The sequence below is a fragment of the Panulirus ornatus genome, chromosome 1 (assembly GCF_036320965.1).
Source record: "Panulirus ornatus isolate Po-2019 chromosome 1, ASM3632096v1, whole genome shotgun sequence".
Classification (NCBI taxonomy): domain Eukaryota; kingdom Metazoa; phylum Arthropoda; class Malacostraca; order Decapoda; family Palinuridae; genus Panulirus; species Panulirus ornatus.
In genome coordinates this window covers 35,819,349-35,884,348 of record NC_092224.1, presented here as the reverse complement: position 1 = coordinate 35,884,348, position 65,000 = coordinate 35,819,349, and the positions used below count along the sequence as shown (strand labels likewise).

At 47.2% G+C, this 65,000-nt stretch overlaps 15 non-coding genes across 15 annotated transcripts; 5 read left to right on the top strand and 10 right to left on the bottom strand.

The window, feature by feature from the left end:
- Window positions 1–38,964: 38,964 nt before the first annotated feature.
- Window positions 38,965–39,080, bottom strand: TRNAL-CAA (transfer RNA leucine (anticodon CAA)). The gene is made up of 2 exons: window positions 39,043–39,080; window positions 38,965–39,009 (listed from the first exon to the last, which is right to left on the bottom strand). It is a non-coding gene; the product is annotated as a tRNA-Leu (tRNA).
- Window positions 39,081–39,931: 851 nt separating this feature from the next.
- Window positions 39,932–40,047, top strand: TRNAL-CAA (transfer RNA leucine (anticodon CAA)). Its single transcript has 2 exons — window positions 39,932–39,969; window positions 40,003–40,047. It is a non-coding gene; the product is annotated as a tRNA-Leu (tRNA).
- A 1,103-nt stretch (window positions 40,048–41,150) lies between these two features.
- TRNAL-CAA (transfer RNA leucine (anticodon CAA)) lies at window positions 41,151–41,266 on the top strand. The gene is made up of 2 exons: window positions 41,151–41,188; window positions 41,222–41,266. It is a non-coding gene; the product is annotated as a tRNA-Leu (tRNA).
- An 801-nt stretch (window positions 41,267–42,067) lies between these two features.
- On the top strand, window positions 42,068–42,183 carry TRNAL-CAA (transfer RNA leucine (anticodon CAA)). Its single transcript has 2 exons — window positions 42,068–42,105; window positions 42,139–42,183. It is a non-coding gene; the product is annotated as a tRNA-Leu (tRNA).
- Window positions 42,184–43,419: 1,236 nt separating this feature from the next.
- On the top strand, window positions 43,420–43,535 carry TRNAL-CAA (transfer RNA leucine (anticodon CAA)). The gene is made up of 2 exons: window positions 43,420–43,457; window positions 43,491–43,535. It is a non-coding gene; the product is annotated as a tRNA-Leu (tRNA).
- Window positions 43,536–44,337: 802 nt separating this feature from the next.
- Window positions 44,338–44,453, top strand: TRNAL-CAA (transfer RNA leucine (anticodon CAA)). The gene is made up of 2 exons: window positions 44,338–44,375; window positions 44,409–44,453. It is a non-coding gene; the product is annotated as a tRNA-Leu (tRNA).
- Window positions 44,454–45,143: 690 nt separating this feature from the next.
- TRNAL-CAA (transfer RNA leucine (anticodon CAA)) lies at window positions 45,144–45,259 on the bottom strand. The gene is made up of 2 exons: window positions 45,222–45,259; window positions 45,144–45,188 (listed from the first exon to the last, which is right to left on the bottom strand). It is a non-coding gene; the product is annotated as a tRNA-Leu (tRNA).
- Window positions 45,260–46,099: 840 nt separating this feature from the next.
- On the bottom strand, window positions 46,100–46,215 carry TRNAL-UAA (transfer RNA leucine (anticodon UAA)). Its single transcript has 2 exons — window positions 46,178–46,215; window positions 46,100–46,144 (listed from the first exon to the last, which is right to left on the bottom strand). It is a non-coding gene; the product is annotated as a tRNA-Leu (tRNA).
- A 1,217-nt stretch (window positions 46,216–47,432) lies between these two features.
- Window positions 47,433–47,548, bottom strand: TRNAL-CAA (transfer RNA leucine (anticodon CAA)). Its single transcript has 2 exons — window positions 47,511–47,548; window positions 47,433–47,477 (listed from the first exon to the last, which is right to left on the bottom strand). It is a non-coding gene; the product is annotated as a tRNA-Leu (tRNA).
- A 693-nt stretch (window positions 47,549–48,241) lies between these two features.
- Window positions 48,242–48,357, bottom strand: TRNAL-UAA (transfer RNA leucine (anticodon UAA)). Its single transcript has 2 exons — window positions 48,320–48,357; window positions 48,242–48,286 (listed from the first exon to the last, which is right to left on the bottom strand). It is a non-coding gene; the product is annotated as a tRNA-Leu (tRNA).
- A 1,218-nt stretch (window positions 48,358–49,575) lies between these two features.
- Window positions 49,576–49,691, bottom strand: TRNAL-CAA (transfer RNA leucine (anticodon CAA)). Its single transcript has 2 exons — window positions 49,654–49,691; window positions 49,576–49,620 (listed from the first exon to the last, which is right to left on the bottom strand). It is a non-coding gene; the product is annotated as a tRNA-Leu (tRNA).
- A 703-nt stretch (window positions 49,692–50,394) lies between these two features.
- Window positions 50,395–50,510, bottom strand: TRNAL-UAA (transfer RNA leucine (anticodon UAA)). The gene is made up of 2 exons: window positions 50,473–50,510; window positions 50,395–50,439 (listed from the first exon to the last, which is right to left on the bottom strand). It is a non-coding gene; the product is annotated as a tRNA-Leu (tRNA).
- Window positions 50,511–51,736: 1,226 nt separating this feature from the next.
- On the bottom strand, window positions 51,737–51,852 carry TRNAL-CAA (transfer RNA leucine (anticodon CAA)). Its single transcript has 2 exons — window positions 51,815–51,852; window positions 51,737–51,781 (listed from the first exon to the last, which is right to left on the bottom strand). It is a non-coding gene; the product is annotated as a tRNA-Leu (tRNA).
- A 1,136-nt stretch (window positions 51,853–52,988) lies between these two features.
- TRNAL-CAA (transfer RNA leucine (anticodon CAA)) lies at window positions 52,989–53,104 on the bottom strand. Its single transcript has 2 exons — window positions 53,067–53,104; window positions 52,989–53,033 (listed from the first exon to the last, which is right to left on the bottom strand). It is a non-coding gene; the product is annotated as a tRNA-Leu (tRNA).
- A 1,272-nt stretch (window positions 53,105–54,376) lies between these two features.
- On the bottom strand, window positions 54,377–54,492 carry TRNAL-CAA (transfer RNA leucine (anticodon CAA)). Its single transcript has 2 exons — window positions 54,455–54,492; window positions 54,377–54,421 (listed from the first exon to the last, which is right to left on the bottom strand). It is a non-coding gene; the product is annotated as a tRNA-Leu (tRNA).
- Window positions 54,493–65,000: the final 10,508 nt, after the last annotated feature.

The following is a 65,000-nucleotide window of genomic DNA, read 5'->3' as shown; positions in this document are numbered from 1 at the left end:
GGAGGAACTGGAGAGTGGATGTGTTGGTTCTGTAGGCTCGGGCAAGGTGAACAGCAGCAGCTGTAGCAGCAGAAGTGGTAGCAGCAGCAGCAGTAGAAGTAGCAGTAGCAGCAGCTGGGAGCATGAAGGGAAGATGAGGAAAACCCACAGCAGACGAATGGTCACGGGGAACAGAGAAACAGAAACGAGCAAGGGCTGGGTGAGAGGACGAAGGAGGATCAGAATGCTTCCTAGAACGAAAACATAAGTCGTAGCGGCAACAAGAAAGGGAGAAAGAGGGAGTATGTTTGTATATATGAATGACATACAAACCCGCTATCCAGGGGAACTTTTGGGCTGCAAATGACTAAACTGTCGAGGAGGGAGGAGTCCTTCACAGCAAAAAAAAAAGAATGACACGAAATTGTTTTTTTGAGAAGCTGTTAAGTTTTGAACGTACTGGATGGAAGGGAGACTTGGTTTAAGGAATCATGGAGGAACTTCAAAGAATTGATGCAAGAGAAGTGAACATGACATTAAAATCAGGAAAGATAAGCGGGATAACATCTAGAATGATGAGAAGTGCAAGGTGTCACGATAAATGAAATAGAATAAGCGGTACTTGATAAAATATGGGAGGGGGCAGCAGAACCAACCACAGGACTAGAAAAGAGAGAGAGAAAAATAAAGCTGTTATTATCCCCATCTATAGATAACTCAAGGTAAGAGATACTGTGGGGAATTATGGAGGTCCCAACGTACTTTCAGCGCCAGGTAAGGCGGCCATAAGGATTATACCGAAGAAGGCCTGTGGGAGGAGCAAGCGGGTGGAGCGTACAACAGAACGGGAAGGTCACCTGCAGTAGAACAGATATTTACGATGATGAGTGTTGCAACGAAGAAGGGCGAGAATGCGAGGCTTGTATTTTTACTGATATAGGGGAGAAATAGTTTTCGTTGTGGAGAGAAAGAATGTAGAGAATGGCAGAGTTAAGTAAGGCATGTCTCTGAATATGGGGCAGCTGCTGGGGAGCGAACTATGGTGTATGCGACGGTATGTGCAAGCTACTTTAGGGTAGATGGAGGTTGCAGCGATCTGGTTCAGAGCACAAGGTGGGGTGAGACATAGGGGGTAGAGTGTACCCTCGCCAAATAGTCTCCAGTATTCACATCGACCATAATGATGAAAAGTTTTGGAGAACAAGGGAAAAATATATCAATCTTAGGGATAGGGGACATAGAATACTTCCCACGGTTTCCCCTGCTTGTCGTAGAAGGCGACTACGAAGTGCGGGGGCGGGTGGCTGGAAATCCTCCCTTTCTGTATTACATTCCAAAAGAAAGAACAGAACAAGGAGCCAAGTGAGGACTCTCCCCCTGTAAGGCTCCGTCATCTGTTCTTGACGCTACCTCTCACGCGGGAAATGTACGCAGAAGTCACTTCACTATAGCGTGGGTGTCACAGTACAGGGAAGAGCCTGGGTAACCCAGCAGGAGGTTGTCGGGGATCCTGACGCGGCCGAAGTGTCTCTGAGACTCACGAAGTGTGAGCTGGAAGACGATTGACGTCGCTGGAGTGCAAGGGAGTCACATTCAGACACTAAGAGTGTAGAGGACGTCGCATTCGCACCCTGAGAGTGTAGGGGGCGTCACATCCACACTGAGAGTGCAAGGGGTCGCTACACTCGCACACTAAGAGTGATTTGTAAACTGATGGGGCACCAAGCAAGAGGCCTTGGGTACGCCTCTTCTAAACACGTCAGTGGGTGCGACATATAAGGTTATATCTAAGCGCAGGAGACCAGTGGGTTAGTCCTTCAGGAACTCTCTGGCTATATAGCAAGGTCGTCCCTTGTAGCCATTCAGGAGAGAGAGAAAGAGAGAGAGAGAGAGAGAGAGAATGTGGACCAGCCGCTACGCGCTGCCCCGGCGTATGCTGCAGGAGACGAGGGTGGGCCAGACCTGAGTGAACACGTCGCTGCCACACGTCACCGGGGCTAATGATTAGTCACTGCCCACCACAGCGGTAGACCCCGGGAGACGATCACTGTCATCCACCGGTGAAATGATGAAACTTCACTTCTGTCGGCAGTGAGTTACGAGACTGCTTATTATGTGTTAACTCGATAATTGATGTTTGATTATAAGAGATTTGTACAACTACATCCACAACAACTAACATCAGACACTGAATGACTTCGTCTGAAGTGTGGTTATGAACAAGGATCCTTCATGAACCGCACTTCAGTGGCTATCTAATATTACCCGACCTCCATCAACCAGTGTCAAAGATCTTTATCTCTCTTCTTATCGAACTCAGTCCTTACAGCCAAGGTCCAGAGGAGGACAACAAAGATAATACCAGACTCGAGAGAACTATGTCACTCTAAGAGAGGACATAGTCCATAAATTTTGTCCACCGTGGAAGAGAGGCGAGTCGTGGGTGACTTGATAACAATCTTTATATAAGTTTTCCAATCAGCTTGAAGATACACACACACACACACACACACACACACACATACACACACACACACACACACACACACACACACATATATATATATATATATATATATATATATATATATATATATATATATATATATATATATATATATATATTTTTTTTTTTTTTTCTTTTCTTTTAAACTATTTGCCATTTCCCGCGTTAGCAAGGTAGCGTTAAGAACAGAGGACTGGGCCTCTGAGGGAATATCCTCACCTGGCCCCCTTCTCTGTTCCTTCTTTTGGAAAATTAAAAAGAAAGAAGAAAAAAAAAATTGCTGCACCACCTGTTTGCCAAGTCCAGTTTGCAACTTGGTACCTGCAACACTCTCTCTGCTAAAACATACTACTGGTTTGTTGCAACACAACCACATGAATACTGCAACACACTGCCATCTGAAACACACTGACACAGCGCCATCGGGTATATAAGAATACAAACATATTTCCTTCACAACACTTGAGTCTCGATAATGGCCCACTTTGCCACCTGCAACACAATACAAACCTTCTACAAAACTCTCTGATATTCACAACACAAGAACACTTCAACGCCGCACTAGAATACCCCGTGACTGTATGTCACCTTACGTATATTGCAATGTTTTCCTGATGCAGTATATAGCAAAAATGAAACCATCTTTCAGCTTTGACGTGATGGCTCTCGTGTTACAGGACGGTCAGTATCTACAACAGAAAAATACTAGGCTGCCACTATACAGTATCACAGGGTTGCCACAACACACAATGATCACGACAACACACTGCCATAACGTCGCAACACAAAACCAAAGAGACGCCACAGTGAAAATCCACAGCGCTGTCACCATATCAAACCACAGTGTTGGCACAACACAAAAGCACATGGTTGCCACCCCACAGAACCATAAGACTGCCACCACACAAAACCACAAGACTGCCACCAGACAGAACCATAAGACTGCCACCACACAAAACTACAAGACTGCCACTACACAAAACCACAAGACTGCCATCACACAAAACCACAAGACTGCCACCACACAAAAGCACAAGGATGGGACAGCACAGGGCCCACAATGAATACCACACCACACTGCCACAAGCATCTCACATGTAAAGGTTCACACCACCACTGACCCATCGTCTTGGACACCCATCATGTACATAACTCAAGGATGTTCTTTCCCGCTTTCATCTGACATCCACAGTTCCTTAAGGTAATGATTTCTCTGTTGTTACCTCTCTCTCTCTCTCTCTCTCTCTCTCTCTCTCTCTCTCTCTCTCTCTCAGTATGTGAGTCAGTGACTCATGAGGTAGGCGGTACAGACTATACGCCTCACCAATCATGACTCACCGAGGTGTTCCACCTGTGTCTCCCAAGTGTTTCACCAAATCTGCTTTGGCGAGCAAGGTTGCATTACCACCTTCCCGTCGGGACACCATCCGATCCCGCTCCAACATCGTCCCACTGGATCACCACTTCACCTCTGCTCTACGAGGTCCCTCCATACCCCAGAAACATCCCACCAGGTCCTCATGCCCCTAACACACGTCCCGTTAGCTAACTCCCTTAGGAGCGTCCCCAGTGAGTCCCCATCCCTACCTGATCTGCTCCCATAGTACCACCGGACGAGGTTCTCTCCCTCCCTACACCACTCACCCAGCAGGCGAGGACCGAAGGCTTCATCACATCTGGTTATAACTGAGTATCACTGAGGTGAAGTTGGTGGGTCACTATATATATATATATATATATATATATATATATATATATATATATATATATACTACTGGGAGTGTTGGGGTGTAGTCCCCCATCACGTGTGTGATACCCGGACACTGGAGGGATGAGTGATGACGCCCCCCTCACCTCACCGCTCCTACTGTAGGAGAGTGATCGTGTGTGGATGTTGTCGAGGCCGTCTCTAGCATGCTAAAACCTCGTCTTGGTTAAGCAGGACATGCAACACCCCGTGAGGCTAGAGCGTTATCTGAGCTTCATATCTGAGCGACCACTTCCCTTCGACGTGAGTTACCTTGAAGAGAGATATTCTTTGTGAGGTCTGATTTCCATACTGGCTGAATGTCCACTTCAGATGAGGTGAGCAACTTCAGCATGAGCACTGGCACTCGAAGGATTTGTTCTGAGGAGAGACTTGGTCCCTAGGGATCCATAGTTCCAGAAATTCATAACTGCAATGGCTTTGCTCCAGAGCAGAGGGATCAGCAGCATTGATTTGATATTAGATCATTATCTACTTGGTTATGAGGCAGATGGATTGATTCTCAGAGACTTTCTTGCACTTACGTAGGTACACATCTGAGAGGAGTGCGCCCTAAAGGCAGAACAGGTTTCAGATTACAAAAATTCACTGCCCTAGAGAAAACCCATGAACGTCATGAAAACAGGAGTCAGCCTGGAAAGACATCAACAGGGTCTGGAAGTAGAGCGAGTGCCGTAGCCCGCTACCTGAGCGGAGGTCCTCCTTACCTGCGCCTAACCTGCGAGTATTAAGGTGTAGCCAGACCTGTGTTTCTTGACAGGTGGGAAATGAGTCACCATCACCCAGGGAACGTCAAGCTGTGCAGGGCGGTAATTAAACGTGAGTCTCCGGGGCCAAAGGACTGGTCCTCCTCCGCCTCCGACAGGTCGGACCACCCGTCACACCGCTGTCCTTATCGCCGACCATCTCCCCTGCTAATGAGTCATGAAGCCCACAACCCGCTAGTTTGGGCCGGGACGTCGTGGTTCTGGGTAGTTGGGTCGGTGTTAATAAGGCACACCTGCCCCCGGGTGGGTCCCAGGGGGAGGGAGGGAAAAGCCCTCGACCGACACAGGCGCCGCGCCGCCCACTCCTCCTGCCCACTCAGGCCTCTCCCTCACCCACATCCCACTCGGCCCACCGCTGACAGGACTACGGGCGGCCTTCCTGAGATGCGACACCGGCTGTTCCTCAGCGGAAGGAATAAAGGCTCACAGAAGGTTCCTCGCCTTCGTCAGTAGGGAAAAAAGGAAACAATTTCAGTTTTCATGATAGGAATTATCTGTGCTCAGTCACCGACACCACTCACCTACAGACACTATTAGACTCGTCGTCGTCCCTTACATCCGGCGGTGGTAACCACGTAATCGGGAGCACAAAACGACCAACACGTAACAAGTGAAGTAACTGGTCTCCTCCTCGGATCCAGAAGACCTTTCACCACCTTAGGTACACTACAGCATGAGGAGGGATCTGGGTCTCCTCCCCAGTTCAAGAAGACCTTTCACAATGTTGGGTTCGCCACAGCATGAGGAGGGATCTGGGTCTCCTTCTCAGTTCCAGAAGACCTTTCACAACGTTGGGTTAGCCACAGTATGAGGCGGGATCTGGGTCAGTTACTTCCGCTCTTCGGTTAAGTACGTCCATCACCTGTCATGTTGACGAGGTGTTCCTCGTGTAGCCACGGACCAGTAGCGGCAGGGATGAGGACCAGCCAGCCCCCGCCTCCTGTAGATACTACCATGGATGTTCGTCATGCTGTGGCTCCGCCGTACCAGCATGTAGCCTCGAAGTGCAAGGATAAGAGACATGGACAGTACGAGTCTCCTCAGCACAGGGGAAGGCGAGATTACAGAAGACACGAACGTGTACGACGAGGTCATCTGCTGGTGGAATGTAAAAGAATCCTACATTACCAATATGCATATATGAAGGAAGTAAACTCGGTGTGCTTGAGGAACATTGAGGCTACAGATAGCAGAGGGTATGAGGGATGTGGCCAGAATACCGTATCTACCACTGTATTCCTTGTACATTTTGATATCCTCAGCTCCTCCCACACAATCGAGGTGAGGCGTCCATGGGTGTCCAGCCGGGGAGTTCGAGGTGATGATGTGGCAACAGAGAGAGACTCTTAGCACCACAGTGGCCTTCGAAACCATGGACCTGTCGCTATAGTTCTTCAGCAACGGTGTTTCTTTTTTATATGTTAGCGGAGACGGCATAGGCCACTGAGGCCCTAATCAAGGCCGTCCCGATAATGTTATGCATAGACCTCAGACTGAGCTAGGTAGCCATTCTATTCATCAACCCATAAGGGTTGGATGAACAGCCGGGTTGATTGAGGACCGACTGTCGCGCAAATAGGATTCGAACCTATACGCTCGACCCTAGGCGGCCCGTTGAATACGTCGCGGTCAGGAACGCTAATAGTCTCAGTCGAAGTTGTCTCCTGAGTTAGATGTGCCGTGCGGTGCGTGGCTTACTGACTCTGGTGCTTTGTGGAGACCAAAGGTAATTCCTTTTGTGGGCAAATCTTCATTAACCTGATGGATAAAGATAGATCTATATCCATACGGGGCGTTACCGGACTCAGCCCGCATGAGGTGACGCCCCTGGTTGAGAAGTTACCTCCCGTGAGGTTGTATCATCAACAAAGGACGACGAAGGGATGCAGTGACGTCGACGAAGTTCTCTCGCCGAAGGAGACCATCATTTCACTGCTACTGAACGCAACGCAGACTTGAAAGCTGCAGTAGTCTCGTAAAAGATGTCCTGGGCTTATATGATTAAAGAAATCATGCATATTTATATATATATATACATATATATATATATATATATATATATATATATATATATATATATATATATATATATATATATATTCAAATCAGTTCCATACTGCATTATCACAGGCGACTCCTGAGGGAACAGAGCGCCATACAACACTGGTTCAAGTTTTGCTTTACCACTCTGACGATAAGGAGGGAAGGTCAGTAGACGGGGAGCTATGCTGGTGAGGATCTCCCGCCCACCAACATCATTCATCACCACCACAACACCTCTCCCGCTCACCAACGCGCTTCATCACCATCTCCGCCACCACCGCCACCACCAGCAGCCAGAAACTCCTAGCCTTGTCACTGGCATAAGACTCACTTCGGTCCTCCTCGAAGACCTGACGAAGACGGCGTCTGCCACACCGGGCCTAACGAACCACCTACTTGCCATCAAATGCTGGTGTCCCTGCCACCTGAATGCCCTGCCGACCATCACTGGTCATCCTGCCGTCTGTGTGTAGCACCAAGCTGCTGCATCCACGACCTCCACGTCTATACCATCCACGACCCACGGCCGTACAACTCGCTCTCCATCACCCGGTACCTGATATCAACGGACCACGTCTATGACACAGATTATCAACCTCTGTTGGTGACACCCGCTACACACACACAGACACACACACACAGACACACACACAGACACACACCCTCTCTACCCTCCACTTACGCACGTGCCACCCATCATTCAGGTCCTCACCCGCCACTTTCCATGGCCCCCTTCCTCCCAGGTTGGTGGTCTTCAGGCAGCACCTTCCTCAACTCCCCTCCCCCTCAACCTGGTGGTCTTCAGCCACCACCTTCCTTACCCCCTCACCTAGTGGTCTTCAGCCAGCACCTTTCCCCCCCCCCCCCACTCCCTTCCCCACCTAGTGGTCTTCAGCCAGCACCTTCCCCCCCCCCCCCCACTCCCTTCCCCACCTAGTGGTCTTCAGCCAGCACCTTTCCTATCCTCACCCCACCTCCCCTTCCCCCTCCACCCGGCTGTGAGTGGCGCTGTACACTCAAGATTAATTGTGTGCCGAGCAAAGCAACTGCAGCTGCACCTAATTAGCATAACAAAGTACTTCACAAGTCATTATCTCTCTCACTTAATCCAATAATGATGTTGAGCACCGCTGTGTAGGCTCCCGGGCCGGTGACGACACGTTAGATACAGCTGCCTCTTGCTCCTGTAGGAGAGTGGTGGTGGTGGTGCAAGAGGGGGGGTGGTGGTGCAGGAGAGTGGTGGTGGTGCAAGAGAATGGTGATGGTGCAGGAAAGTGGTGATGGTGCAGGAGGGTGGATGGTGATGGTGTAGGAGGGGGATGGAGGTGGTGCAGGAGGGAGGTGATGGTGCAGGAGAGTGGTGATGGTGCAGGAGAGTGGTGATGGTGCAGGAGGGTGGTGGTGGTGGTGGTGCAGGAGGGAGGTGGTGATGGTGCAGGAGAATGTTGGTGGTGGTGGTGTAGGAGTCAGGTGATACAGGATTGTGGTGACAGTTAAGTAGGATCCTGTATAAAGTAATGACAGTAGCTTCACATGTTCTCCTTTGACGGTATGCATAGATGTTGAGTCAAAGGCTGACCCTACTGCCTTTTTCTTCCACATGTTTTCTTTATAATAAGTCGTACAGCAATATATGACATACGTACACTGAAAAACACTATAAGACGCACAGCATTATATACCATATGTACACCGAACCACATTATAAGTAGTACAACAATATGTGACATATTGTATACTGAACCACAAGGGTCTCTTGCCCCGTGTGGCAGTGGTGGGGAGTCACCAGAGGCCCTGTTGGTCCCATCTGCCTCCTCCCGATCTCAACGTTCCACCTCTCTCCTCCTGAACCCTTGAACACGATGGTAACGACCACCATAGGCCACGGCGGAACTACCCTTATAACCCGAAGGTGCAGGTTTTACGTTGTGGTGACCTCACCCTCGACGTGATCCTTGATGGTCGGCTTCGACACCAGGCCATTGTACCAAAGAGGTCGTAACGTCGTTCTCAAGGGTTGTACCACCGTTCTCAAGGGTTCCTACCGTCGTTCACACGAGTCGTACCGTCATTCACAAGGCTCGTACCGTCGTTCACTCGTAACATCCTGTTGTAAGTGTTTAACTTTCTTCCTATTTACGACGATAGTTAGTCACGACAAAACTCTACAACGTCGCATAACAGTGTTAAAATCCACCCGACATATGATCTGTTCATCTCCCTACATCGAAATACGTGATGACATGTTACCTACTCGTCTGATGTTCCCTTGCATACAGGCTAAGTTAAGGTAGGGTCGGATGCTCGAACACTGAGGCGTGTACCTCATGTGAATAGCCCTCATTTCATCAAAGTCTTTATCCAGTCAATTATGTCATCAATAACGTATGTCTAACAACTCCAAAATGCGCAAATTTGTTACAGATAACTTCCTTCTAACATGCTTGTCATTTAATCAGTTCTGCGCCCGTAATGTATGTGGACAACAGCTGGTTCCTTCAGGTCTTTTTCTCTAGGGCCCCAGGGACACCGGCCGCATCCATTCGCCTAGCGTGTGTTTTGTCGTCCGTGCACGACCAAAGATTTACGTCAGGCCCTCCAATATTTTTCCGCCCAGAGATAAATGAGGAGCAACGTTAGCGTTGTCTGCCTCTCCTCCCGTCACTCCTCTCCTGTACCCCTCCCTTCATGCGCTGAGAGTGCCCTGACTTCACGCCAATCCTGAGGGTGGTGTGGGAGAGGAAGGGCGTCTGGCTTGAAGAGGGTAAGGCAGTCGCTCACTCATCTCCTCCTCTGTTTGAGGAGGTGACAATGAATCTGTGAACTGGAGCAAGTAAGAGAAATTTCTTTGTGTATGTGATCTACACACTGAATACTGGGGTATGAGGGGTTTCTAAGGCGTTCGTGCAGGATGAATAGATGAATAGACAGACAGATAGATAGATAAATGGGTAGACAGATGTAAAGATTGATAGATAGACATATATCTAGATAAACAGACAGATGAACGCAGAGAGTAAGAGAGAGAGAGAGAGAGAGTGAGATAGATACAGAGACAGATACAGAAAGGGATCCCACCCTGTCTCTCAGGGTGTTCACTGAGAGGGCTTGAGGGGTAGATTTCAAGAAATCAAAAGCATCGGTGATTTTTAGATACCGATGATTCTTATACATATACGTCATTACCTGGGATGATTATAACTTTACCTACATACGTACATAATGCCTTCTTCATTGATACACTGCAGAAGACATACACGTTTCTCATAGCCCACTGAAACACTGCACAAGACAGACACACGTCCCCATGGCCCACTGAAACACTGCACAAGACAGACACACGTCCCCCATGGCCCACTGAAACACTGCATAAGACAGACACACGTCCCCATGGCCCACTGAAACACTGCACAAGACAGACACACGTCCCCATGGCCCAATGAAACACTGCGGAAAGAAACGAAGGCACCATCAGAGATAAGTCCTGTTTTCCCTCACTATTTTCCAGTGACTCACGAAGGCATATACCACTTTCTTGCACTATAAGACTTCCTTATTGTAGTGCAAAAACTGTTACTTAAACGTCTCGTTTCCCTTGTTGATCAGGCCAACGTGTGGAGATCCTCAGGAAATGTCGCGAGTGTTGGAGGGTGAACATCAATGCCAACACTCGAAGACGTGGAAGAGCGAGGCGACTAAATGACGTGCCTGGTTTGGTCGTCGATGAACCATCCTTACCGAACGAAGCGATCGGCTCCCATAAGGAGAGAGTGGAAACGTGGAGAGGGAAGACTCGAGAAAGAGAATGATTAGACGGGAAGCTAATTGAGGGTAAGGGAAGAGACGTGGAGGAATAGGGATCAATGGAAGGACTGGTGGAAGACGTAGAGTAAAATGGCGCGAAGGTGGAGGAGTAGAAGGCAAAGTATGTTTTCGAGAGAGGTGCAGGAGAGGAAGAGGAGGTGGTGGAGGTAGGTGCAGAGGAGGTCATTGGTGGAAGAGAGAGGTCAGGTTGGGTTATGGGGTCAGGGAGGGAAAAGAGGTCAGGGAAAGGGGGAGCTTGGGTCAGAGTTCAGGGCTGGGGCAAGGGCCACGACTGGGGCAAGAGTCAGGGCTGGGAGAGGACTCAGGGCTGGGTTAGGCCCCAGGGCTGAAGTAAGGGTCAGGACAGGCTGGGTCAGGGCTGGGGCACCAGTCAGAGGTCAGGTCTGGAGCAGGGGTTAGTGAGGGTCAGGTCAGGGCTTGTGCAGCAGTCAGGGGTCAGGTCTGGGATAGGGGCCATGAGGGCTGGGTCAGGGCTAGTGCACGAGTTAGGGGTCAGGGCTAGGGCAGGGGTCAGGGCAAGGGCAAGAGTCAGGTCTAGGGCAGGAGTCAGGGGTCAGGGCTAGGGCTGGGGTCAGGGCTAGGGCTGGGGTCAGGGGTCAGGGCTAGGGCAGGGGTCAGGGAGCCACATATTATGGCCGCTCACGCACCCCCAAACCCCCCACCACCCCTGGCCTGGACGGGCCGGCCAAACACGAGAGTGTGCGAACCGCCTTTGCAAACAGCGCCGACCGCTGCCCGGGCAAACACCTCATTGTGGGCCTGTTAAAAACCCCGTGTGGACACAGAGGAGGGAGTGTCAGGCTGCCTCTACCGTGCTGCCCGCTGACGGGACGATCACCGGCGGCGCCACGGGGGGGCCATCCCTGGCGGCAGCAGCAGCAGCAGCAGGAGGAGGGCACAGCTCCAGCTGGCTGAGCAGGAGCGGCAGGAGCAGGAGGAGGAGGAGGAGGAGGGCAGGGCAGAGCGGCAGCTGGCTGAGCAGGAGCGGCAGGAGCAGGAGGAAGAGGAGGCGGAGGAGGAGGAGGAGGAGGGCAGAGCTCAAGCTGGCTGAGCAGGAGCGGCAGGAGGAGGAGGAGGAGGAGGAGGAGGAGGAGGAGGAGGAGGAGGAGGAGGAGGAGGAGGAGGGCAGAGCTCAAGCTGGCTGAGCAGGAGCGGCAGCAGGAGGAGGTGGAGGAGGAGGAGCGCAGAGCTCGAGCTGGCTGAGCAGGAGCGGCAGGAGGAGGAGGAGGAGGAGGAGGGCAGGGCAGAGCGGCAGCAAGAGGAATCAGACGATAAAGCAGGAGGGCTGAGACGGTTCCCCCTCGTGGGATACTTAAGGCAGAAAATGGCCATAGGTCTAAAGTGAGGGAAAATGGGATGCTCTTAATTCCACCAGGGGAGGTAGATGCACCGGCAGAGTGAGGAATATCTGAACCGGGAGAGCCATCTTAGGGGCGGCGGAGTGTGAGGTAGAGGAATATAAGCAAGGGAGGTGAAGCACTTGTAGGGGGTGAGGTAGGAAGGAACATCAGCGGGAGATCGACTCTGACGTGAGAGCTGGGGAAGAGGAATGAAGATGGGGAGGAGAGCCACATTATGGGGCAGTAGGGTATCGAGAGTGAGGAGCTACATTATGGGGCAGTAGGGTATCGAGAGTGGGGAGCTACATTACGGGGCAGCAGAGATATGGCTGGGTAACAACAGTGGAGAGATATTCAGTGGAAGAAGGATCCTAAACCGATACAGTGAAGCAGGTCATATAAACTTCATATTGAGTGGTATAAACACACTGGTGCTGCCTGCACCTCTCTCCTTATTTTTGTATGTTATTGTACCATTATCTAATCTACGAAAAAGTGATTAAGAATCATATCGTAATTCATCTGTTTTTGATATTTTGAAGATTCGTATTAGACCTCTTTGGAGACATATCTTAGGCATTTGAGCACCTTAATTTTTATGTCTGATTGACGGACTCTCTTTTTTTTGCACTATTATACACATTTCATTTCTTTTCTTATCTATGATCTTCGAGGTCAGAGCTGAGCAGTCACACATTTCTGTACGATGTCGTTCTTGCACGGAGTTGAGAATCTATAATACTGCTTTGCGTTTTGAGGCCAATACATCAAAACAGAGAATTTGAAAATCTGGTTTGCAGCTAAGCATAGCTTGATGTATCTAATATCATTCATGATGTTCATTCTAACATCCTTTCCATTCCTGAGCTTCTAAAATTGGTTTAAGAAACACTTTGTGTTCGTGTCTGAAAATTGCATCAAGAAAATGGACCACTCTGCATGTTTCATCCAAATCCATTCGTCTTGCCTCACACCGCAGCACAAATTTGCTTTCGTCTCTCTGCCATAATAAAAGAATCCCTCTTTTGTTTGTGCTTCATTTCCCAATTTCAATGTCTTCGACAATTTTGTGAATTTTATCTTCAGTTCTGTTTTCAGATCATTCACTCAATCAAAAGAATATAAGGGTCGCGTAGGACTGAGCCTTGTGGCACCCCAGTTGTCACGGTGAACCAAGTCGCATATATTGCAATCTAATACCATTCGCTGTGTTTCCACGTAATCGATTTCCGACACCGTGCTATCTGGTATTGTTGATAGGGTTTTCTAGTGGTTCTCTATCGACGACCTCTTGCAAGATTAACGTATGATATCTGAGGGGATTTCTGAATTATTTCTACGCTGTATATGACCAAAGAAATCGACTAGATATGCTGAATATGATCTTTCAGTATGGGTTCCATGATTACAATCAAATGTCGATTTGATGTCTGGCGACTGCAAGGACTGTGGAAGAGGAAGAGCTGCTATCCTTCGTCCCCAGGATGAGGGGGACTTGTATCTTGTGTTCCCAGGGTGAGGGGGACCTGTATCTTGTGTCCCCAGGGTGAGGGGAACCTGTATCTTGCGTCCCCAGGGTGAGGGGGACTTGTATCTTGTGTCCCCAGGATGAGGGGAACCTGTATCTTGCGTCCTCAGGGTGTACAACGTCGCACAATGTCACCAAGCTTTAAGCTATACTCATAGAACTCAAGCTTTACGCTTCTACATTCCCTCGTCCAGCCCAGCCGCCCCTCCACCACAGTTTACGCCGGCGTAAATCACTGATCAGTTCCTAAACTGCGTATCGTCCCAAGCGCTTACGCCAGTTTTTTAATATCCTTTCTTTAAGTACACTTACCTGTACAGTTCATAGTTCTACAGTTCACACGGGCGAGGTGATTGTTGTACGGGTCCTGGAAAGTGTATAAACATGTTTCATTTTCTCTGTTCAGTTCCAAAACATCGCATTTCAGTTGTGTGATAACATTAACACGGTGGGCATGATCATATCCTCTATCCTGGAAATCCCAAATGAGTGATATCACAAAGTCTAATCCCTATAAGCTATGGTGCTGAAAGTTTACTTTCCAAAAGCCTGAAGTGTTGAAAGTCTGTTTTTGAAAAGCTTGGGGGTGCTCAAAAGTCTGCTTCCCAAAGGCTAGGGTGCTGAAAGTTTACTTCTCACAAGCTGAGGTGCTGATAATCTACTTCCCAAAAGCTTGAGGTGCTGAAAATCTGTTTCCCCCAAACCTTGAGGTGCTGAAAGTCTACTTTCCATAGCCTAGAATGCTTGAAAACCGCTTCGCCAAAGACAATGTGCTGAAAGTCTCTCTTCCTCTTCCAGTCACCTTTGTACTTGCGGAGAACTGGCTAATTTCCGTGTCCTTTTTTCTCCTCTTTCACCAGAGACGGCCTTTGACTGGGGCATGTAACTTACCCTGGTCATATCAGTCACTATATAAGAATCTTCTGCATTATCTTTAAGCTTAGGGTAATGTACATCATTGTACTAGATTCCTGTAGCACACTACGTGTAATGTACTCATAAGAACACCCATGGACATCCCTCTACAGTATCTATACAGTATCTAGAGTGTACAACAATGTGTATCATTTATTACACCCAGGATGTATAGTTTAGTGTACTGGTGTACAGTGGGCTTAAGGAGACTCCTATGTACTTCGCTGTGACAAAACCCAGGAGTGTTCACCTACGTAGAGCGCGTTCACGTACGTAGATTACACCCACTATCACCCTCCCATGTACAGCGGGGTGGTGTGTACAGGGGTCGGGGATGAGGAGGGGCGTGGAGGGCGTGGCGAGCGTCGTCTACCACGTCTGAGCGACACTTGAGCCCAGAGGCGCGGCCGCCGCCCGCTTTGATGTCAGCGCAGCAGGCGGGGGTCTCGATGCTCTTGCGGCCACAAGGCAAACACAATCCACAGACGGAGTTTCCTTTTAGTTCTGTGTCTCTCACCGGCCGGGGTTCCCTTTGGGGGAGAGAGCGACCTCTGGGGGAGAGAGCGATCCTCTGTGGATGTGAGTGCTGGCTCTGGCGGGCGACGGGTCATCGAGATTTTGAGGTGAAAGGCGAAGATGTTGTCTACATCAAATGTTCGGTCGTCAGGCAGTTAAGGACAACATGGGCGTTGGGTAGTGGGTGGGTGGTGGTTCTCTACGTCGATGAAGTCTATCCTTTAGGTAATAGGGCCATTAACCCTTCAGCTTTATTACTGTATATAACATCTGCTTTAGATTCTTATCTAAGGCTTACAAACTGATTATATAACTTGGGGGATGATTGTGGTAATGTGTGTTTACTTTGACCTGGCAGACAATTTCGTTCCTTCAAATCCACGGCTGACGCAATTCGCTCCTCCTTAGTTACGTCAAGACTTCACAGGTGTTTTTAAGAAAACTTTTCCAGGTGTTTTATTCCCGTATGAAATATCTGTATGTCTTTCCACTCTTACCAACACTTAATCTACGGGTTTCTGGTCTCCTCCACCATCACAAAGACGATCCTTAGGACCCATTGGTGCGTCGCTGTTCGAACCCCCTTTGTAGGAGGTGTCCAAACATCGTGACTCGAGGGAAGTTACATATGTGAGTTCTGGTGTCGTGGGGGATATGTAGTAAACAACGTGTGAGAGTTTGTGTACTGACGTATGGCAAACACCCCCACCCCCACCACCATCCTTCACCACCACCACACAGTGGCCCAGCCAACACTACTCAGTGGCCAGGGAATTCCTAGCCTTAGCCTAGTATCTCCCAGCAGTGGGATAGGAAATCCCCAGCCCTGGCCTGGTATCTCCCAGCAGTGCTTTCATTCATATTCTTTCATGGCAGATTTTGACCAATGACTGATATACGTCCCTCTTGCTCATACAAACATTCCTTGTTATTCTCTCGAAGTGCCCTTGTACTTTCGAGATGCATCTGTTTATCACTTTCGACTGTACTGCAACAGGCAACAATCCAAATGCGCGTCCACCTCTATCCCTGACGACCATATCACGAGTGACTTCCTCCCACCATGTCCTTCATCAGCTGAGGATGGTTAAAGACTCGAAAAAATAACCCTCATATCTCATCTTCAGTCTCTTAAAAAGTCAATATTTCCCTAGCGAAAGCATTCCTAGAGAAAGTTTCCATACGCGTCTCATTGATAAATCACTAAGTATCCAATCTTGGCTATGAAACTTAGAGTTGTTATTCAAGTTACACGTTGATTATGATATGGTGGGTCGAGCGGTTCGGAAGTCGTTCGGTGTCTTGTATACAATGGTACTGTCGAAGCCACAAGATTTGTACTCTGCCCTTGTGTGAGTCGCTTGTGATTTGCATGAAGTCGACTGCAGGCCATGAGCAGCGCTGGTTCGAGAAGGAGAAAAAGAGGATTGTCCATCTAAACAATAGTCCCATGCTCTCTCTTTTATTCTTTTTCTTTTTTGCAATCCCTGTATCTCTTATCTTGACTTTCTCTCGCTATCTCTTGTACTCCTCCCAACCAGACACACTACTTCCCTGCAGATGCCGTCCATACGCTTTGTTTTGTTTTTTCTTATATTTTTGCTCTCATTTCGGCGAACGCCTGGTGATTTTTTTGACAACAACGTGCACTACGGCAAGAGCATTATATGATGTTCAACCGCTATAGACTGACACGGCCCATGTCGACCATCTGAATGGACCTTCGGTACCATCGTTAACGTTTCGTACAACGTAAGTTTCTCCAGGCATGAACGCGTACAAGACCAGTTCTAACCTACGTCTTAGGCATAATGATCACCTTTGTTATCCCAGTGGGGTCAGTCACGGACAGTCACACCGACAGGCAGTCTCTGTTACTCATATCCATTGTAGTAAAGTGATGTCGCACAATCCATGAGATAATCTAAAGCATATATGACACATAGAACTCTCTATACGTGAAACGATTTGATATGTGCTAAATAAAAAAAGACTGAGATACTATCATTAACTCCCTGAGCAAGATGTCTGCTGTAGGACAACTGCAATTGTAACCTAAGTTCTTAATCTATTATGGCTGTGGACACAGGCTAAACTCAGTGGTAGGAGTGATGGTGGGAGCTTCGATTCGCTTCTAGAGTAGGAGGCTGGACGCAGCCGCAGTCCAACGTTTGACAACACAAATACGACACGTTGTCAAAGACTCAAAAACTTTCGTGGAAATCGAAAAACGTGAACTCTGGTGTCGTTTCGTGATATGTCGACTACTAACCGAACAACAGCACTTGCAAGTGTACATCGGCGGTGTCATATAAGAGGACTGTGTTTAGTGGCGCAGGTTCGTGTTGGGAGCAAGTTAGAGGATAGAGTGTAGTTATGAGAGGTCATGAGAGTGAGGAAGACTGGCATGAGGATGTATTCAAGGGGGGGACCTCGAGTCTTATGGGGGACCATGAAGCAGATAGCTTGAAAAGAGAAGAATGCCGTGTTGCTTAGGAGGACATCGAGGTAGAGAGAGGGGCATGGGTAGGAGGCCAGTGTTGTGTCGTTAAGGAGGGCCTGCGAGGAGAGGGTAGGCGTGGGAGGGAGGCCGTGGGTGTTTTGACGTGCAGCCCCGCGCCCTTGTTGTCCGTGTCCACACAAATATTGGCTCTGGAGGGTCAGCGGCGTCGGCCCAAGCGTTCCCGTGAGGCGCCACCTAGCTACTTATGGCCGCAACCCTCTGCCACCCACCTACTCGCCACCACAACCCATGCCACCCACCACCACATCCTCCATGCCACCCACCATCACAACCCCGTGCCACCCATCTACTTGACACCACAACAGCCCTGCCACATATGACCACAGCTCCTCGCCACCCTCGGGCACTAAGTGTTCGGTAAGTAGATTATTTAGGTTCCTCATGAGGCAAGTCCTTGGCAGTGGTATGTGCAGGACAACACATACAAGGCCTCAAGCTCCTCCAACCACCGTCCAGATTGGCCCCCCACCTCATCCTCACAAGGAAAGAGGCAAATCAACAGATGCTTCTTCGCCTCTCATTGCCACGAGCTTCACCTCCTCTGGTGTCGGCCTATCTTGTTACCTGCGTAAGACAGCGGTGCGTCCCCTGCTAACGTGGGGCCTACAGAGCCACCATTTACAGGCAGTGCACTCGTCAAAGAAAATCTATTGTCAGGGGAATTACATTCACTCTTCTTTACTTCACATCTTACAGAACGATTTGTTCATCTTTTCCCCCGTCATATACAACCTTCCATCACTCACCCTGAGTCATGAGGTTTGAATCTAGACGATCCATATAATCTAGCGTACATTTCTTGTAACATATATTCAGTATAGGAGTGACATTTCCCAGCATCCAGTTCTTGGGCATCTTCCCCCGGATATTCTAAAGCAATAGAAGTTTCATTCATGCTATTCAGTCATTCATACATTTCATTATACATACGCATCTGTGGGGATTCCTTCTTCACATCCACTCAATAAAACGATTTATCAAAGTATCAAATACTATTCACTATTCAAGTATTAACTACTTTTAAATATTAGAGTATTAGATATCAACTATTTAAGTATTAGATACTCTCACCTATTCAAAGTATCAAACAGTATTACCTATTAAAGTATCAACTACTATCAACTATCTAAATATTAGAAACTATTAAATATTACAGTATCAAATACCATCAACCATTAAGGAATTAAATACCATTAACTAGTAAAGTATCGAATACAATTAACTATCAAAGTATCAAATACTATCAACAGTTGAAGAGAGAGAGATATGTAATGATTCTCTTTTGTCAAAACCAGTGGGTGGCAGGTCCTCTAGGCCATTTAGTGAGATGGGATCATCATGTGCACCTGAATTCTTAGTGTTAGGACAGTACAGTAGATATGGGGTCTACACAGTAGGTCTAGGAGCTGTGGAACAGCTACAACACGCAACAGATGCCACAGCAGCAGCAACACAGATCGGGGAAGGGCCTCAACGAGCGTAGAACCCAAACAGCAGATGTGGGGACGCCATAGCATCCGTTTCAAAGGGTAGCAGGAACGAGAAACGTGGGGACACTTCAGTAACTTTAAGAAATAACAGAACAGATGTTCGATTGGTACAAAAAAAAAAAAGGTACAGGAATGGTCCATCGAACGTACGAGCAGCGGTACATAATATGAGGGGACGAACCAGATGACGTAGGAGTAGTTTATAGGAGTCCGGGAGCGGTACGTTCTGGTGTGGGAGGAGTGTAGGAGGCTGGGAGGGAGGCTACGCAGAGCCTCCGTCTCGGATCTCGGGACACCCTCACCCTCCTCCGCCGCCGAGCCGAGGAGCACTTCTCGACCGTAGATCAGCCATCTCCCTCACATCTACGTCGATGGCGTTAGCACAAGGGGAAGCATTAATATTGCTGGTGGTAACTGCCCCTCGGTGTGGGTGCCTATTGATCGGCAGGAGGGCGAGGACTGACAAATGAGATGGAACCCAACTATAATCTGGCGGTACGAGACCGAGACGGCTGTTATTGACGCCTGCTGCCGTGAGTTATGAAGGTAAATAGAAATAGCAATGACACCCCGACACGAACGCGAGCATGCTGGCACGTCCGAGTAAGGGAGCGAGCGACAGACACAGTCCTGGGGGCGGATGGACGTCCGCTGTCGAACTATAGGGTCAGGGTACGTCTCTCTCGCTTCGAAATATAGGTCAAGGGTATGTCTTTCCTGCTTCGAATCATAGGGTCAAAAAAACGATTCTCCTGCTTCGAAACATAGGGTCAGGATACCCCTTTCCTGCTTCGAAACATAAGGTAAAGAAACCTCTCTCCTGCTTCGAAACATAGGGTCAAGGTACTTCTCTCCTGCTTCGAAACGAAGCGTTGAGGAATATCTCTCCCGCTCATCATTTCTCGCATTCTCCTTATCATTGATTGTCTCTTCCAGTGATTCCACTCGTCCCTGAACTGACTTGTGTCACACTTCATCTCTAAGTCTTTTTATACCAAAGCTTCAAGTTGATGATGGTCTTGTCAGATATTCTTTTTCAACTCGAAATTAGAAGGTAGTCGAGTGTCGTCCAAAGGGTTTCGCTTTCTTATTGCGACAGCCATGGGGGAGGGAGGGGGTGGGGTAGAGCAGCGCACACACACACACACACACACACACACACACACACACACACACGCTACACTCTGCCTGCAACAGGATCAAAGAACACACAGCAAACGAGACAAATCTATCAAGAATACAGAACGAGGAACCAGATAAGACAATGAATTAAGATTTTGAAAGACATCTAGGAACACGACCAGCAAAAGTGAACACACACACACACATATATATATATATATATATATATATATATATATATATATATATATATATATATATATATCCCTGGGGATAGGGGAGAAAGAATACTTCCCACGTATTCCCTGCGTGTCGTAGAAGGCGACTAAAAGGGGAGGGAGCGGGGGGCTGGATATCCCCCCCTCTCGTTTTTTTCAATTTTCCAAAAGAAGGAACAGAGAAAGGGGCCAGGTGAGGATATTTCCTCAAAGGCCCAGTCCTCTGTTCTTAACGCTACCTCGCTAACGCGGGAAATGGCGAATAGTACGAAAGAAAAAGAAAGATATATATATATATATATATATATATATATACTAGCCTAAGCCAGGTAATTAATTCATCGACCAATCCCAGTAGGAGGATAAAGAGCTGGGTTGACTATGGACCGACTACCGCAACCAGGATTCGAACCTGTGCGCTCGACCCCGGGCGCCCCGTGAATGCGTCTCGGTCAGCACAGCTAACCGCTACACCACCAAGGATTCGCAGATTGTCCCCACCGACACTCCAGATGAGATGAAGTGAAGCAGCTTCATACAATACAGTTACTTAAGTCATACTTGAGACATTGGTGGACTTTAACCGCAAATTTGGTTCTAAGGATTGAAAAAGAATAAACTATTCCAGAGTATACTTCTCAAGTATAAGATATACTTTTGGACGAGTCTAAATGTCATTTATAGCGGAGCGTGATCAGGTATATTTCACTACCCTTCGAAATGGCTGGCTTGGTCCAGAAAGTCCGTATTGGTGTGTGAAAAAAAAAGATAAATGGAATGATAAATTATCTTTCAAAAGTAATTATTTTCTCTTCTAGTAATCGAGGCACCTTGATTATATGTCTCATAATCACTCTGTCTCTTACTCTATCTCCAAACATGGCCATAAAGGGGAGGGGGGTTTCATCTCTGCTGTTGTATCATGAATCTTTCTTTCTGTCTCTCTATCGTGATCCGGGTCTCAGCTCCGTACTCTAAGACAGACAACGGGTCTTAGCTCCGCACGCTAAGACAGACAAAGGGTCTTAGCTCCGCACGCTAAGACAGACAAAGGGTCTCAGCTCCGCACGCTAAGACAGGCAAAGGGTCTCAGCTCCGCACGCTAAGACAGACAACGGGTCTCAGCTCCGCACGCTAAGACAGACAACGGGTCTCAGCTCCGCACGCTAAGACAGGCAAAGGGTCTCAGCTCCGCACGCTAGGACAGGCAACGGGTCTCAGCTCCGCACGCTAGGACAGACAACGGGTCTCAGCTCCGCACGCTAAGACAGACAACAGCAGCAGCAGTAGAGAGCATCCATCAGCATCCGCTGGAATAAGAAGGTCGCTTGACGGCCGAGCACAGGGCACACGAGACCTCTGGCTGTACTGAGGAGTTCTTTGTGCTATCTCGTCCTCAGCTCCACCTATGGAGATGATGCTTCGTAAGCACTTGAATTTTGAGACGATCTATGTTCTCTAACGACAAATATTAGTATTTATTTCGGTTCCTCACTAGACCATTATTTTTTTGCATCGGAGTTCGGTGATGATTTCTGCCTCTTTAAGCCATCTTTTGACAGCTTTTCGTACTTGTAAATTTTTAGAAGTGCTGGTGTGTAGGGCCGACCGTGGCAGTCCACACCCTGTGTAGGACTACCCCCTGACCGTCCACACCCTGTGTAAGGCTGTACCTTGCAACACCCACACTGTATAAGGCCTACATACATCCCATGTTCGAATGGTGCTTCAGATAGCATTCAATTACAGACGTATTACTCCTAGTTAAACATCTTAATTACTTAAAGCAACATTATAGTACTCGTACTTCAGATGTCTGAATCACAGCGGTTCATGCGTACCGTACTGGCCGTCGGCAACTCAAGGGTGGGCCGTTTTGATAACTGTTTCTTTCCCTACACCTTGAAGCTTTGGAACTCTCTACCCTCTCATGTCTTTCTGAATAAGTATGATCTGACAGACTTTAAAAGACATTTTTTTAACTTCCTCCATAATTCAGAATTACTTTCTCTTTTCTCTTCTTCTTCCCCTTCATAATCCTCTCTATATTTCAATTAAGTCCCGACCTTAATGTGGACTTTTATTCGTGACTGGAGCCTCCAACGTAAAAAGAATAGAAATACGATTGTGATTACCTCAGTAATTGATTCCAGGAAACGTATATGCAAATGATCAGCCTGGAAGTCGTCCAGCTGATTCCCCAGACGACCGCTCCCTCCCCCCCCTCCCTCACCCCCGGCCTAATTGTGTTGTTGACAAACATGACGTCACAAGCGCCGCTCCTGGTGGCAGCCGTCACCAGCTGAGTGTTACAGCTGGACGAACCCCTCCCTCACCTGTCTAGGTGCGACCAGAACCCCTCCCTCACCTGTCTAGATGTGACCAGAACCCCTCCCTCACCTGTCTAGATGTGACCAGAACCCCTCCCTCACCTGTCTAGATGTGACCAGAACCCCTCCCTCACCTGTCTAGGTGCGACCAGAACCCCTCCCTCAACTGTCTAGGTGCGACCAGAACCCCTCCCTCACCTGTCTAGATGCGACCAGAACCCCTCCCTCACCTGTCTAGATGCGACCAGAACCCCTCCCTCACCTGTCTAGATGCGACCAGAACCCCTCCTCACCTGTCTAGATGTGACCAGAACCCCACCTCACCTGTCTAGATGTGACCAGAACCCCACCTCACCTGTCTAGATGTGACCAGAACCCCTCCTCACCTGTCTAGATGTGACCAGAACCCCTCCTCACCTGTCTGGGAGTGACCAGAACCCCTCCTCATCTCTCCAGGTGTGACCAAACTTACTTGCCGTGGTGTACATCTATCTGTCATTAGAGATATAGCTATATTTCTATAGGCAGTTGGTAATACAAGCTCCTGAGGGTCACATACAGGGGCAGTATACAGCTGTGTACTGAAGCCGGACTGCAGGAGCACCAGGCAATTACTTTCCCTCATTGAGATTCTGTGAAGACCTGGGGGAGGGCGTGGTGGGCGCCGCGGCCCACTCGCCTTCCCCCACCACCCTCAGGTGGGCGGCCGCTGGTGAAATGCTCCTCAAGTTTTGACTCGTGTGGCCAAGAGTGCATTGTTTGGCCGCAGGTGGAGCCACGCGTGACCAGGCGCGCGCGCCTACCCGTGGCCGCTCATGGCTCCCTCCCTCCCCCCGTCCCTCCTTCCTCCCTCCAAGCCTACTGCTATATACTTACATGTTCACTAACACACATACCTCCACGCCCACTAACACACACACCTCCACGCCCACTAACACACACCTCCACGCCCACTAACAAACACCCCCATGCCCAACTAACACACGCCTCCACGCCCACTAACACACACCTCCACGCCCACTAACAAACACCCCCATGCCCAACTAACACACACGCCTCCACGCCCACTAACAAACACCACGCCCAACCAACACATACACCTCCACGCCCACTAACACACACCTTCACGCCCACTGATTCACCTCCACGCCAACTAACAAACACCTCTACGACCACTACCACACACCTCTACGCCCACGAACACACACCTCCACGCCTCCTAACACACGCCTCCACGCCCACTAACACACACCTCCACGCCTACTAGCACACACCTCCACGCCCACTAACACACACCTCCACGCCTACTAACACACACCTCCACGCCCACTAACACACACCTCCACGCCCACTAACACACACCTCCACGTCCAATGTCTACGGTCTCCATAAGTTTCCCTGCGCCAACCACGGCCACACTGTTCATCCAACTCCTGCGACATCCACCCATCATCCACTAGCTACAGAGAGTCTGTCTATCTTCACTGAAGCCCTCAACCACAGCATGGCATCTACCATGGCCCAGATTGCTCACAATACTCACACTCGGAACAATAACATGGCCTCCACCGCAACCCATTCACCACCGTCGACTCACTCACTCACAAACCACAATATCTGGCCTTACTGTAGCTGACTCATCCGTTACTCACCGACCTCCACTACAGCTTCATTAGCCCTACTCTCTCTCTCTCTCTCTCTCTCTCTCTCTCTCTCTCTCTCTCTCTCTCTCTCTCTCTCTCTCTCTCTTCGTCAGTAACTCAAGCAGGTGTGGTCGTGAGCAAGAGACATAAATCTGCCCCTCTCTGGGGAAGGGTTGAACAATACCCCCATACAACACTAATAACAGACCGCACCCTCTACCCCAGACACCCATCAGAGATGCTAATGGGAACTACATTACTATAATTCCTGTAGGATTATATGAGGTTTCTAAATTCGTTTAGAGAGGCTATTGTTCAGCTCTTACGGGGGAGCTGTGAAGGGGCGTAGCCTTAGAGACGCGCTGGATAATGCTAAAGTTCACGAGAGGGGGTGGGGGGAGGGGGGGTTAAGAGAGAAGCTAAAGCTAAAGTTCTAGGATGCTGGCCAACGCTAAGGTTCACAGAGACCATAGCTGAGGTCCACAGAGACCACAGTTAAGGTTTACAGAGACCATAGCTAAGGTCCACAGAGACCATAGCTGAGGTCCACAGATACCACAGTTAAGGTTTACAGAGACCATAGCTAAGGTCCACAGAGACCATAGCTGAGGTCCACAGATACCACAGTTAAGGTTTACAGAGACCATAGCTAAGGTCCACAGAGACCATAGCTGAGGTCCACAGATACCACAGTTAAGGTTCACAGAGACCATAGCTAAGGTTCACAGAGACCGTAGCTAAGGTCCACAGCGACCGTAGTTAAGGTCCACAAAGACCATAGCTAAGGTTCACAGAGACCACAGCTAAGGTTCACAGAGACCATAGCTGTTGTCTACGGAGGCCAGTTAACTCTAAGCTTCAAGGAGAGTAGTCGAAGCTAAGATTCAAGGAAAGATGGGTAAAGCTAAGGCTCAAGGAGAGAAAGCTAAAGCTAAGGTTCATGAAGACGGGTCAGAGATGAGGTTCACGTAAGCTGGCCAAAAGTGGGTTTACGGAGGCTGACCGTACGTGAGGGTTGTGGAGGACGGCCATAGACGATCGTCACTTGGCCTCGTGAAGGAAACCTTACAAGAGAGGGTCCAGTACTGCACCTTCAGGAAACGAGGATACGAACCTACTGCAGAAGGCGACCATCTCTGGTGTCAACTCCCACGCTATATACGTCAGGAGCCGACCGCGCCATGACTGGAGAGAGAGAGAGAGAGAGAGAGAGAGAGAGAGAGAGAGAGAGAGAGAGAGAGATGTGAAAAATCCCTGGCAGTTGCGTCATGAAATGTCAAGTTGTCGTTCTGGCTTCGTGCTCGTGGTAAGCACACGAATGACTGCGTCAGACGACTCGTATGGATGGTTCATCCTTGAGTGAAACTTCGTCGATGCGTCAGGGAAGCATTTCCTCGCTGCCTGGGTCCGGAGGAGGAGGAGGAGGAGGAGGAACCAGATATCCACTGAGACGAAGAACGTAACACTAGCGATCTGAAAGTGTTCGTTGAACTCGCTTAACGCCATCTCCTTCACGTTCACTGCAGAAACTAAAGACCATCAAGAAATGTGAATGAGAGAGCCTCTCTCTCTCTCTCTCTCTCTCTCTCTCTCTCTCTCTCTCTCTCTCTCTCTCTCTCTAAGGTCCTAGGTACACCTAACCTATATCCTGTTCATCATTTTGAACAGAACTGTGAATTTGTGTCTCTGTCGGTGTCTCACGAGGCCTGAGAGATCCAAGAAGAGATATGATCAAGGGAGCTGTCAGGCATAGTGAGATGTGTATGTGTGCGCCTAGCGATCGTGTCTCCAATCGACGCAAATCTCTCATGTCAGCTCATTGGCTTTTTTCTCGTACTGTGTGAGTATAGAACTAGCTAGAGTTTCTTATGAAAGCCAGACCCAAGCGAGGCAACATCCTCTAACCCTCTGAACATGATAAGATTATCAAATGTTCGTTAGGATGTCCAATTTGGACCTCCGTGGTGTATCGGTTAGCGTTCCTTACCATGGCGCATTCACGGGCCGCCCAGGGTCGAGCGGTGCATAGGTTCGAATCCTGGTCGCGCGGCAGTCGGTCCTCAGTCAACCCAGCTGTACATCCATTTCTAGTGGTTGGTCGATTTAAATGGATACCTGGCTCAGGCTAGGGTATATATATGTACAGCATTGATGAGATGGCCTTGATTAGGGCCTCAGTTGTCCATACCGTCGTAGCTAACATGAAAAAAAGAAATATGAGAAGGCTTTATGTCTGTATAAGTCCGATGTGCATCTGGAGATGTGTTCCAGTAAGCGCGTCTTGCTACAGATTACGTATGATTTTAAGTTTCTTGCCTCCTGCTGGAGACCGTATTCTTGCCTCCTGCCGGAGGTTACAACGAGACCTACACTTGGTAGATTCTAGGACGCGTTTCCTCTTCCGGAACTGACTTTCCGGTCTACCCGTGCCATTATGTCAACCCTCAGAACACACTGGAAAAGCTTCAAATTTACGTGCAACTCACCCATTCGCGATCCTCAGAAGATTCCAATACCTCTACGAGAGAAATTTGATTGCTATAACTCTTTCTCCCTCCTGCAGGTGTTGAGCATCAAGTCGGAAGCAGACGAGTATATGAACGGTCACTCATTCTACAGCAGACGACCACAGAATCTAGCGACGTCTGCTACAGAATCTAGAGCTGTGTGACCCCACGCAAACCGCTCAGGTTTAAGATGATGATATGGCTGGTTCTTTTCATGATTCTCTATATTTACCTTCTCTTGTTGAAGGAGATCAAGTTGAGTACACAGGTGTTGAGATGAGGGGGTCCCGTACCGTGCACAATGGGGCAAAGATAGTGCCATACCCTTTTTATGGCCTCAGTCACGATACGCTTTGCAATTCGGGTGTCGACTCGTCTTCCTCACCCCTTCCTCCTCCTGCAGAAGTAGTTCCCCTCCCATTACCCTAGTCACCCTCAGGACACACACAAAGCACGCTCAGATAGCGAGTCTACCCCATTTTTTCCCCCTCTCCCCCACGTCCGACATAAACATCAAGGTGGAATAAAGTCATCGAGGAGGATTTATTGGGTATTAGTCGCCAGCGCAAGGCATGCCATGACAAGATCCAGGGAGGTAATCCAGAGACTGCCGCCGTCGCCTGGATTGCTGGGGGTCACGGACGCGGCGGGGGACGAGGGAATGTGACGACACGTCGACACGCACAAGTACACCCTAGCGTCTCGACCCGACACCTCGGAGGCCATAAATCAGCCATAAAGCAGAGAGTATTGACAGGTGCGTCTACAGCTACGCCGCACACACACACACACACACACACACACACACACACACAAGGCCCAGCTTGCCCCTCTCGTCCTAACCCTCAGCCCAACAAGGCCATTATGTCCTTACGTGGATTTAATACGACTCATCTTTCAATACTCGTAAAATGATTTTCAAATACCCAACATTCTGGATCCGAGGGTATGTTGGTTATAGGATATATCAATCTACAAATGTGCGTGTGGTTGGTTTCTAAGGCTGTTTGGTCCCTGATCCGCCACCATGGGAATTGGGAAGTGGAGTTGATGGTGGAGGAAACTTGTGCCATTCACTGCCTCTATGAGGTTGATGATGAGGAGGTATGGGGGTAGGAGTCAGTCTGGGGCTCTCGCCTCCAGGGAATGATACGTCTGGAGTGAGAAAAGTCCAGAGGATGTTCCATGAGGATGTGTCCACGCCATTCAGGATGCCAGTGATGACGCCTCCCGGTCATCTGAAGCAAATATCTGCTTTCTGAAGTCTGGGTCATAAAGAATCTGGCTCGTCTAGATCATCCAGGGTCGGATCATCCAGGGTCTGGATCCTTCAAGGTCGGATCATCCAGGGTCTGGATCCTTCAAGGTTGGATCATCCAGGGTCTGGATCCTTCAAGGTCGGATCATCCAGGGTCTGGATCCTTCAAGGTCGGATCATCCAGGGTCTGGATCCTTCAAGGTTGGATCATCCAGAGTCTGGATCCTTCAAGGTCGGATCATCCAGGGTCTGGATCCTCCAAGGTCGGATCATCCAGGGTCTGGATCCTTCAAGGTCGGATCATCCAGGGTCTGGATCCTTCAAGGTCGGATCATCCAGGGTCTGGATCCTTCAAGGTCGGATCATCCAGGGTCTGGATCCTTCAAGGTCGGATCATCCAGGGTCTGGATCCTTCAAGGTCGGATCATCCAGGGTCTGGATCCTTCAAGGTCGGATCATCCAGGGTCTGGATCCTTCAAGGTCGGATCATCCAGGGTCTGGATCCTCCAAGGTCGGATCATCTAGGGTCTGGATCCTTCAAGGTCGGATCATCCAGGGTCTGGATCCTCCAAGGTCGGATCATCCAGGGTCTGGATCCTCCAAGGTCGGATCATCCAGGGTTTGGATCCTCCAAGGTCGGATCATCCAGGGTCTGGATCCTCCAAGGTCGGATCATCTAGGGTCTGGATCCTCCAAGGTCGGATCATCCAAGGTTTGGATCCTCCAAGGTCGGATCATCTAGGGTCTGGATCCTCCAAGGTCGGATCATCCAAGGTTTGGATCCTCCAAGGTCGGATCATCCTGGGTTTGGAACCTCCAAGGTCGGATCATCCAGGGTCTGGATCCTCCAAGGTCGGATCATCCAGGGTCTGGATCCTCCAAGGTCGGATCATCCAGGGTCTGGATCATCCAGGGTCTCGATCATCTAGACTCTGGATCATCCAGGGTTATCTAGAGACCGGATCCTCTAGACCCAGTTTAAGATATTTCTTCCGAGTGACTTGTAAGCTGTCCAGATCACCCAGGGTATGTGATGAACCTGTGAGACTTCCAGATCACTTACTGGACGGAGCCTGGAGCCTATGAAGAGCGGCGTCTGGACACTGGGGAGGACGGAGCCTGGATCGTGTGAAGAGCGGCGCCTGGACACTGGGGAGGACGGAGCCTGGATCGTGTGAGGAGCGGCGCCTGGACACTGTGAAAGCAACAGTTTGTAAACATTCCCATAAATCTTGATGGAGTCTCTCCACCTGGGGGCCAAGTCGTCCCACTGAACCACACCTTTGCTCATGTAACATTCATTATCCCTCTGAACCACACCTTTCGACATGTAGGATATATTCACTTTGAAACAGAGGCGACATAAACAGAGGCGACAGATGTTCAGATATGGTCATCCGCAATCTACACGTATTGTAATAACGCTACATCATATCCTGTGTGAGGAGCTATCACTACATGATTCTCTAGTGTGTTAAGTATTGTTTAGGGAGTGCAACATCTCAATCCAACGCTCCCCTGCATCACTCACGTGCTACTTTCCCCACTGCATCAATTAAGGGGAAAGACGTGTTCTCATATTCCAAAGGAGAGCTTGAGGAAACACACCGACGTGCAAGGCCTCCTAAGGTAAATCTAAAGTTTATCAGAACGTGCCATGACTTTCACATGAATTCTCTGTTTTAAGCAGCCGGTTATGTACGTGACCTGGTTATTGATCAAACACTGACAGGTAGACCATGTTAAGTGTGCTCTTTTTGGGGGAGGGTTCCATTGCTCTAAGTGCTTCCCTTGGGGTTCTATGTTTTGGGGGTTCCACTGGGTGCTCTCATGGGGGGGGGGGGGGGTTCCATGCTCTTCGTAAAATACTTTTTTTTTCTGTTATTTCAACATGAAACAAGATTGTTCAAGAAATGGGGCCCCACGAGTGGAAACCTTCCTCTTCGCACTGTACAAACAGGTAATTACACACTCACATGCACACAGACACAGACACACACACAAACACACACACACACACACACAAGATATAGGCAGCACCCTAGCCAACCAGCATGTATAAAGTATAAGAGTTTAGCAAGGAACAAGAACAGCAGGATAAGAGAGGAAGAACAAATACACTTTGAAAAGAACATCGTGCACAAGGCAGGAGGAAAATCTGACTTTCTCTTAAATTCATCAGAAGTAGATTGTTAGCTACAGAATAACTACAGAAGATAAGGGATTCAGAAGGAAGAGATGTAGAGGATGAGGTAAGGAGATGTGTGAGGAAGCGAGTAACAAGTTCAAACGTATTCTCACAGTGGAAGATACTACAGCCCCAACACCACTGAGTTGGGATGAGAGTCTCAGAAAGCACTGAGATAGCTAGAGAATATATTAACAAAAGACTAAAGAATCTTAACCTATACAAAGCTTATGATCCTGATAAAAATTTTACTGTATTTACCCAAGTGTTTACGGATACAGTTGAACGATCTCTTGAAATGCTATTTAAGATAGTAATGGCGAAAGACTATGCGCTAAGGGAATGGAAAAGGCGACTGGGATAAGTCGCTGAATTATAGACCGGCCTTCCTGACGGCTGTAGTCTGGACTGGAAACTATGAGAGGAAAGAATATGGATGACTTTCTGCAGAGGAAAAACAACCAAAGCGCAAGATACGGAGGTCATGTATAAAGAGCGTCTTATATTTCTACTAGAAAGTGAGCTCTGTATTGGACAAAACGAGAAGGCATTTGACACCTTACCTCATGAGAGGATGATTAAGAAGCTGGAGCATCATGTAGTAACGATATGGAGGAACTCTTTTGATAAATAGAATACCGTGTTGTAAGGGAAATAATGGCGGCTAACAGAGAAGCCCTCTCGAAATGAATTGATGTCGCCAGTGGAGTGCCGCTGGGTTCTGTTCTGTGACCATTAACTCTTCTTGATGTATTGACACGACTTGCTAGGAAGAATGACCTTCTTGAATATGTTTGAGGATTCTATAAAGGTCACGAAGGAAATGCAAGCGAGGAGGATTGCGTTATCATACAAGGGGATTAAGGCAGAATTCAAAGTTGGTTGGAAACGTTCGATGAAATTCAAGCCGACTAAACGTAAAGTAATGAGGAGGAGTCACAGTGAAAAGGCTTCCAAATGACTATCATCAAAAAAGAAATAAGCTGCTGGAATCTCTGTGTGTGAGAAAGACGTAGGATTCGACACTCGTAACTTGTCGTCAGATATTCACGTGTCAGAACTGCATTCATGTTCATAGACGAAAAAAAAAGATTACTTAGTAAGCTGTTCACGTCATATATAAGGCCAAAACTAGAGTATGCTGCTCACGTTTGGTCACCGCACCTAAAGATAGACCAAGAATAAAAAGGAGAATGTTCTTAGGAGAGACAAAAACAATATGGTAACAGAAGTAAGGGAGTGGAGTAATAGGAAAACCGTTAGAGGCCTTAGGTTTTTTTTTTCACCATGGAAGAGAGAAGAGTGAGGGAGTGACCTGGTCAGTTCCTTTAAGTTTTAAGACTAGATTCATGACGTAAAAGTGAACAGTTCTTCGAAAGATGTAGGGATATAATACACAATGGACATAACATGAAGTGAAGCAGGAAGCTTGTGCAAGACAGAAGTTAAAAAGTTCACTTGAAGCGTAAGAGTGGCGGATGAATGGCACAGACTAATGACGAAACAATAAATACAGAGAGCAGGTAGAAATTTAAAACGTTTTGAGACAATAGAGAAAATTTCAAGAGATGGGGCCCTACGGGTATATAAAAAAAAAATCCCTCCCTATACGATTCAAATATGTGATCACACACACACACACACACACACACACACACACACACACACACACAGCTCCCTCTAATCTCAAACTCTCTTGCATGATTAATCATGACCTCCTAGTTCTTTCATATCTGTAATAACTGGGTATTTCCAGCCTAAATCCAATACACCGTTATTCATCCATTCATTTATATTACCTATTTACACACACACACACACACACACACACACACACACACAGTGAAGCACTCACGTTCCTTTAGATTAATCTCAGCGCCTCTATTCTCATTACACTTCCACTCTACGTCGACTTCAACATTACTTATGCTAAGTTATGACGTAAAATATTTTCGTAAAGGTCTACTGCTTCTTCTCTGTAAGATCAGAGGCCGAGGAATGTATATATACACATGAATTTATTCATTCTTTCTTCAATTCGGATTCATTCAAATTCCCGTTTTTTTTTCTTCTTCTTCTTCCTGCCCTTTTAGCACGCTAAGGTAACGGTTAGGCGTCCCCTTGCCAACTCGGGATTAAATGTATATTTCTTTGTCGCTTATTTGACAGATAATTTGGCAGCTGATGTATTCTAGTATGCACTGCATGGTAAGCAATGATGGCTGAGTTATGATTGTAGATGATGATGATGTGTATAACTAAGCCTATGTAAATTAATTTTATTCATTCGGTAATTACTCAATCGTTTGTAGCTATGGTTCCAGTGGCCTGTTGCTGAGCCACTCTCATAATCAGCCCCGATAGGATCCAATAGCCCGTTGCCGTTTGAATTACATTGTTCTGCTTCTGAATTCCTTTCCTGTCCATGTTCAGGCAAATGTCCGACTTCGTTGTCCAGACAGACGATATTGAGGCATTCTGCTTCATTTCTTAGTGCCCGGGCTCTCACTCGGACTGTATGCCTTATACACATGATATGTAGAATCATAAACTAGAGTGTTCGTTTATTGATATTTGATTTCTAACCTGACCATACGTATCAAAATATGACGAGTCTAAATGTGACTTCAAACCGAAGTGAAAGCCTAGTAGATGTGACTTTTAACCGAAGTGAAAGCCTAGTTGATGTGACTTCTAGCCAAAGTGAAAGCCTAGTTGATGTGACTGCTAACCGAAGTGAAAGCCTAGTACTTTAGTAATTTTTGGAGGAGTGGCGACGCTAGTGTTTATCTTCCAATAACACGGGTTCCATCACGTTACGTACAATATTTCCCGGATGTCACGATGTATAACAGAGATCACAGTAACATTCCCTGGCATGACTCTTAACTTGTCAAGGGACAAGCGTTTCCGTGTTGTGTCTGTCTGTCTCTCTAAATTGGCGTCCTAAGTCTTGCCAGTGTGAATGCGACGGTATGAATCCACGGAGGTATGTGGAAGCCAGGGAGCCATGCATGACCCGCGGCAGCAGTGTGTCTGTTCGTAATCATCGATTTGACCGGGGTAGAGAAAGGACGGGTCCACACACACACACACACACCTCACCCTTGACTCACAGGTGTCCAGCGGGTGGAGGAGGGATGACTACGCCTGCCTCGAGGGTATGCTGAGGTACTGCAAATACACACACACACACACACACACACACACACACACACAAGGGAGAGCAACAGTACCCTCGCCTTGCCAGTCCAAGGCCATACTGTAGCATTCCCAACATTTCCATAAACACTTTGCTACAGAGACGCTCTCGTCGTCCGCTGGCCACATTTCCTGTACGAACAGTTGTCGACACTCCCACTGCCTTGTTAGGGAGACTCTAATATGTTACGTCTTCTGGCTTAATGCTCCGTGGGTTTGAGGACCATTATATCCAACAACATCGATCAGTGAACACCATGTGAGAGCTGCTACCGATCCTCTGGTTTTCCAGTTGAGAGGATGCTGGTGTCTGCAGGTCAGGAGATCCTTCCAGGCGTCCTTCTGCTGTCACTCCATTCGATCTCTTAAGGCCGCCGCTGCCGCTGCTGCTGCTGCTATCGTCTGCCATCTGGACTTCCTGTCAAGTTTGACTCTGTTTGGAAAGCCATCTGTGTAAGGAGGCTAAATCTTCCAGCCTCGATTCCAAGCACATATAGAAACTTGAAAAAAGAAAATGGCTAAGGGAGCAGAGAAGAGGACAAAGAGCTGGTATTCGGAATTTAATGTAGGGAAGTCGTGGATGCTATTACCTCTACAATATGTGTGTGGAATGCCGTCCATTACTAATATTCTTGTCCAGACCATCTGTGGCGAGGTGTGTTATAACCTCCCTGGCCCCGTCGGTGGCTGTGGGAGCAACACACGTTGAACCATGTGGTCGAGATGTGATTATCTTCATGTGAATCAGTTATGATCTCATCTTGCTACTTCAACAGCAGTCAAGGTCATACGTGTCCATATCTTTTTTTCATATTCACTCTTGCGTCCAGAACAGCTGACAGCTTTAGAGGAGAAAAAATCCTCATTTGGGACTTTCCTCTGTTCCTTCTGGAACGTAATGCAATATGGCAGGATTTCCAGCCATCCCCGCCACATTAGACCACATTAAGTTCCTGTGTGTTTTGCATATCACCACCTTCCCTTGGTACTTACATTCATATATTCAAAACCTTACATTTTTCAGCCCTTGTTACTTTGAGTTCCTTCCTGCTCAGCCTCAGCTGTTTCCTGCCTCTTATCCCCTTAATCTCAACCCTCTACACGTTCTTCTTGAACTCCTTGGACTTCTTACTCTCATCTTTACCTCTCATTCTCAAGCACTCGTCCTGTGGCACGTCTCACGCGTGCTCCCCCGTCAGAGCTTCTCTCCTGCCTTGTACCACCCAACTTTCAATCATGACACTGATTGTAAGCAGCAAGGATCTTACACTGACCCCAATCCTCAAGACCCTTTCTAGCTACAAATCCTCCCTCTGGAGACTCTGGCCCTTTAACCCCTTCGTCACACCTATAAAAACAGGGCAGCAGCAGCAACACCCTGACCTCCTCCTCCTCCCCCTCTTCAGTATAACCTCTAGTTGAGGTGAAGCCACAATGCCCTCCTTCAGGAGGAGAGAGAGAGAGAGAGAGAGAGAGAGAGAGAGAGAGAGAGAGAGAGAGAGAGAGAGAGAGAGAGAGAGAGAGAGAGAGGTGGTGGCCACTGTGTTACCCGTGGTAAGAGCGATCGTCTGGGAGGTAATGGGGTTGAGCTGTGAGTGGCTCGGGGTGATGTATGGCTCACTTCCGCCACCAATCACCCGCTCTGATCACCGGTGTAGCGATGGTTCTCACCTCGTCAGCCTGGTTGTAGCTCATTCGCAGGAAATTGGTAGATAATTTAGCCTCTGGAGGTTTACGCGTTCTGTGTGCCTTAGTAAACGCTGCCCGAGACTAGGATTCGAGCGTAGTGAATCATTGAATGACTCGGCTTCGATGGAACTGCGGTGAAAAAAAAAAAAAGCTGGTGGATGGATAAGACTAAAGACAAAAGAAAGGCGACGGTTCATATGACGTCCAACATCCGCCTCTCCTTGTCTCAATACCTCCCATAGACCCGAGCCTTAACCATAGACGACACCACAACACCTCCAACATACCACATCTCGACCTCCTCCTCAACTCACATCACCTCCTCGACTTCCTCAACTCACGCCTCCTCCTCATCGACTTCCTCAGCTCACACCTCCTCCTCCTCGACTTCCTCAGCTCACACCTTCCCCTCCTCATCTTCCTCCTCCTCCTCCTCCTCCTCCTCTTACGAGGGTCGCCTTCCTCCAGCTGACAGAGAACAACAGTAAACAAAGGCCTTAATCAGGTGCCGGATGTATCTCTGGCGACCGATCACAGTAATCGCTGGTTGGGAAGCTCGAAAAATATTACCCTTAATGACCCAGCCTCTGTGCCAGCTTTCTCCCTGGCCTGAGCCTCTTGAGTACGACCTCTGAATACGACGGTACGACCCTTGAAGCACGACCCCTGAACACGACGGTACGATCCTTGAGCACGACCTCTGAACACGACGGTACGATCCTTGAGCACGACCTCTGAACACGACGGTACGACCCTTGAAGCACGACCCCTGAACACGACGGTACGATCCTTGAGCACGACCTCTGAACACGACGGTACGATCCTTGAGCACGACCTCTGAACACGACGGTACGATCCTTGAGCACGACCTCTGAACACGACGGTACGATCCTTGAGCACGACCTCTGAACACGACGGTACTATCCTTGAGCACGACCTCTGAACACGACGGTACGATGCTTGAGTGTAGTACTACCTCTGAACACGACGGTACGATCCTTGAGCACGACTGAAGGCTTGACCTTTGACTACAAGTCAAAAGCCAAGCCATTATTACCCTTGGTTAGCACCGTCGTGCTCAAGGATCGTACCGCGTCGTGCTCAAGGATCGTACATCGTCGTGCTCAAGGATCGTACCGCGTCGTGCTCAAGGATCGTACCGCGTCGTGCTCAAGGATCGTACCACGTCGTGCTCAAGGACCACACAGCGTCGTGCTCAAGGATCGTACCACGTCGTGCTCAAGGACCACATAGCGTCGTGCTCAAGGATCGTACACCGTCGTGCTGAAGAGCGCGGAGGTTCCAGACGTATGGCTGGCCGCCCGTCACGTCAACACTCGCCCTCCCCGTACATCACCCTTTACGAGTCGCTCAAAACCTACCATACGCAGCACACGCGGATCGTCGCCAAGGACGACGATCTTCACGAACCCTTCGTCCACCTCAGCCCTACTGGATGGCGTTAGATAGAGCCTTTATGTGGTGACGAGGACTGTCTCCAGAGTAGCAGGATATGCGACAGTTCCGGCGGTCAAATAGGCGGGCTGATCTGTCATGATGACGGGTGTGGCATGGCCTCCGACGTGGGAGCTGTGGTCGTCAGACAAACGACACTAAATTGATATGTGTTGATCGCGGGGCGGCTGACCCACGGACCACATGGTTGACTGACTTGTGTCTCTTTATGGTCTCCCATATCCAGAGCCCCACCATGCGTGACCCCGCTCCTTCCACGGTGTCTTCCCGCCGTTCTCTTCCAAGGGCCTTCCACCCAATGGCCTTCCACGTCCAGTGGGCCTCTTTCTTTTCTTCGTGGGTCTCTGTGTGCATTGTCTCTTCTGGTCTATGGTCTTCTATGTGTGTGTGTGTGTGTGTGTGTGTGTGTGTGTGTGTGTGTGTGTGTGTGTGTGGCTCGTGGTGTATGGAAGGGTTGGTTTCTATGTATGGCTTTAGGTATGTTGGCCTCTAGGATGATGTAGTCGTCGGAACAGCTCTTTATGTACGGCTCTTCGTGTATGGCTCTATGCTGACCTGCTGTGGGTGCGGAGGGATGACTGCGGTGGTTGAGTTGTGGCAAGTTGAGGGGCGTCGGGCTGGAGTGCTGCTACGTGGTGGTCTTCTCCACTCACTGCTGCAGGGACCTTTGACTCACAGTCGCGGGTTTGGTCTGTGTACTGCTGGAAGCACAGTCCAGAGGGCGTCCTGCCTACACACAAACGCACACACGGTGGCTAGGGCCCATTGTCTATCCGAAGGTGGGTTGGGGGGTGGGGATGATGATGTTCCACCTGTGTGGGTGCCCAGGGATCGTAAATTTTAAAGTTCCTGAACCACAGAGGCTGAACAGAGGAGAGAAAGGAAGCAAAGAGAGATTTGAATAATCTTTGTCTCGTGATGATTTATCGCACCAGGAAGGTAAAGCTGTGTGGTAACACTGTGGATGTGTTCGGTGGGTTCACTTGAGGGGAGAGAGAGAGAGAGAGAGAGAGAGAGAGAGAGAGAGAGAGAGAGAGAGAGAGAGAGAGAGAGAGAGAGAGATCTTGACCTGCTATCGTGTTAAAGGTTAGTGATGACATGAATACTGATCAGGAGGGAATAGATGAGTTCCCTCCCCCGGGCAGGTGTATTGATCGTGAGTGTACACAATATGGAGAGGCAGAGCGAGTGGTCTGTTATGGTCTCTTGGGAGGGGGTCATCAGAGGCAGTGTGGTCCAGCTGCCAGTTACCCGTGGTTCTTCTGTTATCAGACTAGAAAATGCTATTTTTAAGTATGGGTCAACAAAACGTCATCTCCCTCCCCTCAGCATGGGTCAGGATCACGTCAACCTCCTCAGTATGGGTCAGCAATGCGTCAGCCCTCCTCAGTATGGGTCAGTAGTACGTCAGCCCTCGTCAGCATGGGTCAACAACACGTCAACATCCTCAGCGTCGGCCAGCGCCACGTCCACCCTCAACAGCGTATGCCACCAACACCCCAGCCTCCCCTTCAGCAGCCTCCCCCTCAGCAGCCTCCCCACGCACCACCAACACCAACATATCACCCAAAGCACCAAGAACCCATCCACCATCATACACCAACTTATGTTCTCATAAAGTACGCTGGCTTCCCACCTCTTCGCTAAGAGCAGCGCTCCTGCTGGCTTCACCTCCCGGCACCTGCTGACCACAACATCTCCGCCAGCTGGCTGTGGCCTAACGCACGAGGAAACACACTCACACACTCACACACACACACACACACACACACACACACACACACATTACCCAGTTGCAGGAAGAGATAGATAGATAGACAGATAGATAGATAGATAGATAGATAGATAGATAGAGATAGATAGATAGATAGATAGAGAGATAGAGAGAGAGAGAGAGAGAGAGAGAGAGAGAGAGAGAGAGAGAGAGAGCGTTTGCATGTGGGTGTGATAATCATTCATTATTTCCAATTCTGTACATTACGGGGAGGAAGGTCATACACTGGTGGCGCCTCATCTCTTACTTAACCTTTCTTTACCATCATACAACTTTGGATAAAACATTTTCTTGAACATATGGGTGAAGGCTGACCTGTTGTTGGCCGACAGAGAACGTATATCCATTAAAATGTTATGTCAGGAGTGGGATTCGAACCCACGCCCTCAGAGAGGACCAGAATGCCCGCAGCCTTGCTATCGGAAGGCAAGTTATCTTGAGTCTGGCGCCTTAGACCACTCGGCCATCCTGACACAAAGTTTACCCAGCATGGGACTCGAACCCACGATCCTGAGATCAATAGTCTCGTGGTCTGACGACTGAACCAGGCGTGTGTGCGTGAATGTAAACATCTACTTGAACAGTAAGGGGAGGGAGTTCTGCTCTCGTGGGTCCCTATCTTTTGAACTTTCTCTATTTCTGAACTTTCTCTACTCTTGAACTTTCTCTCCTCTCATTCTCCTTCTTAAACGTATGTATGCTATGCCATTTACAGTTTCACCATCCAGTCTATTCTCTTCACCCATCACATTTACATCATCAAAGTTCATTTTTTTATTCATGTCTCTTGCATGACTCCATGTTATGTATGACCTGTGATTGTTCTGTCTTTGCGTCCTCCGAAGTACAGTTCACAAGTTGAGGTAATCGAACTGGCTCATGAACTTGAATGCTGTGATCAACTCACCGGTATCTCCTCTCTGCTCCATGGCGGAGATATGTAAGGCATAATGGCCATAACATAACCAGAGACCTTAACATAACCAGAGACCTTAACGTAACAAGAGACCATAACGTAACTCACAAACAACGTATTGGTACACGTATGATCAACTCCCTTCATAGACTAAGAGCAGCGGATGGATGGGACAAACGAAGAGAGGAAATCGTAAATGTTGACACTCATGAAAAGGTTCAAGAATTGTATGATGGTAGAGAAGGTTCAATAGATAGGACCTCACGAGTGTAGAACTCCTTTTACGCGCGCACACACACACACACACACACACACACACACACACACACACTGCTGGCTCAGTCATCAGACCACGAGACTATTGATCTCAGGATCGTGGGTTCGAGTCCCATGCTGGGTAAACTTTGTGTCAGGATGGCCGAGTGGTCTAAGGCGCCAGACTCAAGATAACTTGCCTTCCGATAGCAAGGCTGCGGGCATTCTGGTCCTCTCTGAGGGCGTGGGTTCGAATCCCACTCCTGACATTACCTTTACAAGGAATATACGTTCTCTCTTGGCCAACAACAGGTCAGCCTTCACCCATCTATTCAAGGAAATGTTTTATCAAAAGTTGTATGATGGAAAAGAAAGGTTAAGAGATGGGGACACACGAGTGTATGAAGTTCCTCTCCGTTAGGTGAAGGTTAGAAACTATGAATAGTCACACACACACACACAGGGTTGATAAGGAAGCATATAGACGACTTTCTGCAGTGAAGATAATGCTAAGTGAGAGACAACATAGTTTCCAGGAAAGATGTGTCATGCTTAAAGATCCTCAGATGTCTACTGAAGAGTGAGCTCAGAACTGGACAAGAGAGAAGGCTGGGCGAACTGTTTACATCTGGATAGCCTGAAAGCATTTGACACTATCCCGCATGGGAGGCTTAATTTAGGGGCTGGATCACCGGGCACGAATTAGGATAAGACTCTTTCGATGGAGAGAAGACCAACTGTCTGCTGGGGAATATCAGAATAGCTTTCTAGTGTATGGTTAAGGATGAAATAATCCAGCTGTTCATATCCTACAGATGGCAGAAATTAAGATATACTTCTCGTGTTTAGCCATCGTACCTAAAGAAGCACAGAGAGCTGATAGAGAAGGTCCAAAGGAGAGCAACAAAGACGTTATAAGAATTAAAGGAACTGAAAAGGCCAGAAGCCTTCCATAACCCCTCCCCCCATCGGAAGAAGGAAGAATGAGGCGTGACCTGATCACAACATCTACATTTTCAAACCAGACTGATGAAGTAGACGATGAACAGTTGTTGGAGAGACTTAGGGGTAAGACACCAATAGAAAATATCATTAGATAAAACAAGAGACTTACTATAGAGCTAAAAAGGTGTACTGAATAGTGGATGAATGGAACAGACTGAATGAGGAAATGAAAAATGTGGACTGCATAAAGAAATTTACGATAAAGTTCAAGAGATGGGGACCCACGAATGTAAAACGGAACTGTACTAATAGGTAGTTACACACACACACACACACACACACACACACACACACACACACACACTGGTGGATCAGTCGGCAGACCACGAGGATCGAGGGTTCGAGTCCCATGCTGGGTAAACTTTGTGTCAGGATGGCCGAGCGGTCTAAGGCGCCAGACTCAAGATAACTTGCCTTCCGATAGCAAGGCTGTGGGCATTCTGGTCCTCTCTGAGGGCGTGGGTTCGAATCCCACTCCTGACATAACTTTATAAGGAATATACCTTCTCTCTTGGCCAACGACAGGTCAGTCTTCACCCATGTATACAAGGAAATGTTTTATCAAAAGTAAAGAAAGGTTAAGAGATGGGGATCCAAGAGTGTATGAAGTTCCTCCCCGTTAGGTGAAGGTTAGAAACTATAAACAACCACACACACACAAACACACACACACAAGGTCTGATCAGAAAGCAAATAGACGACTTTCTGCAGAAAAGATAATACTGAGTGAGAGACAATATAGTTTCCAGAAAAGGTGGATCATGCGTAATGATCCTCAGATGTCTACGAAAGAGTAAGTTCAGAAATGGACAAAAGAGCAGGCTGGGCGACCTGTTTACATCTGGATAGACATAAGCATTGGACACTGTACCGCATGGAAGGCTTATTAAGAAAATGGATACAAGGCAGGAATAAGTATAAGACTCCTTCGATGTATAGATCATCTTCGTGGAAGGGAACAAAGGACGCGCGTTAAAGAATCCTTCTCAAAATTGGTGGAGGTCAACAGTAGAGTACTGGAGGGCATTGTCCTAAGACCATTAATTTTCTTGATCTATGTACGTGGCTGACCAGAAGGAGTGGATTCCAGCCTGAATGTGTTCGCAGATGAAGCAAAGGTCATGAGGGGAGTGAAAAGTCTAGGAAGATTGCATCAACTTACAAGGGGATCTAAACAAACTCCAAAGTTGGTCTGATGAATGGGTGATGAAATTCAACCCGAGTAAATGTAAAGTAATGAGGATGGGTCACAAGGAAAGAAAAGGCTTCGATATGAAACTTTGTGTCAGGATGGCCGAGTGGTCTAAGGCGCCAGACTCAAGATAACTTGCCTTCCGATAGCAAGGCTGCGGGCATTCTGGTCCTCTCTGGGGGCATGGGTTCGAATCCCACTCCTGACATAACCTTATAAGGAATATACGTTCTCTCTTGGCCAACAACAGGTCAGCCTTCACCCATGTATTCAAGGAAATGTTTTATCAAAAGTTTTATGGTGGTAAAGAAAGGTTAAGAGATGAGGACCCACGAGTGTATGAAGTTCCTCTCCGTTAGGTGAAGGTTAGAAACTATAAATAGCCACACACACACACACACACACACACAGGGTTGATAAGGAATCATATAGACGACTTTCTGCAGTGAAGGTAATGCTAGATGAGAGACAACATAGTTTCCAGGAAAGATGTGTCATGCTTAAAGATCCTCAGATGTCTACTGAAGAGTGAGCTCAGAACTGGACAAGAGAGAAGGTTTGGCGAACTGTTTACATCTGGATAGCCTGAAAGCATTTGACACTATCCCGCATGGGAGGTTTATTAAGGGGCTGGATCGCCGGGCACGAATTAGGATAAGACTCCTTCGATGGAGAGAAGACCAACTGTCTGCTGGGTAATATCAAATTAGCTTTCTAGTGTATGGTTAAGGATGAAATAATCCAGCTGTTCATATCCTACAGATGGCAGAATTAGAATATACTTCTCATGTTTAGCCATCGCACCTAAAGAAGCACAGAGAGCTGATAGAGAAGGTCCAAAGGAGAGCAACAAAAACTTTGAAAGAATTAAAGGAACTGAAAAGGCCAGAAGCCTTCAGTAACCCTTCCCCCATTGAAAGAAGGAAGAATGAGGCGTGACGTGATCACAACATCTACATTTTCAAACCAGACTGATGAAGTAGACGGTGAACAGCTGTTGGAGAGAATTAGGGATAAGAAAACAATAAAAAATATCATTAGATAAAACAAGAGACCTGCTATAGAGCTAAAAATATTAGATAGAACAAGAAACTTGCTATAGAGCTAAAAATATCATTAGATAGAACAAGAAACTTGCTATAGAGCTAAAAGTATCATTAGATAGAACAAGAGACATGCTATAGAGCTAAAAAGGTGTACTGAATAGTGGATGAATGGAACAGACTGAATGAGGAAATGAAAAATGTGGACTGCATAAAGAAATTTACGATAAAGTTCAAGAGATGGGGGACCCACGAGAGTAAAACGGAACTGTACTAATAGGTAGTTACTTACACACACACACACACACACACACACACACACACACACACACACACACTGGTGGATCAGTCGGCAGACCACGAGGATCGAGGGTTCGAGTCCCATGCTGGGTAAACTTTGTGTCAGGATGGCCGAGTGGTCTAAGGCGCCAGACTCAAGATAACTTGCCTTCCGATAGCAAGGCTGTGGGCATTCTGGTCCTCTCTGAGGGCGTGGGTTCGAATCCCACTCCTGACATAACTTTATAAGGAATATACCTTCTCTCTTGGCCAACGACAGGTCAGCCTTCACCCATGTATTCAAGGAAATGTTTTATCAAAAGTAAGGAAAGGTTAAGAGATGGGGATCCACGAGTGTATGAAGTTCCTCCCCGTTAGGTGAAGGTTAGAAACTATAAACAACCACACACACACAAACATACACACACTCAAGGTCTGATCAGAAAGCAAATAGACGACTTTCTGCAGAAAAGATAATACTAAGTGAGAAACAATATAGTTTCCAGAAAAGGTGGGTCATGCGTAATGAATCTCAGATGTCTACGAAAGAGTAAGCTCAGAAATGGACAAAAGAGCAGGCTGGGCGACCTGTTTACATCTGGACAGACATAAGCACTGGACACTGTGACGCATGGAAGGCTTATTAAGAAAATGGATACCAGGCAGGAATAAGTATAAGACTCCTTCGATCTATAGATCATCTTCGTGGAAGGGAACAAAGGACGCGCGTTAAAGAAGCCTTCTCAAAATTGGTGGAGGTCAACAGTAGAGTACTGGAGGGCATTGTCCTAAGACCATTAATTTTCTTGATCTATGTACGTGGCTGACCAGAAGAGTGGATTCCAGCCTGAATGTGTTCGCAGATGAAGCAAAGGTCATGAGGGGAATGAGAAGTCTAGGAAGATTGCATCAACTTACAAGGGGATCTAAACAAACTCCAAAGTTGGTCTGATGAATGGGTGATGAAATTCAACCCGAGTAAATGTAAAGTAATGAGGATGGGTCACAAGGAAAGAAAAGGCTTCGATATGAAACTTTGTGTCAGGATGGCCGAGTGGTCTAAGGCGCCAGACTCAAGATAACTTGCCTTCCGATAGCAAGGCTGCGGGCATTCTGGTCCTCTCTGAGGGCGTGGGTTCGAATCCCACTCCTGACATACCTTTATAAGGTATATACGTTCTCTCTTGGCCAACAACAGGTCAGCCTTCACCCATATATACGGGTAAATGTTATATCCAAAGTTGTATGATGGTAAAGAAAGGTTAAGACATAGGGATCCACAAGTGTATGACGTTCCTCACCGTATGTATAAAGCTAGAAATGATGCACACTCTCTTTCTCTCTAGTCTTGGTCTACATGAACGACATTCCAGATGGTATAGCCTCCTACTTGAACATGTTTCCAGACGGTGCAAAAGTCATGAGAGAAGTGGAAAGCGAGAGGGATTGCATCATCTTACAAGGGGACCTTGACAAACTGCAAAGTTGATCTCGTACAATAGTTACTGAAAGGTAGACTGAGTAAACATTAAGTAATGAGGAAGGGTTACTGAGAAACCAGTATATACCTGCCGTCTGTACTTGTACGTGGAGGGTCGTTTTCACCCATGGGGTCCCATGAATTCTGTCTGCGTATGTGTGTGTGTGTGTGGTTGTAAATTTGTGATAACTATGTATATTTCCCAACCTGTATACATTACAGGGAGGAACGTCATACACTCATGGGTCCCCATGTCTTAACCTTTCTTTACCATCATACAACATTTGGTATAACATTTTCTTCACTACATGGGTGAAGGCTGACCTGTTGTTGGTCAATAGAGAACGCATATTCCTTATAAAGTTATGTCAGGAGTGGGATTCGAACCCACGCCCTCAGAGAGGACCAGAATGCCCGCAGCCTTGCTATCGGAAGGCAAGTTATCTTGAGTCTGGCGCCTTAGACCACTCGGCCATCCTGACACAAAGTTTCATATCGAAGCCTTTTCTTTCCTTGTGACCCATCCTCATTACTTTATATTTACTCGGGTTGAATTTCATCACCCATTCATCAGACCAACTTTGGAGTTTGTTTACATCCCCTTGTAAGTTGATGCAGTCTTCCTTGACTTTCCACTCCCCTCATGACCTTTGCTTCATCTGCGAACACATTCAGGCTAGAATCCACTCCTGGTCAGCCGCGTACGTAGATCAAGAAGATCAGTGGTCTTAGGACAGTGCCCTCCAGTACTCTACTGTTGACCTCCACCAATTTTGAGAAGACATCTTTGACACGGGTCCTTCGTTTCCTTCCACGAAGATGATCTGTACAGCGAAGGAGTTTCATCCTCATTTCCCTAAGTGATCCATCTCTATAAACCAGCCTCCTATGCGGCACAATGTCAAAGGCTTTCTGGTTGTCCAGATATGAACAGTTTGCCCAGCCTGCTCTTTTTTGTCCAGTTCTGAGATCACTCTTCAGTAGACATCTGAGGATCTTTACGCATGACCCACCTTTTCCGGAAACAATGTTGTCTCTCACGAATTTTCTTCTCTGCAGGAAGTCGTCTATTTGCCTTCTGATTATCTTTTCCATTACCTTACAGACCTTTGTGTGTGTTTGTGTGTATGTGTGTGTGTGTGTGTCTGTGTGTGTTATTCCTAACCTAAGAATTACGGAAAGGATATTCTTACACTCGTGGATTCCCATCTCTTAACCTTTCTTTACCATCATACAACTTTTGATAAAACATTTCCTTGAACATATAGGTGAAGGCTGACATGTTGTTGGCGACCAGAGAACATATATACCTTATAAAGGTATGTCAGGAGTGGGATTCGAACCCACGCCCTCAGAGAGGACCAGAATGCCCACAGCCTTGCTATTGGAAGGCAAGTTTCCTTAAGTCTGGCGCCTTAGACCACTCGGCCATCCTGACACAAAGTTCACCCAGCATGGGACTCGAACCCATGATCCTCGTGGTCTGCCGACGTAGCTACCATTGTGTTTGTGTGTGTTGTGTGTAATTGTTCAATTGTACAGTACGGTGCGGGGAGGATGGGGTCTTTCTATGCTTGTAGTGTGCAATCATTTCAACCTTATTATCATCTAACATTTTAAACTGTTGTATATCGTCATCGTTCACAGTATCATCACTAATACCATCCAGCCACTTGCTAGTAGACAACAGAAGAACGTCTTGCTTCCTTTCTTGTACGTGTCTTAGATAATCTTCTCGCTCTGGCTTCGGGTTTTATATTTGTCCAAAGAAAAGTTCTCCGTCTACGTTATGAAACTGGACTAGAAACTTTAAAGGCTATGACCAAATCACCCCTTACTCTTCTCTCTTTCATGGTGGCCAGAGATTTAACACTTCTCACCTTCTCTTGTACCTCACGTCTCTTAGATTCTGTTGCCATCTTTGTTGTCCTTAAAACTTCAAAGTATTTGAAGAAAGCTCCTCTGACATGCACTCTTTGCTCCTTTGCCATTAAGGTAATCTATCGATCGAAGAAATATCCCCCTTACTCCTGCCTGAAGCTCCACATTCCTTATCATCCTCTTGCCCCGCGCAGCGTCAAAAGCTTTCAGGTAGTTCATCCATTCAGCCTTCTCTCGTGTCTAAAACGGAGCTCACTCTCTCGTAGAAATGTCAAGGGTTCGTTACACATGACCATCTCTCCTGGAAACCATGTTGCCTGTTACCTGGGTAGTCCCTCTCTTGCGAAAAGTCATCCATTTACTTTCTGATTATCTTTTCCAGTTATCTACAGACCACACTGGTCAGGGAGACTGGCCACGTAGTGAAGAACATCCTCCAGGTCTCTTGTCTTAAAAACAAGTGAGACGTTTGCTCTCTTCCACTTCCCCTGCACGTCACCACCCCCCACGACAAGTGAATAACAATACAAGTAGTTTGTCAAGTGTGTCTGCTCACATCTTCAACATGCATGGAACAGTTTTTTCAGGACCATGATTATTTAGGCTTCCCAACATGTACATTACGGGGAGAAACGTCATACACTCGTGGGTCTCCATCTCTTACTTAACCTTTCTTTACCATCATACAACTTTGGATAAAACATTTCCTTGAACATATGGGTGAAGGCTGACCTGTTGTTAGCCCACAGAGAAAGTAAATCCATTAAAATGTCATGTCAGGAGTGGGATTCGAACCCACGCCCTCAGAGAGGACCAGAATGCCCTCAGCCTTGCTATCGGAAGGCAAGTTATCTTGAGTCTGGCGCCTTAGACCACTCGGCCATCCTGACACAAAGTTTACCCAGCATGGGATTCGAACCCACGATCCTGAGATCAATAGTCTCGTAGTCTGACGACTGAGCCAGCAGTGTGTGTGTGTGTGTGTGTGTGTGTGTGTGTGTGTGTGTGTGTGTGTGTAATTACTTACTTGTATAATACAGGGAGGGAGTTTTTTCTCTCGTGGGTGCCCCCAATTCATGAGCCTTCTCTATAGATATAAACTTCAGTATGCTGTCTACATATATCATTTCCTATGTCAGTCTATTCCATTCATCCACCAATCTTATGCAGCAACAACAAGCAGTCCGTCCAACTTCACCCTTCTGTCCAATACGGAGCTCACTCTCTCGTAGAAATCTAAGAGGTTCTTTACACATGACCCCCTTTTCCTGACACCGTTGTGTGTCTCTCTCTTAATGATATTCCCTCACTGTAGGAAGTCATCAGTTTCCTTCCCTATTATATTTTCCTTTACCTCACAGACGTGTGTGTGTGTGTGTGTGTGTGTGTGTATGTTTGTGTGTGTGTGTGTGTGCCATTTCTAACTCTGTACATTAAGGGGAGGAACTTCATACACTCGTGGGTCCTCATCTCTTAACCTTTCTTTACCATCATACAACTTTTGAGAAAACATTTTCTTGAATACATGGGCGAAGGCTGACCTGTTGTTAGCCGACAGAGAACGTATATCCATTAAAATGTTATGTCAGGAGTGGGATTCGAACCCACGCCCTCAGAGAGGACCAGAATGCCCACAGCCTTGCTATTGGAAGGCAAGTTTCCTTAAGTCTGGCGCCTTAGACCACTCGGCCATCCTGACACAAAGTTTACCCAGCATGGGACTCGAACCCATGATCCTCGTGGTCTGCCGACGTAGCTACCATTGTGTTTGTGTGTGTTGTGTGTAATTGTTCAATTGTACAGTACGGTGCGGGGAGGATGGGGTCTTTCTATGCTTGTAGTGTGCAATCATTTCAACCTTATTATCATCTAACATTTTAAACTGTTGTATATCGTCATCGTTCACAGTATCATCACTAATACCATCTAGCCACTTGCTAGTAGACAACAGAAGAACGTCTTGCTTCCTTTCTTGTACGTGTCTTAGATAATCTTCTCGCTCTGGCTTCGGGTTTTATATTTGTCCAAAGAAAAGTTCTCCGTCTACGTTATGAAACTGGACTAGAAACTTTAAAGGCTATGACCAAATCACCCCTTACTCTTCTCTCTTTCATGGTGGCCAGAGATTTAACACTTCTCACCTTCTCTTGTACCTCACGTCTCTTAGATTCTGTTGCCATCTTTGTTGTCCTTAAAACTTCAAAGTATTTGAAGAAAGCTCCTCTGACATGCACTCTTTGCTCCTTTGCCATTAAGGTAATCTATCGATCGAAGAAATATCCCCCTTACTCCTGCCTGAAGCTCCACATTCCTTATCATCCTCTTGCCCCGCGCAGCGTCAAAAGCTTTCAGGCAGTTCATCCATTCAGCCTTCTCTCGTGTCTAAAACGGAGCTCACTCTCTCGTAGAAATGTCAAGGGTTCGTTACACATGACCATCTCTCCTGGAAACCATGTTGCCTGTTACCTGGGTAGTCCCTCTCTTGCGAAAAGTCATCCATTTACTTTCTGATTATCTTTTCCAGTTATCTACAGACCACACTGGTCAGGGAGACTGGCCACGTAGTGAAGAACATCCTCCAGGTCTCTTGTCTTAAAAACAAGTGAGACGTTTGCTCTCTTCCACTTCCCCTGCACGTCACCACCCCCCACGACAAGTGAATAACAATACAAGTAGTTTGTCAAGTGTGTCTGCTCACATCTTCAACATGCATGGAACAGTTTTTTCAGGACCATGATTATTTAGACTTCCCAACTATGTATATTACGGGGAGGAATGTCATACACTCGTGGGTCTTCATCTCTTACTTAACCTTTCTTTACCATCATACAACTTTGGATAAAACATTTTCTTGAACATATGGGTGAAGGCTGACCTGTTGTTGGCCGACAGAGAAAGTAAATCCATTAGAATGTCATGTCAGGAGTGGGATTCGAACCCACGCCCTCAGAGAGGACCAGAATGCCCTCAGCCTTGCTATCGGAAGGCAAGTTATCTTGAGTCTGGCGCCTTAGACCACTCGGCCATCCTGACACAAAGTTTACCCAGCATGGGACTCGAACCCACGATCCTGAGATCAATAGTATCGTGGTCTGACGACTGAATCAGGCGTGCGCGCATGTGTGTGTGTGTGTGTGTGTGTGTGTGTGTGTGTGTGTGTGTGTGTGTGTGTGTGTAATTACTTGTATAATACAAGGAGGGAATTTTTTCTCTCGTGGGTGCCCCCAATTCATGAGCCTTCTCTATAGACATAAACTTCAGTAAGCTGTCTACATATATCATTTCCTATGTCAGTCTATTCCATTCATCCACCAATCTTATGCAGCAAGAACAAGCAGTCCGTCCAACTTCACCCTTCTGTCCAATACGGAGCTCACTCTCTCGTAGAAATCTAAGAGGTTCTTTACACATGACCCCCTTTTCCTGACACCGTTGTGTGTCTCTCTCTTAATGATATTCCCTCACTGTAGGAAGTCATCAGTTACCTTCCCTATTATATTTTCCTTTACCTCACAGACGTGTGTGTGTGTGTGTGTGTGTGTGTATGTTTGTGTGTGTGTGTGTGTGCCATTTCTAACTCTGTACATTAAGGGGAGGAACTTCATACACTCGTGGGTCCTCATCTCTTAACCTTTCTTTACCATCATACAACTTTTGAGAAAACATTTTCTTGAATACATGGGCGAAGGCTGACCTGTTGTTGGCCGACAGAGAACGAATATCCATTAAAATGTTATGTCAGGAGTGGGATTCGAACCCACGCCCTCAGAGAGGACCAGAATGCCCACAGCCTTGCTATTGGAAGGCAAGTTTCCTTAAGTCTGGCGCCTTAGACCACTCGGCCATCCTGACACAAAGTTTACCCAGCATGGGACTCGAACCCATGATCCTCGTGGTCTGCCGACGTAGCTACCATTGTGTTTGTGTGTGTTGTGTGTAATTGTTCAATTGTACAGTACGGTGCGGGGAGGATGGGGCCTTTCTACGCTTGTAGTGTGCAATCATTTCAACCTTATTATCGTCTAATCTTTTAAACTACTGTATATCGTCATCGTTCACAATATCATCACTAGCACCATCCAGCCACTTGCTAGTAGACAACAGAAGAACGTCTTGCTTCCTTTCTTAAACGTGTCTTAGGTAATCTCGTTATGGCTTCGGGTCTTATATTTGTCCAAAGAAAAGTTCTCCGTCTACGTTATGAAACTGGACTAGAAACTTTAAAGGCTATGGCCAAATCACCCCTTGCTCTTCTCTCTTTCATGGTGGCCAGAGATTTAACACTTCTCACCTTCTCTTGTACCTCACGTCTTTTAGATTCTGTTGCCATCTTTGTTGTCCTTAAAACTTCAAAGTGTTTGAAGAAAGCTCCTCTGACATGCGCTCTTTGCTCCTTTGCCACTAAGGTAATCTATCCATCGAAGAAATATCCCCCTTACTCCTGCCTGAAGCTCCACATTCCTTATCATCCTCTAGCCCCGCGCAGCGTCAAATGCTTTCAGGTAGTTAAGTTACAGACAGTCCATTCAGTCTTCTCTCGTGTCTAAAACGGAGCTCACTCTCTCGTAGAAATGCCAAGGGTTCGTTACACATGACCTTCTCTCCTGGAAACCAAGTTGCCTGTTACCTGGGTAGTCCCTCTTCCGCGAAAAGTCATCCACATACTTTCTGATTATCCTTTCCAGTTATCTACAGACCACACTGGTCAGGGAGACTGGCCACGTAGTGAAGAACATCCTCCAGGTCTCTTGTCTTAAAAACAAGTGAGACGTTTGCTCTCTTCCACTTCCCCTGCACGTCACCACCCCCCACACAAGTGAATAACAATACAAGTAGTTTGTCAAGTGTGTCTGCTCACATCTTCAACATGCATGGAACACTTTTATCAGGACCATGATTATTTAGACTTCCCAACTATGTATATTACGGGGAGAAACGTCATACACTCGTGGGTCTCCATCTCTTACTTAACCTTTCTTTACCATCATACAACTTTGGATAAAACATTTTCCTTGAACATATGGGCGAAGGCTGACCTGTTGTTGGCCCACAGAGAAAGTAAATCCATTAAAATGTCATGTCAGGAGTGGGATTCGAACCCACGCCCTCAGAGAGGACCAGAATGCCCGCAGCCTTGCTATCGGAAGGCAAGTTATCTTGAGTCTGGCGCCTTAGACCACTCGGCCATCCTGACACAAAGTTTACCCATCATGGGACTCGAACCCACGATCCTGAGATCAATAGTCTCGTGGTCTGACGACTGAGCCAGGCGTGTGTGTGTGTGTGTGTGTGTGTGTGTGTGTGTGTGTAAATGGATGATGATGATAAGTGATAAAGAACAGTTTATTGAACTCAGACAGCCATTCGCCTGTAACAATAGAGATAGAAAATCACAGAAATGGGGTCCCAGAAATAGAATGGGGTGGTGGTCGCAATCAGTAACTGCTTAATAAACCACGGAAGAGCTTTAAGATCCAGGTGGTGGTGGGTGGTTATTTCTACGGTTTGGGTAAGCACATGAGTGAGGTATATCGACAATGAAAGGAAGTTCTAAAAGACAAATTCTATGATTCATACATTAAGCGTTTAGTAGTGATTCATTGAAGATTAAGTGACGAAAAGTTATACGTAGGTAGAAGAACTACAGTAACATTATCCTTGGAATACATCATACATTTAATAGTACGCAGTAAATGCTAAATATTTCATGTTGCTTGTCTCACTGTAATACAATAGTTCACTTACACGTAACCATGGGATAACTAAGCTATTTTGTTTACTTAGCTGCGCACTTGTTCATGAATTGTTTATAACATGAACGATCCCGGTGTGTATGCCTATTCTTACGCTTGTACGAGCACTGGTTGGTACGAGGGGGTGAGGGTGGGGGTGTGAAGGGCGTCGGTCAGCGGAGGTTGGGGGGGGGGGGAGAGAAAGGGGGAAGGGGAGGGGGTGGTGTCTCGGTGACAATGGTTTCTCAAGAGTATTTACACATTCTTTTTTTTTTTTCTCTTTTTCTTTTAGCACATGTGAAGGAATTTCCCCAGGACCATGATTCTGATATAGGTCAAGAGACTTTGTGTTCCGCTGATGTCTTTCCTAGATGCTGTGTTTGTGTGTGTGTGTGTGTGTGTGTGTGCTTGTGTGTGTGTGTGTACGATTCCCAATTCTGTACATTACGGTGAGGGACGTCATACACTGGTGGCGCCTCATCTCTTACTTAACCTTTCTTTACCATCATACAACTTTGGATAAAACATTTTCTTGAATACATGGGTGAAGGCTGACCTGTTGTTGGCCAAGAGAGAACGTACATCCATTAAAATGTCATGTTAGGAGTGGGATTCGAACCCACGCCCTCAGAGAGGACCAGAATGCCCGCAGCCTTGCTATCGGAAGGCAAGTTATCTTGAGTCTGGCGCCTTAGACCACTCGGCCATCCTGACACAAAGTTTACCCAGCATGGGACTCGAACCCACGATCCTGAGATCAATAGTCTCGTGGTCTGACGACTGAGCCAGTAGTGTGTGTGTGTGTGTGTGTGTGTGTGTGTGTGTGTGTAACTACCTGTAATCACCTATTTGTACTGTACGGGGAGGGAATTCTCTACACTTGTGGGTCCCCCATCCATTTTCTTTCTGATTATCTTTTCCGTTACCTTACACATCCTAGATTCAGAGCGTCCCTCTGGTCTCCTTTCTTAAGATATAGTGTAAGGTTTGCTCTCCTCTACTCCTCTGCATCTTATCTTTCTCCAGCTCTCCAGCGAGAAGTTGAACAACATTGCTTGTGGACTGTCAAGCGTATTTGCACATTTCTTGAGCACATGTGGAGAAATTGTAAAAGGACTGCGATCCTAATATAGGTCAAGACCCTTTTTTGTTCTGTTTATATCTTCTTTTAGATGCGCGCGCGCGTATGTGTGTGAGTGTGTGTGTGTGTGTGTGTGTGTGTGTGTGTGTGTGTGTGTGTGTGATGAATGTAAGATTCCCCAACGCTCCCCAACTTGTATATTTACGGGGAAGAATTTCTTATGCCCGTGGGACCCATATTCTAGCCTTCCCTCTGTATGATATACTTTTTATGAAACATCTTACTGCATACGTGGGTTTTGAGTTCTTGACTTATAGAATAGTTAATGTGTATATATACATAGACATAGTGTTTGTGTGAGAGTATGGGTGAAGGGCACATAGCTAGGGGTAGGTGGAGGCCAGTATGGAGCATACAGTGGGTACAGTACATCATGGGTGAAGGGCACATAGCTAAGGGTAGGTGGAGGCCAGTATAGAGCGTACAGTGGGTACAGTACATCATGGATGAAGGGCACATAGCTAGGGATAGGTGGAGGCCAGTATGGAGCATACAGTGGGTACAGTACATCATGGATGAAGGGCACATAGCTAGGGATAGGTGGAGGCCAGTATGGAACGTACAGTGGGTACAGTACATCATGGGTGAAGGGCACATAGCTAGGGGTAGGTGGAGCGTACAGTGGGTACAGTATATGGACATAGGAGAGTGACAAGGTGTGCCAATATGGGACGCAAAGGGGTCCTTCTCCCGTCTGGGTAGGGGGAGGGAGGTTAGGGGCGAGGTCTAGGGTACATAAAAGACAGGATATATTGTTACAGTTTTTTTTCTTTTTTACTTGAACATATGGGGTGAAGGTCGACCTGTTGCCGGCCAACAGAGAACGTATATTCCTTATAAAGTTATGTCAGGAGTGGGATTCGAACCCACGCCCTCAGAGAGGACCAGAATGCCCGCAGCCTTGCTATCGGAAGGCAAGTTATCTTGAGTCTGGCGCCTTAGACCACTCGGCCATCCTGACACAAAGTTTACCCAGCATGGGACTCGAACCCACGATCCTGAGATCAATAGTCTCGTGGTCTGACGACTGAGCCAGGCGTGTGTGTGTGTGTGTGTGTGTGTGTGTGTGTGTGTGTGTGTGTGTGTGTGTGTGTGTGCGTGTGTGTGTCAAAAACACATGTAACATTACAGTAATGAACGTAATCCAGAGGAATGCAGACACCGACAGACTACCGAACTCACTCTTCCTCTTCACAAGCTGTTGCAAAATCTGTGAATTCAGAGATGAAATTACAATGCATTACAAGACGTGTGTGAGTGTCTTATCAATGACGATATATATATATTTATATATATATATATATATATATATATATATATATATATATATATATATATATATATATATATATATATATGTATATATATATATATATCCTTTACATAGTCTTGAAATAGGACCATTGGTATGGAGGGTCCAATGAAGTAATTCCTCAATAAGAGGAATAAAACATTTACCCCCACACTCTCTTCCCTACTAAACGTACTCCTTTTCTTCTTCCTCCACCTCCTCCTCTTCCTCTTCTTCCTGCTCCTCCTCCTCTTCCTCTTCTTCCTCCACCTCCTCCTCTTCCTCTTCTTCCTGCTCCTCCTCCTCTTCCTCTTCCTCCTCCTCCTCCTCCTCCTCCTGCTTGTCAGACTTAAGACTAGACAATCTACGTGGTCGTGGGACACCACCACACCTGCCACAATACGCCGATCAATTTTAGTATATAACAATTACTTTTATGAGACTCTGGTGCTGGTGGTGGTGGTGGTGGCGGCTGGTGGCTGCGACAAAGAAGGTACCAGCTACCCGATTTCCCCCCCGGAACGAACCTCTTAAACCCATTTTTTTTTTACCTTTTGAGTTACTTCTATACACTCCCAGCTGTGGCACACTGCTGTACGAAGCTCTTTCCTCTTTTTTTTCTGAGGTAAATCTAATGTAGTATCAAACATGATGAACTCCAACGTGCCATGAGGTAGACAGACACGAGTCTCGGGTCTTGGTAGGGAAGGAAGGGTATATTACAGGGAGCTGGGCTGAAATAGCTACCTGACACCCCAAGACACTACTCTCCCCACCCCAACCCCCCATGACAGCGGGTGATAAATTGTCCAGTAACGAGACCACGAGTGACGCCCTACAACCAGGTGGCCACACGGGGTGGTCCTGACCCCCATTATATGGTGTGGACGTGTCGCCCGACAGCTACACGGGGTAGTTTTGATCTCCTGTGTGGTGTTGACAGCTACACCGGGTGGTTCTGACCCGCTGTATGGTGTTGACAGCTACACGGAGTGGTCCTGCTCTCCTATGTGGTGTTGACAGCTACACGGGGTGGTCCTGACCCTATATGTTGTGTTGACAGCTACACGGGGTGGCCCTGATCTCCTATGTGGTGTTGACAGCTACACGGGGTGGTCCTGATCCACTACACAGTGTCGACACATCACCGACAACCCCACGGGGTAGTCCCGACCCTAACTATATCTCATGGCATTAATGAGGACCCAGCAGAGGGTGGTGGTCTTAGTCTCCTGGTCTCCATAAATCAGTTCTTATTTCTCGTTCCCACACCATCTGGTGGCCTGCAGACGGCAGTTCTAGCTTCTGTGTGGTCTTTGGACATCAGCGATGGCTAGAGAGCGTTGGTCCCTGCCTCTGTTTGGCCTCCGTACTTTAATGACGAAGTCACACAGGGTGGTCCTCAGTGTCTAATTGGACTCAGCAAACCAGTGGAGCAGATAGTTAGCAGAGTAGATGACGACGACGACGATAGATTGTGGGCTATAGTAGATGATCCGGAGAAGACCCAAATCCTACCCGGCTCCGTGAGGACCTTTCCACACATGTCCCACTTTCGTCTAAGGATAACACTCGAAGTACACGACGTAACAGCTCATAGTGACGACAGCTTTAGAGGGGAAACTGTGATACGATAAGTGTCTCTGAATCTTGGCGAGAGACATTAGGAATAGTGATTTCCTCGCTGAACGCGTAACAACCCCAGAGGACACGCTGGTTCACAGGGATAGGGGGAAAAAACACAAACACAAAGCAGGCGGTGGTGTTCTGCTCTTCGTTAAACGTCAGTGAAATCCTATGGCTAAAACTCGAATAATTTTTTTGTAGAAATTAAGGATAAAAACAATGTAAGCAAAAAAAGGACTAGAAGCCCTCCGCGCAGACACCAGAGAGGCGAAAGATATGAGGATCAGTTAGCAGAAAATTTGTAATGAACACGATCCGATTCTATCATAGTTGAGGATTTTAACCTACCGGCATCTAAATGGGGGAGAATCCCTTTCCATTATCTCTGGGAGAGGATTCTATTCATATCTGCTTGATCGCGTCCTAATCCAATCCGTCGAGAAATCTACTCGCGACGAGAGTATATTAGATTTAGTTCTGACAGCAAATGTGGATCTTGTTGATGATGCTGAAGATAGAGAAAAGTTTGTTACAAGTGATCACTAACAGATCACTTTGAGGTCGCTTTCAACCTTGTATGTAATAATGGTCAACATGACAGTTGCGAAAGAATACACGATTTTAAACGTGGAAATTTCCATGATCTTCGCATTCCTCTTGAGAGGCAAACCTGGGCTGATATGGTCAATGGAAATGACATGAACTTAATTTGGAAAAGCTCCAGTAAGACTTTCAAAGCAGTAGAGGGGACATACGTGCCAATGCGTGATAGACAATTTATTTAAAAAACGAGGATAAGTTGGTGAAATGATGAAATGAAAAATGCCTATTGTCGAAGAAAGTAGCTCATAAAAAGATTGGAGAATCCAACAACAAACATGACAGAGTAAGTTACGTAAATTTCCGTTGAGAAGGTAAGAGTGTTATGCTAAAAAAGGTAAATGTCAGCATGAAACGTATGTTGCTGAAAATAGCAAACGAAACCCTAAGGAGTTTTACAGTTATATTAGAAGCAAGAGAGTCATTACCCAGAGTCAACAAGTCCATTAATTACGGAAAACGGTGACTTGGTTCAAGACAACGAAGCCATGGCAAGAATATCAGATGAATTTTGACGATGGAAGACATATGTCCCGAATCCAGATTAAGAGAGAGGAATGTTCTTCAACCAAAGGACATAAAAGCTGAAGATATACTTTCAAAAAAAAAAAAAGGAATAGAAAAAGATAAAACGGCGGGCCCTGATGAATTTTATCCAAGAACAACGATAGAGATGATAATGCGATAGTTCAGCCCTTGACGGCCCTTTTCAGTAAGTCACTCGCTACAGGAAATGTTCCAGACGAATAGAAGTTTGCCAATGTAACACCGATATCAAAAAATGGTAACGAGTCACTACCAGGAAATAATTGTCCCATTCACTTAACGTCTGTAATTGGAAAAGTTATGAAAACCATCCTCCGGCAAAGAATTGAAACCCAATTAGAGGATCACCACCTCATAAACGATTCTTGGCGTGGTTTTCGACGAAACTGCTCATGTCTGACGAATCTGCTTAATTTCTTTTATGATATAATCAACATGTATGTCGAAAGTAAAGCAGTTGATGCTGTCTATTTAGACTTTGAAAAAGCTTTGGATAAAGTTCCGCATCAAAGATCACTAACAAAACATTAATTCACATAGCATTGATGGGGTTATACCTCAGTGGATAGCAAATTAGTTGACTGGTCCGTAAAAGAGCTGTGATTAATGGCTAGACACAGTAAGTGGAGTGCCCCAAGGATCAGTCATGAGACCGGTTCTCTTTCTCATATATATATATATATATATATATATATATCAATGTTGTTGATAATGGGCTGCATTGCAATACATCAAAATTAGCTGACGATACAAAGCTGGGAAATAAAACTACAAATGAACTTCAACGTCCACAGCTTCAAATTGACATAGACAAACTGATGGGCTGAGCGCCTAAGTGGCCAATGAATGTTGATATTGATAAGTGCAAAGTTTTACATATTGGTAGTAAAAACGAAAAGGCAAGTTACAGTATGAATTCTGCTGAACTGCAGAAGGTTAATGTGGTAAACGACTTGGGTGTAATAATCACTGGTGACCAAATACCAAGTATGCAGTGCACAGAAGCAATGAAATGAGCGAACAAAATTCTTGGATGAATAGGTAATGCCTTCGAAATGAAGTCCAAGGAAATCATCATTACTCTTTAAAATGTCCTGGTTTGTCCACATCTTGAATACTATGTTCACTTTTGGTCACCTTAACTAAAAAAAAAAAAGAATGATTCCCTGGCTGAGAAATAAATCCTACAAGATGAGATTACACGACTGGAATCTATTCAGCTTAAAGAAGAGAATGTTAAGAGGCGATCTAATACAAGCATTCAAATTAATCAAAGGCTTTGATAATCTTGATCTATCAAGTTACTTAAATATTGATTCGTCCGATTTTACTGATAGTAAAGGATACAAACTCTTGGGCAAATGCTTTCCCTCGATTAGGTGAAGTACTCTCTCTTCAACAGGATTGTTAACATATGAAACAATTTGCATATCAGAGTGATTGAAAGCAGTGCCATAGATTCGTTTAAGAATAGACTAGATAGATGCTTCAGTTCAAGTCCATGACTTACATTATTATGCCTCCTTAGTCATAATGACAATTTGCAGGTTATTCTCCTTGAATTATCTGTATGCCTTCCAACTTTTACCACACTAATTTGTGAGTTTCATATATTTTCCACCATCACAAACAGCTTCGAAAGGACCTAATGATCTGTTGCTGTTTGACTTCCTTTGCATTCCTCTGTATGATGGCGGTGGACACTTTGACTGGTCCTTATACATCACCCTGTGGTGGCCACAAGGGTTGGTCTCATTGCCTCTGGTTCGCCTCCTAGCTTCACGGGGTGGCTTTAGGAGCGTTCGTGGTCCCTGCTTACTCTCCGACTTCAAAACTGGTGTCCTCATGGCGTGGCATTTGGTCTCTCCAGGTTATATAGGTCGAGGAAGCCATCAGTTCGGTCCCCACTTTCCATGACGAGTGGCCCTGGATTCAGACGTCGAGTGGGTCCACGCATTCTGTAACCAAGACAGTGTTCCAAACCGCTGCTGGATCTCAAGACATACTATAGGGTATTCAGGGCTTTTATGTGATCTCTGTACTCTACATAATGTGTACATGCGTACATAATGCTCCCCACAACAAGTGCTAGGTGTACGCGGAGGGTCCAAGATCGACCAGTGGAGTCAAACTGTAGGGAAAAATATGTGATTATGTTATAACGAAATGAACACTACATTATGACTCCAGTCAAGACAAACGTCTGTTGTAGCTAAGCAGGACGTGTCCAGCCCACGAGGAACTGCTGGCTGGCTGTACCTCAGTAAATAAATCCTCGAAATAGCTGAAGTCAAAGTATGATAAGTGGAGGTTGATTAAAAGGCTCGTGTGCCTTCATGAGGATGTGGGTTGAATGAAAGAAGACGAGGTTATATTCCTGTCCACAAGTGGGTGTTGTCTTCTGCGTGTGTGTTTGTGTGTGTGTGTGTATGTGTGTGTATGTGTGTGTGTGTGTGTGTGTGTGTGTGTGTGTGAGGCGGTGCCCTGCCTTACAAACCTTCGGTCCATAAGTGTGTTCGTGACATGTTAGGTCCCCACCACCAGGGTGTTCTTGTCCAGGCCTGACTCAGCAGGCAGGTGTGGCCACTGTCCACACACACACACACACACACACACACACACACACACACACACACACACAAACAACAAACACACACACACACACACACACACACACACACACACACACACACACACACACACACACACACAAACCAGGTGATGGAATGTGGGCACACGTGAGGAGGAACCAGGTTGCAGATCCCTCCCTCTCTCGCAGACCGACCCACCAAAACCCATCCGCCCACCCACCCACCCACACACCCACCCACCCACACACCCACCCACACACCCACCCACATACCCACACACACACACACACACACACACACACACACACACACACAGCTGATGCCACGCCGTCTGGATGTAATGGTTTACCGTCATTTTGCGACACAGGGCTGAGACTGATTTGTCGTATCGACTCCCTGAAAGGCCATACCGATGCTCACACACCCATACACTAGACCAACCATCGCTAACATTACGACAAGGAAGAGAGAAGGCAAAAACCAGTAACCCTACACCACACGTGGGATTTCCCTCACCAATACTTGAGAACTATATAATGAATAAAAGATATTCACACGACCATATACCCTGGGAGTTATATAGACTATATATGTTTTATAGCAATGGTGAAACACGTAGCCGTACGGTTGATATATAAGACTTGATATAAGACTTGATAGACAGACGACTAAGAATGAACATGTTGTAAGTCTTATCACCTCCAGCATTATAAATGGATTTATAGCTTCCGGGTGGGGCTCCTCTGCCTCGATTTACTGTGGGGCTAAAACTACCTCGACTGGCGAGAGGAGGATGGCGAGGAGAGAGAGAGAGAGAGAGAGAGAGAGAGAGAGAGAGAGAGAGAGAGAGAGAGAGAGAGAGAGAGAGAGAGAGAGAGAACGCAGATGAAGATCATAACTTGAACCTCTGATCACCGACCACAACGAGACAACATACCACAGGAAAACAAAAAAGAATCTGTTCTAAAGTCTTTACAGGATCAGATGCGCCTCATCCGCCTGACTCTGTGGTGGTGTGGCACTGCCCCTTTTTCGATCCCTTGTTAGTGTTTAAAGCACAAGGGGTGAGGGCGGGAGGGAGGGAGTGAGGGTGGTGTGTGTGTGTGTGTGTGTGTGTGAGGTGCCACCACGACCCTTTCTTTTCTCGTCATACACACAGCTGGGACTCAGCCACACCACGATGTGCCATTGCCAACCCCATGACATCCAGTGCCACTAGAGACTTCTTCCACCTCCAAAGAAGTCCAGTGCCACTCGGTGATGTCTACTGCCACTAGGCGTCCACCTACACGAAGTCCACTGACATCCTATGATGTCCCATGCCACCGCGCGACACTCTGTGTCAACACAACACTCGCTCCCTCCACCAGTAGTTGTAGCGTAGGAATATATATATATATATATATATATATATATATATATATATATATATATATATATATATATATATATATATATATATTCTTCTTATGCCTGAGTATACAGTATACAACTCACCAGGGCTTTCTCGTGGCTCATGATACATTCAACACAGGGAAGGGCTTACAACCTCTGTATGTATCTATCACAAGGATATCATAGAGAAAAACATATCCTTCTTTCTTTTTCTTTAAATTTGCAAGCCAAGAAGACTGGGAAATAATCGTCCCCTGTATTGATCTCGTGATGAGTAATATAGAAGTCCCATTACACGCTGTAATCATTAATGTAGAACAGAGATTAATATAACCAGTAATCACAATAGCACAGTGGAGTCTAAATTTGCAGTAATTACAGTAATACACTTAGGGTGTGAAGTACAATGAGTACATTTGAAGTAAAATAAATGCATACGAAGAATGAGGTGTTTGTGATAAAGAAAACGTAAATATTACAGCATAGACCATGGCAATCCAAGTTAATAGTGAGAAGCCATCAATATATAGATCCTCTCTTTATACTGAGGACGGTCTGGCTTCGCTCAGTCCGACAGTAGGATTGCGTGACACACGGGGAGAAAAAAAAAGATAAGTTAGACGTAAAGGAAAGAAAAAAAAAAGAGTAAGTGTAAAGTTGTGCAAATGTGACGCTATGTGTATAGGAGACGAAGAGTGTTGATATTGGGCGTCTGTCTTGACCTGGGAGAGAGAGAGAGAGAGAGAGAGAGAGAGAGAGAGAGAGAGAGAGAGAGAGAGAGAGAGAGAGAGAGTAAGGGCATGAAGTGGCGTCACTTAGAAAACAGCTAGGTGTGGGAGTGGGGGGATGAGATGGGAAGAGGGGGTGCCTTAGCGTCACCAATCGTCACCTTGGGAAGGAGACCCCACTATTTTACCCACCTCCCGTCTCACACAGCTGTAGGATCAAGATGATCCACCCACCTCCCGTCTCACACAGCAGTAGGATTAAGATGATCCACCCACCTCCCGTCTCACACAGCTGTAGGATCAAGATGATCCACCCACCTCCCGTCTCACACAGCAGTAGGATCAAGATGATCCACTCACCTCCCGTCTCACACAGCAGTAGGATCAAGATGATCCACCCACCTCCCGTCTCATACAGCAGGATCAAGATGATCCACCCACCTCCCGTCTCACACAGCTGTAGGATCAAGATGATCCACTCACTTCCCGTCTCACACAGCAGTAGGATCAAGATGATCCACTCACCTCCCGTCTCACACAGCTGTAGGATCAAGATGATCCACCCACCTCCCGTCTCACACAGCAGTAGGATCAAGATGATCCACCCACCTCCCGTCTCACACAGCTGTAGGATCAAGATGATCCACTCACTTCCCGTCTCACACAGCAGTAGGATCAAGATGATCCACTCACCTCCCGTCTCACACAGCTGTAGGATCAAGATGATCCACCCACCTCCCGTCTCACACAGCTGTAGGATCAAGATGATCCACCCACCTCCCGTCTCACACAGCTGTAGGATCAAGATGATCCACCCACCTCCCGTCTCACACAGCAGGATCAAGACGACCCGACCCCATCCCACCTCCCGTCTCACACAGCGGCAGGATCGAGATGATCCACCCACCTCCCGTCTCACACAGCAGGATCAAGACGACCCGACCCCATCCCACCTCCCGTCTCACACAGCGGCAGGATCGAGATGGGTGGTCGGGTATGCCAACAATCTCAATCATTTGTCTCCAATAACTAAAAATTATCACAAATCAAGTCTCTATCACCCTCGGGGCCTCCTATCAAGTCATCACAAGGGCCAAAATGGGCAGCCCCGGCACGGGAAATTGACCCGTCTGTCAACAGGGGGGGGGGAAGAACCAGGCCTTGTTAATCACTCCCCTGAGAGATGGTGATTTGTATCGTAATCTCCCGGTGATCACAGCGATAAACTCCCCTCCCCTCCGGCCATCGCGTCCCTCCTCAGTTATCGCAAAGTCCACCGCACCGACCCCTCTCTGGTCTAGCTAGGGAGGGTGATCGCCAAATCACCAATAGTTAAGTGTATCTTAATTACCCACGAGTTGTACTTATCTATCTATCTAACTCATCTATCTATCTATCTATCTATCTATCTATCTATCAATCTATCTATCTATCTATATATATATATATATATATCTTTCATTTCTTTCAAACTATTCGCCATTTCCCGCGTTAGCGAGGTAGCGTTAAGAACAGAGAACTGGGCCTTTAAGGGAATATCCTCACCTGGCCCCCTTCTCTATTCCTTCTTTTGGAAAATTAAAAAAAAATAATGAGAGGGGAGGATTTCCAGCCCCCCGCTCCCTCCCCTTTTAGTCGCCTTCTACGACACGCAGGGAATACGTGGGAAGTATTCTTTCTCCCCTATCCCCAGGGATAATATATATATATATATATATATATATCTTTTCTTTTTCTTTCAAACTATTCGCCATTTCCCGCGTTAGCAAGGTAGCGTTAAGAACAGAGGACTGGGCCTCTGAGGGAATATCCTCACCTGGCCCCCCTCACATGTGAGAGTGTTAAGTGCGTGTGTGTGTTGAAGACAATCAGAATGGCCTTGCGACATGAATAGTCAAATAGGCAGCCAATCGTTGTGGGCCCGTAGAGAGAGAGAGAGAGAGAGAGAGAGAGAGAGAGAGAGAGAGAGAGAGAGAGAGAGAGAGAGAGAGAGAGAGAGAGAGAGAGAAGGCCAGCCAGACCACAGCGGCAGTGTTGACATTGCCGGGGGAGGCCCACCTGGCAGCAGGAGCAGTATGTCCCACTTGCCCAGAGATAAGGTTATCACCACGGCTCAGGAGGATCCACGGTGATCACCGCCCTCCGCTACTCGCTAGGCTGGGGCGACACTGTCAACTCTGATATGAATTGCTGACAGGTGGACGGACGGGTGGACGGACGGTCGGACGGGTGGACGAGCGGATGGATGGACGGTCGAACGGGTGGACAGACGGGTGGACGGACGGGTGGATGGACGGTCGGACGGGTGGACGAACGGATGGATGGACGGTCGGACGGGTGGACAAACGGGTGGACGGACAGGTGGATGGACGGTCGGACGGGTGGACAGACGGGTGGACGGACGGGTGGATGGACTGTCGGACGGGTGGACGGACGGGTGGACGGACGGTCGGACGAGTGGACGGACGGTCGGACGGGTAGACGGACGGGTGGACGAGTGGACGGACGCTCGGACGGGTGGACGAGTGGACGGACGCTCGGACGGGTGGACGGACGGGCGGACGGACGGGTGGACGGACGGACGGGATGAGGCGTCCCATCACTCCATACACACGCACCCATACGCGAAGCCACCCTCCTCAGTCTGCGACCACTACCCCAGCTATGAATCTACGAAATTTAAAAAAAAAAA